The following is a 72,089-nucleotide window of genomic DNA, read 5'->3' as shown; positions in this document are numbered from 1 at the left end:
TCGGAGCTTGGAAATGCTAAAGGTGCTAGAATTGTTTCCACATGCAATAAATAGGAGACAATCGGGTTGTTTCATGGCATGCCATAGCCAGCTTCTAAAAGACTTTGAACCAGGTAATGGACAGTGTGGGTGGACAGCATATGTAATTGGTCATGAACCCCCAGGCTCAGTGCGACCAAGACAACATTTTATGCCATAGTGGTTTTTAGGGGCGAGCGCAAAGTGCTCCGTCCCTTGTAGTAATCTCTCTTTGGGCTTCCAAACACGCCCATGTCACGTCACTCACTTTCATTGGTTCGTGGACTTGGCTTTTAAAATCCGCTTGCTTTCATTTGTGAAAGGCATGAATATGTCATGTCTTTTCCGGTGTTTAGCCCACCTACACAGCACTAGTAAACTACTAAAAACATACAAGGCTCGATGTTTTCAGCATGGTTTCTGGACTACTTTATCTGTTTATTTTCCACGCAGCGCAATCGCGCTGCATTTTACATAGTGCAATCGGGCTGTGTTTTTTTTTCTTTTAATTTGTGTGGCAAGAAAAGTCCGGTTAGGAGTTTACAACGCTAATAGCTCTAACTCGAGCAAATGCGAGACCTGTTGCATTGAAAATGCTTGTTCCTATTGTCTTGAGGGCCATAGGCTTCAGACATGTAGACCTAGGGGGTCATTCCAACATTGGCGGTAAAAGCTGCTTACCGCCGTTCAGAATACCGCCAACACACCTCCGCGGCCGTGGAATTCCGCCACAGCCATTAAGACCCACAGCTTGGAATCCGACAAAATCTAGACACCCACACAAGTCCGCCACACCAAAGGTCAGTGATAAACTGGCGATAACAAAACCTCCACAGTCACGCCAACAGGAATACGCCCACACTATCACGACCCACGAATCCACGCGGCGGTCTTTCAACCACGGTATTCCATTGGCGGTACACAGCACCGCACTCAAAATACACACACATTTACAAAACACTACCACATTGGACAATTCAACATACACACACCTGATACACATACACACACCACTCCCACACACCCAATACACTATAAAACACACACCCACATCACCCACAAACCCCTACGACAACAATTGTGACAGAAGGCCAGAGAGAGACACCACCAGAAAGAACAATAGCATCCACAGGCACTCAACACCATCACTCACACAACATCCACGTACCTCACACAACACACCTCTAAATATCACCCCACACATCACAACACACACCACCCCACACATCACCCCCACCACCCCATGGCACCGCAAAGACACCCCAGGTTTTCTGAAGCGGAGCTCAGGGTCATGGTGGAGGAAATCATCCAGGTAGAGCCACAGCTATTCGGATCACAGGTGCAGCACACCACCATAGCTAGGAAGATGGTGCTATGGCGCAGAATCGTGGACAGGGTCAACACAGTGGGACAGCACCCAAGAACACGGGATGACATCAGGAAGAGGTGGAACGACTTATGGGGGAAGGTGCGTTCCGTGGTCTCAGGACACCAGATTGCGGTTCAGAGGACTGGCGGCGGACCCCCACTTCCTCCCCCAGAACTCACAACATGGGAGGAGCAGGTCTTGGCTATACTGCATCCTGAGAGCCTCGCAGGAGTAGCTCTGGTAAGTCAAACCTTTAACTACTTCATCTCCCACCCACCTGCATGCTATCACATACCCCCACCCTTGCCCTCACCCCCATCACTCCAAATCCTCACACATGTCCCACTATAACACACCACACATCCCAAACCCAGGCCCTGATTGTAACACCAAAGCATGGACACCCATCACCAAAGCATGTCCACTACACATACCCATACACCCCCCTAAACCATTATCACAGAAGGTCCCACACAAGAATGGAAGCACTGGGGTACAGGGTGACCCACCCATTGCACACCATGGCACACACAGATGCAATAATCATGCCTTTACACCCCTGCAGGACTCCTACCCAACGTCACCGGACAGGAGGTTCCAGACATGTCCACTCCACCCACAGAAGAGGCCCACAGTGATGACAGCAGCTCTGTCCAACTGAATCTAGATTACCAGCCCGGCCCATCTGGGACCTCGGGACAGTCGGTTCCCCTCACTCTGGCACAGGCTACTACAGAGCTTCCCCCATCTGGAAACACCAGCACAGCACCCGCCCCAGCGGGCCCATACCTCAGTTCCCAGGACACATCAAGCAACAGTGTGTCCACCACTACAGCGAACCCAGGCTAACCCACCACCCCAACAACACCAGGGACCTGGGGGCAGTGGTAGTGGGCACACGGTTCAGGGGACAGAGGCACAGGGAAACAGGGGAACTGGGAGGGCTGCTGTGCGACAGGGGGAGGACAGGCCTAGGGAACCCACTCTCCACGAGGCCCTCTCCAACATCATGGGAGCCCACCACCATTCCCAGGAGACGATGGCAACGGTACTGGCCAAGTCTCAGGAGACCCTGCGGCTGCAGGAGGAGCAGTATTTGGGGTTCATGGAGGAACTCAGATCCATCAATTCCACCCTGGGTACCATTGCAGGGGTGCTGAAGGAACTCGTGAACACCAGGAGGGACACTGTGGCACAACAAGGGGCCCCTGACACTAGCCTGGACGATGAACTGCCCACCACCTCCACCGGGGCTAGTGGACAGGAGGCACCGCCACGGGACCACGACACCAGCACCCCACCCCCTGCAGATGGAGAACCACCCGCTAGCGGTCCCTGAGATCCAGGACAAAGACAGAGAACAATGCCAAGACCCCCACCAAGAAATGAGACCACCCTGATTATCATCCTTCTGTCCCACTTTGTCACCCTGTCCATACTTAAACTGCCCTAGCTCCACTTCCTATGCCCCTTCGGACAATGCACATGTGAGACTAATGGACTGGGCTCTGCCATGGACATTCCTCCACCATCACCCCTGACCATTTTACAACCACCTCCACTATTTAGCACTTAAATAAACACCCTTAAAGCACAAAACAATCTGGAGTTAGTCTGTGCTTTCGAAAATGTGTATTAGCAATAACTGCGGCAAAATGGCATATCCAATGTAATGTAAACATACCTATGTCACACAGCTCTAGTCCATGTGGAAACAAAGCAGAGGCCACACAGTGGGACCCACATCTGTGAATTCGAAAGGGAAAGTGACAACTGAGTGTCCATTCGCTGGATGAAAATGAGAGACAGATGAGAGGTAGAAGAATTAAATCAGATGTAGCAGGCAGTGTTGTCTTCTTACCTGTGTCTCACTGGAAGTATTGCTGGATCACTGTGTTCCTGGTGTCTATGTTCTCTTCTTCTGCTTCCTCGTCTTCACTGTCCACAGGCTCCACAGCTGCCACAACACCTCCATATGGACCATCCTCCTGCAGAAAAGGCACCTTTCGTCGCAAAGCCAAGTTGTGAAGCATACAGCAGGCCACGATGATCTGGCAAACCTTCTTTGCTGAGTAGAATAGGGAACCACCTGTCATATGGAGGCACCGGAACCTGGCCTTCAGGAGGCCGAAGGTCTTCTCTATAATCCTCCTAGTCTGCCCATGGGCCTCATTGTAGCATTCCTCTGCCCTTGTCCTGGGATTCCTCACTGGGGTCAGTAGCCATGACAGGTTGGGGTAACCAGAGTCACCTGCAAATGGCGAGGGACAACTGTTAGACACACACTAACTCTTAGGGACATCCCCAGACCCAGACACCTAGTCACTCTGTATTGGGTCCATGTCCTCACCTGATAGCCACACACGGTGCCTCTGGAGTTACCCCATCACATAAGGGATGCTGGTATTCCGCAGAATGTAAGCGTTATGCACTGAGCCAGGAAATTTGCCATTTACATGGGAGATGTACTGGTCGGCCAAACACACCATCTGCACATTCATAGAATGGTAACTCTTCCGGTTTCTGTACACCTGTTCACTCCTGCGTGGGGGGACCAAGGCCACATGTGTCCCATCAATGGCACCTATGATGTTGGGGATATGTCCCAGGGCATAGAAGTCACCTTTCACTGTAGGCAAATCCTCCACCTGAGGGAAAATGAAGTAGCTGCGCATGTGTTTCGGCAGGGCAGACAACACTCTGGACAACACGTTGGAGAACATAGGCTGGGACATCCCTGATGCTATGGCCACTGTTGTTTGAAAAGACCCACTTGCTAGGAAATGGAGTACTGACAGCACCAGCACTAGAGGGGATTCCTGTGGGATGGCGGATAGCTGACATCAGGTCTGGCTCCAACTGGGCACACAGTTCAAGGATTGTGGTACGATCAAGTCTGTAGGTGATAATTACATGTCGCTCCTCCATTGTCGACAGGTCCGCCAGTGGTGTGTACACCGGAGGATGCCACCATCTCCTCACCTGCCCCAGCGGACGTGCTCTATGGAGGAGAACAGCGAGCAGAAAGTCTACCAAAACTGAGGTAGGTAAACACAACTTTATCGAAAATGTTTGAAAATCGACATATGGCTGTATTAGTGTTTAAGCAAGGCCTAGATATGTGTGATGCAGTCAAAGTTAATGCCATGTGGCCCCCTGAAATGGCGGCTGCCTGACCTGTAATGTGGGACATGGGGATATGAGGTAACTGCGCTGGCGCTGTACACCGCTGCGGTAGGCGGTCGAAGACCCCGGCGCAATCCTGCATTGGTTAACATTGGATCCTCTGGGTCCCAGGAGCTAAATGACGATATACGCCGGCGGTGACGGTCCGCACCGCCGCGGACGTCACCGCCATTTTCTCTCTGTTCAATCACTTGATACCGGATCTTCGACAGGAGTGGACTTACACTGCAAGTGCTGCTGTGACCTCAGTCTGGAAGAGACAATGGCTTGTGTGTCTGGGGAAAGGGCCCCTGCCTTCAGCACAGAGGAGTTGGAGAAACTAGTGGATGGGGTCCTCCCACAGTACACGCTACTCTTCGGTCCTCCAGACAAACAGGTGAGTACACTGTGAGCATGCTGTATGGGCAATGCCTGTTTGGAGTGGTGTTGATGAAAGATAGGGGGGGGAGCGGGAATGAGGCCTGCATGATACGACGGTGAGTGCATGTGCATCATGGCAAGGGTAGGGATGCGGGCCAATGACTTTTTCCCTGTACTATTCCTGTAGGTCAGCACCCACCAGAAGAAGGATATTTGGCGTGTCATCGCCAAGTAAGTCCGGACCCTGAGGGTCCACCACAGACGGAGCACCCACTGCCGTAAAAGATGGGAGGACATTCGCCGCTGGAGCAAGAAGATGGCGGAGGCCCAGCTGGGGATGGCCTCCCAACGTAAGAAGGGTGCCCTTCGCACCATGACCCCCCTGATGTTCCGGATCCTGGCGGTGGTGTATCCGGAGTTGGATGGGCGCTTGAGGGCATTACAGCAGCCACAAGGGGTGAGTACACTCTCATTCTGCTGATTCAGCACGCATTGTAGGAGTCTGGGTGGGGGAGGTGGGCTGTGGGTTCCCCTAGGCCAGGGCGAGTTTAGTAGGCTAGGTCCCTTCTTAAGGCAGGCCCTGTGGCACCCCGCCCCACCTATGTTCAGAACCAACTACACCTAGTCAGGCTCCTGTGACTTCCATGTGTGCAGCAATTGGGCATAGGCCTTGTAACCCATGTCCCTGTGATTAATTAGGGAACTTTAAGTGCATGGCGTAGTGCAGGGGGCTTTTGTGTCTGTAGTGTCCGCCAACGGTAGCGGTATTGGATGCACTCAACATGTCTTTTTTCTGTCTTTCCCCCCCTTTTTGTGGTCTCCATGTTCTTGTGTGCATTAGCATCATCAGGCGGAGGAGCAGTGCCACCGGAGCAGGAGGGAGCTGCATCCCACATGGCCCGGGAGGGCGACACAACGGAGTCAGAGGGCGAGGGGAGCTCCACGGCAGGGACAGGAGCTGAGACCAGCGACATCGACTCCTCCTCTGATGGGAGCTCCCTTGCGGTGGCCGGCCCCTCTGTGCCCCCTGCATCTACAGGTACAGCCGCCACCCCCCCACCAGCACCGCTCTCCCAGAAGCCCCTCAGCGTGTGCCCCGTGGCCGCTCACCCAGGAGGGCGGGCATCTCCTTTGCCACAGGCACCTCAGCCCCTGCCCCAGTCAGCCCTGCTGCCTTCAGTGAGGCCATTGACCTCCTCAGGTCCCTCACTGTTGGGCAGTCTACCATTTTGAATGCCATCCAGGGTGTAGAGAGGCAGTTGCAACAGACCAATGCATACCTGGAGGGCATTCATTCTTGTCAAGCAGCCCAACAGCGAGCTTTTCATACTTTGGCCTCAGCACTGATGGCAGCCATTGTCCCTGTCTCTAGCCTCCCCCCTCCAACTTCCTCCACCCAGACCCAAACCCCTCTACCTCAGGGAAGCTCAGGCAAACATAAGCACCACACATCCCACAGGCACTCACGCAAGCATCACACACATGCAGACACACCAGCAGCCACTGCTTCCACTGTGTCCCCCTCCTCCTCGTCTCCCTCCTCCCTCCCAGTCTCGTCTCCATTCACAACTGCATACACTACATCGTCAGCCACTACCTCCATCACCAGCACACCCACCACCACACCCCGCTCACATGCACTTACCACCCCCACTACCATTCACACATCCCCTGTGTCCTCTCCCAGTGTGTCTGTGAGCCGCCCCCCCGAAAACCAAGAATGCCAAGGCCGGTTTATAAACTTTAAACGAATGTTATTAGAAACATTACATATTGCCGAGGCCTGTGTAATCCGGTCCTTTCAACTTCGGATTTTCTGACACAAATGCAGCCACACACCCACCAAACAGCCATCCACCTCACGACAGCCTCCAGCCCATGCACCTTCACCCAAATTCACCAAACGTACACCTCCGACAACCACTACCTCTTCCTCCACTCCCAAACCCCCTCCATCTACCCGTCCAAGTGTGTCCAAAAAACCTTTCCTGTCCAACCTTGACCTCTTCCCCCCACCTCCCCCACCCCTTCAGTCTCCTAGGGCCTGCCTTTGCAGGTCCTGACCCAGCGCCTCAGCCACAACATCTGCGGGAACAGTGGTGCCAGTAGTAACCGGCTTCTGGAGTGCGCCAGGCAGCAGGGCAGCCAGTTTGCCAGGGAGCCAGACCACGGACAGTCCCCCACCTCAAAAGCATAAAAAGTTGGCCAGTGCCCGGCGGGAGAGAGGCAAAACATCTTCCACCAAAGCCTCTCCCAGGGATACAGTTGGGAGTGTGAAGACAGCTGCGCCACCATCCAAGGTGGGGAAGGGGCACAGTAAAACAGGCAAGTCTGCGAAAACCTGTACGGCGGACAAGACCGCCACCAGCACCACTGAACAGGACACCGCCGTCACCAGCACCGCTGAACAGGACACCGCCGCAACAAGCACCGCTGCCAAGGACCACCACCACCAGCACCGCTGAACAGGACACCGCCGCAACAAGCACTGCTGCCAAGGACACCGCCGCCACCAGCACCAATGAACAGGACACCGCCGCCACCAGCACCGCTGAACAGGACACCGCCGCAACAAGCACTGCAGGCCAGTGAGCGCCAAAGCTTCCGACGCTACTGAGAGCGCCACGAGCAGGATGAAGCACTCTGGGCACAAAGCCCCCTCTAGAACCAGTGGAGATTTACATCCACTACCTCTGCCCTTGGCAGGATGAAGTGCTCTGGGCACAAAACCCCCTCCGGAACCAGTGGAGATTTACATCCACTACCTCTGTCCTTGGCAGGATGAAGTGCTCTGGGCACAAAGCCCCCTCCAGAATCAGTGGAGAATCACATCCACTACCTCTGTCCTTGGCAGGATGAAGCGCTCTGGGCACAAAGCCCCCTCCAGAACCAGTGGAGATTTACATCCACTACCTCTGTCCTTGGCAGGATGAAGCGCTCTGGGCACAAAGCCCCCTCCAGAACCAGTGGAGTATCACATCCACTACCTCTGTCCTTGGCAGGATGAAGCGCTCTGGGCACAAAGCCCCCTCCAGAACCAGTGGAGATTTACATCCACTACCTCTGTCCTTGGCAGGATGAAGCACTCTGGGCACAAAGCCCCCTCCAGAACCAGTGGAGTATCACATCCACTGCCTCTGTCCTTGGCAGGATGAAGCGCTCTTGGCACAAAGCCCCATCCAGAACCAGTAGAGTATCACATCCACTACCTCTCTCCTTGGCAGGATGAAGCACTCTGGGCACAAAGCCCCCTCCAGAACCAGTGGAGTATCACGTCTACTACCTCTGTCCTTGGCAGGATGAAGCACTCTGGGCACAAAGCCCCCTCCAGAACCAGTGGAGATTTACATCCACTACCTCTGTCCTTGGCAGGATGAAGCACTCTGGGTACAAGGCCCCCTCCAGGACAAGTGGAGATTGACATCCACTTCAGAGACTATGGCTTTGCACTCCCCAGGATAAAGCAGTGGGCAAACCACCCACTGGAGAGACTTGAGTGACTGTGGCTTTGCACTCCCCAGCATAAAACAGTGGGCAAACCACCCACTGGGGAGACTTGAGAGACTGTGGCTTTGCACTCCCCAGGATAAAGCAGTGGGCAAACTGTGGTAGGTTAAGCAGTGAGGATAGAGCTGGGGAAGGAATTCTAAGTAGTAGCTCTGATATCATCTATGATGTCAGGTTGGAATGTGAAGCAGTGAGGATTCTGTTGGAGGAGAGCTGTTGATGAGAAGCTACTTTGCTGTGTTGTGGATAAGGTACTTCAAATAAAGAACCATCAATCTAATCTTTGGACTACATCTTGTATCTGCAGCAGCAGTATTTCAACGTATCATGCACAAATTGTTCGGATCTGAGCCAGGAGTTAAGTTCTTTCAGGATGACATTCTGATACATGGTCAATCAGAAGAAGAACATGAAATGAGAGTCTGGAGAGTTCTAACCATATTGAGAGAACATGGTCTAACTTTAAAACTTAACAAATGCTCTTTTGGCAGAACTGAGATTGACTATTTGGGCCACAATATTTCTTTGCATGGTGTATATCCTAAGAAAGATCCTGTGGAGAACGTTCTTAAACTGAGAGATCCGCAAAAGAAAGAACTTCTGTCCTTTCTTGGGATGTTTGAATTTCATGCAAAATTTCTTCCAAATTTAGCATCCAAAACTGTGCACATGCGTAACCTGCTTAAGAAGGGGTGTGACTATGTGTGGAGTGATGCTTGTAAAGCAGAATTTGAAAATATCAAGAGAGAGTTATCTAATGCAGAGGGTTTGAAATCTTTTGATCCTAGTAAAGATAGTGTGGTAATGACTGATGCCAGCATGAAAGGTCTTGGGGCGGTCTTGTTACAGGAAACTAAAGCGGGTGTACATGAGCCCATTGTTTATTGTTCCAGAACTTTAAGAGGTGCAGAGATCAACTATTCTACTATAGAGAAGGAAGCTTGGTGTATTTATTGGGCGATCAACAAACGTAACAATTTTCTATGGGGGAGGTCATTTCGGATTTTCACTGATCAAAAACCCCTCGCAGAAGTGTTTTCGAAAAAGGGTCTTGATACCATTTCCAGCAGAATTAGTAGGTGGGTAGTTGGTTTGCAGGAATTTGCTTTTGAAGTGCATTATGTTCCGCGTTCAACTAACAGGATAGCGGATTGTTTGTCAAGACTCAGTACAGAAACAGAAGGTTGTGAGGGTAAGATAAGGGATGATGTAGTAAGTGTTTGTAGTGTGACTGAAGGTACAATTGGACGTGATGAATGGATTAAGGCGGTAGGAGAAGATCCTACTCTGCAGAATGTGTGTGATTGTCTCAGTGAGGGTTGGAACAAAAATACTAAAAGTGAAAAAAAATTGGAAAGTTTTTGGAAAATAAAAGAGGAACTCTCTATGGAAGATAACGTTCTTTTGCGTGGGTCACGACTAGTGGTTCCTTAAAGTTTGAGGGAAAAAATTATGGAGTTGGGACATGAGGGGCATCGGGGAATGAGTAAAACAAAAGCGAGAATTCGTCTCAATTATTGGTGGCCAGGCATGGACATAATGATTGAGAGGAAAATCAGAGAGTGTATTGATTGTTGCAACAGTGATAAGTTATATAAAGTCAGAGTACCACCTATGGAAATTCGAGAAACTTCGCAGAGACCTTGGGATGTTATTGCAGTTGATATTGTTGGACCCATACATATGAAAGGTGGATGTAATTATATTCTAGTTGTGTTAGATCAATTCTCCAGGTGGGCTGAATTGTGTATCAGTAGTAGTTTAGAGACTCAGAGAATATTGGATTTTTTGAGTGAGATCTTTAGTCGTGAAGGATTTCCTAATGCTTTGGTGACGGATAATGGTCCCCAATTTGTGTCATGTGAGATGGAAAAGTATTTTAAAGAGAGGGGTATAAAACACAAGAGATGTTCCCTATATCATCCTCAAGGGAATGGAACAGTTGAAAGGTTTAACAAAAGTGTGAAAGAGTGTATACAGTTAGAGATAGCAGCGAATAGAAATTGGAAGGATGGTCTGAAAAGTTTTCTGCAAGCATACAGGGTTACCCCTCATACCACTACAGGTAAAGTTCCTTTCGAATTGTTTAGAGGAAGGAAAGCTAATACTTTATTAGCACCAGGATGGGTGTTTTGGGGTAAGAATGATGGAGTATCGTGGTATGACGAGAAGGAGAAAGAAGAACATGAAAGGAAGTGTGTTCAGAAAAGGAAAGAATATTTTGACGACAGAAAGAACACATGTGTGATTGATGTGAAAGTTGGTGATGAAATTTTAGTAAAACAACCCCTACTGCGTAAAAATGCAAGCAAATTCTTTGGGCCATTTAAAGTAAGAAAGCTTTTTAGGAATGCTGTTAAGGTCGATGATGGGAGAGTATGGAATCTTAATCGTATTGTTATTTCTAAGAAAAAGTGATGTTGTAATTTTCATTCTAGTATTTTCTCTTAGTTCTTTTGTTTATTTCTTTCGTTATTTTATTTTTATTTTCTTTGTTTTGTTGTGTTGATTGTTTTAATTGTTGAGAGGGAAGATGTGTGGTAGGTTAAGCAGTGAGGATAGAGCTGGGGAAGGAATTCTAAGTAGTAGCTCTGATGTCATCTATGATGTCAGGTTGGAATGTGAAGTGGTGAGGATTCTGTTGGAGGAGAGCTGTTGATGAGAAGCTACTTTGCTGTGTTGTGGATAAGGTACTTCAAATAAAGAACCATCAATCTAATCTTTGGACTACATCTTCATTACACAAACCACCTACTGGAGAGACTTGAGAAACTGTGGCTTTGCACTCCCCAGGTTAAAGCAGTGGGCAAACCACCCACTGGAGAGACTTGAGAAACTGTGGCATTGCACTCCCCACGATAAAGCAGTGGGCAACCCACCCCCTGGAGAGACTTGAGAGACTGTGGCTTTGCACTCCCCAGGATAAAGCAGTGGGCAAACCCCCCACTGGAGAGACTTGAGAAACTGTGGCTTTGCCCTCCCCAGGATAAAGCAGTGGGCAAACCACTCACTTGAGAGACTGTGGCTTTGCACTCCCCAGGATGCAGCAGTGGGCAAACCACCCACTGGAGAGACTTGAGAGACTGTGGATTTGAACTCCCCAGGATAAAGCAGTGGGCATGGAGCCCCCTCGTGGATCTGGCGTCATGCACTCATCCGGCTGAGGTGCCCCCCCTTCCCTTCCCCCTGAGGTGCCTGTTGTATTTCTATCTCATGCCCCTCTCCGTTCTCTCCGTTTTGATCGGGTATTGAGTGTGGGCCTCGCCCATGTATTTTGGGCCCAGTGGTCCACGGACTATGATGGTGGAATACCCTGGACTTGTATTATTGGTGTATATATTTGTTTATAGTGTAAATATATATATATATGTATATATTTTTGATTACTGTATTTGAATAGATTACAAACGTTCGACTCATTTCCTTTTGTCCTTGCATTCTTCAAGGGGGGGTTGAGGGTTGTTAATGTAATGTATCAACATGTACTTGTGTGTGTGTTGTTGTGGGTGAGGGTGGGGGTGGTTTGTGTTGCGTGTGTGTGTCCCTCTTTTTTCCCTCCCACCTCCCCTGTGTCGTAGGTGCAGTACTCACCATGGTCTTCGCCTCCGTCTTTGTTGTTCCTGGTAGAGAAGCAGGAAGATAAATGCTGGGAGTATCTGGAGCTCGGGTTCCATGGCGTCCTGATTCCTCGTGGGGTGTGTAGAGGTGAGCGTTTTCCCTTCCAAGTCCTGTTTCCGCCGTGTTTTTGTTCGCGGTGAATCCGCCCCGGAAAAGGTGGCGGATTGGACTGTTGTAATACAGTGGGTGGAACCTTGTCTTCCGCCAGTCTGTTGGCGGTTACCGCCACGGTGTTTGTTTGTACCACCTTGGCGGTCGGAGTGTTAAAGTGGCTGTCTATGTTGGCGGTTTCCGCCACGGTCGTGATTCCAATTTTTTTACCGCCATCCTGTTGCCGGTTTTACTGCCACTTTAACACTGACCGCCAGGGTTGTAATGACCACCTTAGTGACTATATTGATATGGAAATAAGTGTAAGGTAACGGCAAAATGCACCACATCATTAATGTTTAAACTGTTGTGTTGTACAGACTTCTGTTTCATGAACTGCTGTACCAGATATCCTGTGCCCAATCATGATGCCATGATCCTGTAAATAAGCAACACTGGACATACCATAGGCAAGCATCACCCTCAGTGAACATGGTTACTTAGTATCTGATCAAACCCTTCATTGCCTACAATGCAAGGCCTCACATGTAATAAGTAGTATTAGACACATGTTTACCCCTGTGAAAGGATACCAATGATTTCAATGTGAACATGTGTACAATAGGACTCATACTATATTGTGCAGTTTGTGATTGCCTAGCATTTCAACATTGCAATGAATGTACGTACATCAATGATAGTATGTCCTATGCATTATGTCTCGCAGAATGTTCACACTTACAAGAGTCATAACCATATGTTTGTCTCTTGTAGTAAGTCTGGAAAGCCCTAATTCTTTGGCTCATGACACCAGTACAGGAATCTGGAAATGTGCAAGAAGAAGCCTAAAACAAGCACGCAGCCAGACCATAATTACTACTGAATGTGATTTGGCCACCTAAAGGGGGGGTCATTTGTCTGAATCGCACTAGACATACTCTACTGTACGTAACTGATGAGATTTGCCACATTGTTGTGATTTGTGCCATGCTGCACAACTCAGGCGATGCATGCCTATGCCCAAGGACATTGAGGAAGGAGGAGTTAGCAAGATAAAAATGAATCTCAGTAACAGCAACTGGGATAATAGAATGGGAATGCCAATGTAATGAGAAACATTGTCATCATGCATCATGTAGGAAACTGGCTCTTTGTACAGCGGACCAAAATGAGGTACACTGTGCAAAGAATCCAAGCAATCCCCAGAGTTCCCACCAAGGCACAAGTGGCACCCCAAATGCTCTATTTTTGGGTAGTGAGGTAGTGAGGTCAAGCTGTTAGGTATATCAGAGGGTAATTCTAAGCATGTAAGGTACACACTCATACAGTAAGTGAGACACACACTCAATAAAGAAATCTGACAAAATTCATAAAAATAACACATATTTATACATAAACTTTGATACCAAGATCACCAGAATCAGGTGAGTATTTTTCAAGATATGGATTTTACAGTATTTAAAAGTTGACACAGTGTAATTTTTGGGTGCAGTAATGTTATTCTATGGGTGGAAAACATGTACTGCATTCGGACACTTCACAATGACTTACGGGACTGTTCTCCAGGACTTAAGGTGAGTATGGGGCAGGATCAAAGGCCATACCAATCCTCTGGAGGCTCTGGTGCATCAGGAGGCAGAGTTGCGTTATGGCATCAGGCGCATCATTCACTTAAGTGGGGAATGGTACGGTCACAAAAATGCTTTAGGGATGGACTGGAAGATCAGTCCAGGGGAACCCACAGGGGAGCTTGACCGCTGAGGACCTCGGGCATGTGGGGACACTGTCGGTCCACGTCTTTTTGTATTGGAAAGTGTGGATGCAGTGGTGCCTTCTAGCATCAGGTCCAAAGCTGGAGTTCCTTTTGGTTGCAGGGTGGCCTACAAAAACAGTCTGCAGGCGTGGACTAGGGGTTTAGTCCGACCAAGCCAACAAGTGGGCTCAGATCTCAAGAGGCTGGGAGATGTGGGGACACCTTTGGTTCTCTACTCCTCAGTCCGGGGCGGACGGGTGCACAGGTGTCCTGAGGCATCGTGTTTCTGACTACTGGTCATTCGCAGTTGTAGGGGGGTCTGCAGAAACAGACTTCAGGCACCGTTTCGAAGTCCACAGTGGAAGAACTCAGGGTGGTCTTCGTCTCTGGAGGCATGGGCACCAAGCTGACACTGTAGGCCCACTTCAGCTCGGGCTAGGCAGCTCGGGCAGTGGTAATGTCTAGCTTTGGGTTTTTGGCAGCCCTGGTCCTCACAGTTCTTTCTTGGGTGTCTGCAGATGCAGGGGGGTAGTTCCTCTACTCCACAGGAGTTCTTCTTGGTGATTTGAGAAGCACTAGCAGCTCTCCCAGTTTCTTGGATACTGCAGCGGCAGGACAGGTCAGTTGCTCCTCGAGAGTCAGGTGCAGCAGGCAGGCCGGCGGTTGGCGCCAAGACAGTCGTGCTCCTGAGTTTTCCTGTTCAGCAGACTTCTTCTCGACTCCTTCTTTTGTGTCCAGTGAAGAGCTGAGGATCTGGCATCTGGGGGCCGCCCAAATACTCTATTTAGGGGGCATTAAAAGGAGTGAAGGGCAATAGCCAATGGGCCACTTACCCTTGGGGCCACTACACCACCTAGACGACCAGTGGGCATGGGAGTGGGCATCACCCTGTCCAGAGTTCCTATGTTCCACCACACACAAAATGATGTAATTTCCTAAGTTGTGTTTTATTCAGGCTGGTCACCCTAGGGGTGTTTCCAGTCTGGAAATGTAACACGCCTCCTGCATAGATAATTTTCCTGCCTGTCCAGGTGCCAGATGGGCCCTGGGCAGGGGGGGTCGGCATCTCCCTGTGAGAAAGGACAGATCTGCATACCAAAGTCAGTGTGCTTCTGTGAAGCTCCCTGCCTTGGAATGCAGATTTGTCAGTTATTCGATTGGGAGGAGTGTATTAACACCCCTGCCAGTGCAGACTTTTGTTTCTGACCTACAGAGAGTGAAGGACCTCACCGTGGGGGGTCAGATTCTCATCTGTTGGTGGCAGACTAGCCAGAAGTGGTCAGTGAGCTCACCAGCAGTTGGTAGGTTTTCAGGGGCCACCTCTAAGGTGCCCTCTGGGCGCATGTATTAATAAATCTGTTGCTGGAATCAGTGAGGGTTTATTAATACAAGCAATCATGTAGATGGGGAACTCATATTGACCAGTGTCCAACACATATATTTAAAATGGCTTCCCTGCACATTTTCTATGTCTAAGAATCGACAAAGGCATAGTAGGGGGTTATTTGCTCATGCTTATATGTCCTCACTTGTAATATAATACGCCCTGCCTCAGAGCTGAAAGGCCTGCTGTAGGGGTGACTTACAAACATTACAAGCAGTGTTTTAGGGGACATCAACCACACAGTGTGTGCCATTTTGTGCTTTCCCTTTTTGGAGCACCTTGTCAGGCAGCCTGCATTGGCAGTCTGCATGAGATTGGTGAGGGGTCCCTTAGAGTGGCACAAGTTGTGCTGCTGTTCTTAGGGGCCCTCCCCAGTACTCATGCCCTAGGTTCCAGGGATACCATTTACTAGGGACCTACACAGGTACTATAGGGTCTGGCCACTTGGGGATCAAGTGATCAGGTGTCTTATTTTGGGGAAGGAACACTGGCACTAGGGAACTGGTTAGCAGGAACCCAGTGCTCTTCAGTCAAAGTCGCATCAAACTAACAATCAAAAAGGTGGGGGTATTGCAACCAGAACCCAGCTTCTTACACAACATACATAATGTATTACCTTAAATCTACTTAACACATGTTTTATATAAAGAGCACATCACACGAAAATGTTTTTGAAAATGTTTTTATTTTGAAATGAAACACCCAGCCAGAATACAATATTTTTGCAAGCGGTGAGGTCTGATTAAAACAATGCAAAATATGTATTATCTGCAATCTAGGAACTTGTCATAATAGTGGCACCAGTGGATGAGATCATAGTAGCAGAGGTAGTTGCAGATGTATCAGTGGGGATGGGTGTTGTCATACAAGATATTGTACTGCTCGGGTCTCCTGTGGTGCCTCTTGCTATTATGGTAGATGTGGAGGAGAGTTTGGCCATTGCTGGTGAAGTTGCTTTCTTGGGGGCAAATTGCTGGCCACTCTTGTCCGGTGTTGGTTGTAGAGCTTTTTTGGCTAGAATTTTGTGCCCATGCTTGGATTGTATTGTTTCTGGAGTCTATTTGTGTGGCACTGCAGGGCAATACAGGGCTAGTGCTGGTTCTGTGACCTTTTGGTGGCCATGTGTGGCAGCCTGGAGGGTTGGTTGAGAGTTGGCTGACGTGCTACTGGATTGTGGTGTCCTCTCATCTCTGTTCCTGTGACGTTCCTGTGACTTGCCGCAATGCAAAAGTGCTAGTCGTCTATGTATGCCATGCTCACTCATTCACTGTAGACAGCCTTGTGTGTTGTTCACCTCAACACATGCAAGTGGACTGATATTGCATTGTGCTGTAATTCCATGCCCTTTACATCTCATCATTGAGGGATTACAACTTCTGTGCCAAATGTGTGCCAAGCAAAATCATATTTCATTGTTGCATCCATCATATTTTGAAAGAAAGCCAATACTCACTACATTATCAACCTGTAATGCGTGGATAAAAGGGATAATCTGTAGGTTTATCATGTCAACCCATGTGCTGACAGCTGATATATTTTGGAACCTATGCGGCAGGTTAGGCAGCCAACATGGGCATGTAAAATTGCACACTCTGGTGCATTGTTTCATGGATACTGGTCACATTCAGACCCTATCGACCATGATGTGTGTTCCCTTGGTATACACTACAGGATGCCATTGTGTAGCATGACTTGGAAAGATGCTATGGCAAACATTTATCCTGTCCACAGTCATACCCATTGCATGTTGTCCACAGCAATAGAAAAGCATGTTGTGGGTGTTGGGTGTTAGATGTAACTCCATCATTTTGTGCAAATGTTGAATGTGAGAGATTTTCAGTATTCCCAATCATGCAATCGACAGGAGTTCAGCAAGTATTTTGCTACACAAGCATCACTATCATCATGTTTGTTCACAAGTTAACTCTTACCTTAGGTTCCTCCAACTATGACTCCTTCACTGATGCCCTCCACTCCCAACATGACACAGATGATAATACAACATTGATTTTAGGACATCATTACCCCACATTCAGTAACCATCATTCCCTATTCATCATTTATCATCCCTTCATTCCTCATCCATAATCCTTAAGACATAAGTGATAACGTATGATGGATGTGGGAAGATTTATGATGGATAAGGAATGATGAATGAGGAACGATGCAGTGAGGCTTATGGATGATGGATGATGGATGAGGATTGATGGTTGACGAATGAGGGATAAGGATGTCCTAAAATGGAGGTTGTAGTGAATGAGGAATGATAGATGAGTGTTGATGGTTGACGAATGAGGGATAAGAATGTACTAAAATGGAGGTTGTAGTGAATGAGGAATGATAGATGAGGGTTGATGGTTGACAAATGAAGGATGATGGGTAGGAAATGATTGAAGAGAATTAATGATAATTTATGAGGGATGATTTGTGATGGAAGAAGGATGACCAATGTGGGAGGACTAATGATGGATGAAGAATTATGGATGAGGAATGATAGAAAAAGGGATGATTAATGAGGAATGATGAATGTCATAAACTGGATGGTGTAGAGGGTATCTACACTAACTCATCCTATTGGGCACAAAGGCACTTCTCTCTAACTTATACAATTGAGCAAGGCAGTGTTTCCAGGGCAAAGCACATGAAAATATTGTGAAATGGGGTATACCATCAGAGAGAGCTTTCCACTCCTGGATGGCGCAAGTCACATTGGAATGAGGTGATGAACACTATACCTTTATCGGATCCCCACAACCCTTCTTCTCCCCTTAGTACACAAATACTATTGTCTTTAAAATGGAATTCTTTCCTTTTGATTACAGCAACAAGTTTACAGCAAGTAACAGAGAAACAACATAGAAAGCAGGCACACCAGTAAATGCAGCTATGCATTTCCATGATCAGTCGGTCAAGATGGAAGATGATGTAATTGGTGAACAGAGCTAATGGATCTCCAACTTATGTGTGTGTCCCTTCTAGTGCAAAAAACACTTCCTCATGTCAGTACAATGTGTCCTTTAATTTCAGCCAGTGGCAGCTCCTCCACTAAGGCGGAGGAGCATCACCCCACTGCTCTGAGCAGTGAAAAGCTAAAAAATAAATTAATAATAACACCATGGTGGTCATTATGATCTTGGCGATCTTTACCAAAGACTGCCATGCCTGCGGCTGCCAAAAAACCACTGCTGAGACGGTAAATTGACCGCCATATAATGAGTCACAAACACAAAACCGCCAGAAAGCAGTCACAAATCTAACACCGCCAGGTCGAACTATAGTGGGAGAGAAGCTGTCCTACCACCCTCACCACCATGCCAAGAAGAGACCCCCCTCCAAACGACAATCCACAGTTCAGCACATCAGTCATTCAACGGCGGTAAGCCATTGGTAGTGTGGACCGCCACGGTCCCAATACTGAGTTCCCAACAAAACAACCCCACATTGGCCATTTCACATACACCACACCTGATACACATACAAACACCACACACCGACAATTACAAAACACACACCCACACATCCCACAATCCTCTGCAATGGAAAACAATTGCCACACAGCTCGTGGCCACTCATGACAAGGAACTGCACATACACAACGCAGTGTGGCAGACCATGGTGGGTTTCTAACTCTCTCCTTCCCTTCCTTGAGTGTTAGACGGCTGTACTCATGGTTGATGTCTTCGTCGCTATTCCTGTACGTGGATTGCCTGGTAGAGCATTGAGAAGACTTCCAGTTCTGCTTCCATGTTGGCCATAGACTTGTTTGCATCCCTAGAGGTGAGTGTCACCTTATATACTGGACGTTTCCACCAGGCTTTGCGTGGCGGTTGGTCCGCCCCAGAAATCGTGTCGGTCTGCTGACTCGTACTATGATGGGTTGGGATATGCCTGTCTCCGGCCTGAGGATGGCAACTGTTGGCGGTGGCGATTGAACAGCACTGGAGATACTGGGGGTGTTGGGGCTATTTTTGGGTCGGTTCACTGCTGCGGTTGTAATATGTTGGTCTTCACCGCTGGCCATGACGGTAAGGTGACCGCCAATATCATAATGACCACCCATGTTATTATCATTTTACTTTTCATTGTGAGCTAGGTTAGGGTGGCTGAGGGGGGCTAGACTGGAGTGGGCTGGAGGGGGGCTAAAGGCTGGAGGAGGGCTTGAGGAGCTGTGGTATGTGCACCGTAAGTTAAGCCAAGCATGCTCTGGGTGTTTTACTTCTGAAAGTTATGGTTTGTGTTATCTCGATTATAATTTAGTATTACTACTTTTTCCTATCGTTTTATATATGATGTACACATTTGTTGCAAACCCTTAAGTCGGAGGGCACAATTTAAAATGATTGACAACTGAGTGTGAACATTGTATGCATCAATGACAGCATTGTTAGACTAATTATAAATGTAGTGTTTTATGAGAGTATATAAACAAAATCCTACATCATTATGTTTGCTTTCGAGGTAAGAAACAGATTTTGATTTTCTTGTCAGTTTATGTGTGGTCGCATGGCAATATGAAATCTTGTAACATGCATGTAGTGCAAATACGTTTTCATAATTTTCAGTGGTTTCACAGAATGTAACTTTGTAAGCAATTATAATTATAATGTATGCTTGGGCCAGTAATGGTATAACAGAAAGGTAAATATAACACGTTGCTGATTTTCTCTACCTTTTCATGCCATTCTAAATGGGCATGCTATTTTATCTGTTGCTCTATTTTATGTCAACATATCAACCTTACTATAAGAAAAGTTTAACCATAAAAAAGGAACTTTTTCACAGTTCTGGGCAGTAGTGAAGCATATTTTCAGAACGTGTGATGCCTGCCTCATGTAATAGTCACATAGTATCCCATTGTTGTATCTTTGAACTGTGAATTTTTTTTTCATAAGTGAAATATAATTGAAAAGGCCATAATATGTTGTTCCAATTCCACTGCTCGATCAAGTGGGAGTTCATATCATTTGACCTTTGATCTCTGAATAAACCTTTTGTCTAAGTATTTCAAACACTTTATTCCATTAAAGTTGGATCAAGTTTTATAAATGGGCTATCACTGGAATTGTCATGATAAGTATTTGTATTTACTTTTCCATTTCCTTTCCTTTGGCCTTTGCTTGTAACAAATCCTCACACACCATCCCCATAGGAAAACTCATTCCTCTACCAGTACCGCCAGCTCCATGGCATACTATCAGTATGGATTTTGTAACCGATTTGCCAAAGGATAAGGGGAATACATGTATAGTAGTGGTAGTAGATATATTCTCAAAAATGTCCCATTTCATTCCTCTCACTTAAATCCCAACTACTAAAGAACTAGTTGAACCTTTTATAATGCATATTGTCCAGCTTCATGGCATGCCAACTGTAATTATCTCTGATTGAGGCACACAATTTGTGTCTACATTTTGGCAGGAACTATGTTCTTTTCTTCGTATTGACTATCGGTTATCCTCTGCACATCATCCACAAACTGATGGTCAAACAGAGAGAACTAACCAAACCATGGAACAGTTCCTACGTTGTTTAATTACCACCTTAACTAGCAGTTGGTTGCAAGCACTTCCTTTAGCTGAATTTGCATATAACAACAGCATTCATTCGGCTCATAACATGTCACCATTTTATTGTTATCTAGGCTATCATCCCAGGTGCATAGCGTTCCTACCATCCCAAAAGGTACCTGCAGTACATGCACATTTATCTGAATTACAAAACATCTGGAATAAGACCCAAAAAAACACCAATTGACACCAAGAAAAAGATGAAAGAACAAGCAAACGCTGTACATCTGTACCAACATAAGCAGAAGGTGATCAAGTATAGCTAAGCACCCATTATTTATCCATACCATTGGGGCGTAAACTACAGCCTCGGTTCATAGGTCCCTTCACCATCACCAAAGTTATCAACCCTGCAGCTATGAAACTGAACCTTCCCTGTGAACATAAAATGCATTCACAAACCATTTCTACCCACCACCTTCCATACTTAGGGATAATCATGAAGAATTTAAAGTCCATGGCATTGTTGATTCTTGTACACGACAAGGACGTATCTTTTATCTAATAGACTGGAAAGGTTACCCACCCGGAGAGCAGTTGTGGGAACCAGCCGCCCATGTCCACGCCCCACAGTTGGTACGTCCCTTTCATGCACAATACCCCACCAAACTACGGCCAGTGAAAAGGCCTTTGGGGGAGGTACTGTTAGGACTCGCACTCACACATGCACGCTTCTTGCTGCACCCTAACAAAATAAATCACTATGTATGAAGAACGATGAAACGTCATGAATGTGTTTACAGCACAGCACTTCCCTGTAACTTGTGAGGAAAACTACATTGCATGTTTGTTTATATTGATAAAAGCAAGTGTTGTTCCATTTGTGAACTGTCTCGCAAGTGGTTGTTGGAGACATCGAATTCCTTCATATGAACCATCAGAAGTGTTTGATGACTTATCATCAATATGTGTCTGATGACTATCACCAGAATTCCTTCATGTGAATCATCAGAAGAGATTGATGACTCATCACCAGCATGTGTCTGATGACTCATCACCAGTCTATAAATAGAACTGCCAAGGTGTTTACTGTGCTTGGCTTCGAGTCTTCCTTCGCTTGCAGGTGTTCCCGGTTCAGATGGAGTTTCCGTGATTCTTTCTGGAGTCGTCATTTCAATGTGAGGCTTCATCGGAGCTTCCCTCTGTGGAGTGGATTACTTTTGCAGCGGCTGGAGAATTTACTAACAGTATTCCATCTCCCTCAAATAATCGAAAACATTCCAGGAGAAGTCAGTTCAAGGTAATCCCCCTCTCGTTCCCCTGTTTTCAACCTTCTTGAGGTTAGTGATCTTTTGGTGCAGTATGAAAAACATTTGTCGATGCTGAGAAACCTGTGATACAAGACTATTTTTCAAAGACAGCTTGAGAACTATTTTTAAAGGCAGCATTGAAGCTAAGTGTTGTGAACTCCTGAAAGCATTGCTCGATATTTATGCAAAATTAGATGGTTATTCTTATTATTTTTGGAGTGAGTCTATTGTATGTAAACGAATAACAAAAGACAAATTCATAAGTTTGATTTTATAATGTTTTTGTTGTGAGTAAAGCTTGTTTAATAGTTGAACATTCAAGTGCTAATAATTATTATGATTTTGCTGAAAGGCTTTGTGATTGTGCAATCAAATGATAATAATTATTGTTATTTTGCTGAAAGACTATGTGATTTTTGTAGTTCTTTTGTTTTTGAATAGTTTTTGGTCTTAGAAATTCCAGCACCAAACCCTGAGGCAACTTTCTTAGAACAACAGTGACGCTCCTTTGTGAACCAGTGTTTTTGTTTCTCTTCCCGCCCCAAATCCCTGTTCCCTATCCCTTTCTTCCAGAGACTATTCGCTCGTTCCCTGTTCAGTTCAGTTCAGATGCAAGAGAATAGTGTTTAGGGATGAGGGTTTTATTCTCTTCGCTCCTGCGGAATCTGGAATTCAGGTGAGTGGACATGGTCTTGTCTCTCAATAGCTTGCATTGCTATAATTGTCTTTGGCCAGGAAAATCGGTAGGAGAAAGTTTGCGTCCTGTCCATGCCTCCTAAGGATCGCTCCATGGCAGCCTCAGTAATATGTTTTTTAACTACTGCAATGGTGCTATTAACTCAGAGGTCAAATGTATAGAGGCAAGATGGGGTGTCTTGGTAATCCAAAATGGCCCTATCTAAGGCCCTGGACAAGTAAACAGACTTAAAATCTATTTCTAATTGTGTAGGAAATGAGCACACTCATTGTATACAGGGAAGAGAGTCACGTAATCCCTGTATTATTTCTGGTGACCTTTTAATTACATCCGACAACACACTGTAGCAATGATCTTGTGGGATCCCTGTCGCCCAAAAATAAAAACAGTCAATCTGTGATGTGCAAACACTCATTCACGGAAAATACTCCTTGGTACCAAGTTACCAACTAAATCAGGGATAACACACTGTTTCAAAAAAGTAATCCAAACACAGGATCAGGTTGGCATCAGGCCTCAAAACGAGCTTGTATACAAGGAATCTCCATTAAAAATCATAGTAAGGCCATCAAAGGTACACTCTAGGCACTGCTTGACCCTGTACTTTCTTACTTAGGGGTACAGAGTCGGTACTGAAGGAGTTATTACAACAGGGGTTGCTTTTAACCTAACGGTGACACAGGGACAAATTGCCTAGGGTCAAATGAAGGTGCTCATAGTAGAGAGAGCGCTACTAGAGTAATATGTGGACAGGAGGGAACCATGAGGGCAACAGAACCTTCTTTACCTAAACCAGTAAATAATCCAAGACACGCCTGCCAAATGCAGAATGGAGGAGCTTTGCCTCCAACCCAAGACTGAGAAACAACCCCATCCCGGAATATTAATTCTTCCCATATTGGTGAGAGGCAGAACTATAGAGTTTTGCAACTACCCCTTGAAGCTACACCCCTTATGATTGTGACTAAAATTGTCCAAGCATCACATCCAAATATATAAAAAACTAAGGGGGTCATTCTGACCTCGGCGGTAAAAGCCGCTTACCGCCGGTCAGAAGACCGCCACAATACCGCCGCGGCCAGCCGCCACGGTCATTCTGACCCACAACTGCCAAACCTCCAAAAATCCGACCTCCATTGCAGTCCGCCACATCAGCGGCCAGCGATAAACTGGAGATAGACTAAACCTCCACCGCCACGCCAACAGAAATACGCCCATGCCATTAAGATCCACAAATCCACGCGGCGGTCTTTCAAACGCGGTAGTCTATTGGCGGTACACACCGCCGCGGTCAAAACACACACACCTTTACAAAACACTACCACATTGGACAATTTGAAATACACACACCTGATACACATACAAACAACACTCCCACACATCCAATCAACTATAAAACACACACCCACATCACCCACAAACCCCTACAACCAAAAATCAGAGACGAAGGAGAGAGAGACACATCAGAGAATAGAGAGCCAGACACACAGAGGCACACTACAACATCACACACACCACATAGTAGCACAAAGCACCACACACCAACACACTCATCACCACATACACCACCCCACACCTCATCCACACCACCCCATGGCACCACAAAGACACCCACGCTTTACGGACCAAGAACTCAGGGTGATGGTGGAGGAAATCATCAGAGTGGAACCCCAGCTCTTCGGCTCACAGGTTCAGCACACCACCATAGCAAGGAAGGCGGAGCTATGGCAGCGGATCGTGGACAGGGTCAACGCGGTGGGACAGCACCCCAGAAATAGGGACGACATCCGCAAACGATGGAACGACCTACGGGGGAAGGTGCGCTCGATGGTGTCGCGACACAACATCGCGGTGCAGAAGACTGGCGGAGGACCCCCACCCACCCCACCAGAATTCACAGCATGGGAGCAAGAAGTATTAAACATCCTGCATCCTGAGGGCCTCGCTGGAGTACCCGGAGGAATGGACTCAGGTAAGTCCTATCTCATATACTTCATCCCCCCCACCCCACCAGCATGCCAACCCACACCCCCACCCTCACCCCCAACCCACCATCACACATCATCCCTGAGAATGTTTCCCTAGCACAACCCACCCAACCCCTCACCAACCCTTGCATGCCACCACAAACATTGGACACCCATTACCTAAGCATGACCACTGCACATACCCATCCCCCCCCACAAACCACCCTCACAACACCACCCACAAGGGAATGCCTGCACTGGGGGACAAGGGCACCCATAAATCGCACGCTATTTCACACACAGAAACAATAACCATACTCTCTCACCCCATGCAGGACCCGAACGCCAACACACCGGTCAGGAGGGTCCTCAAATATCCATCCCACCCCCGGAACAGGCCCCCAGTGAGGACAGCAGCTCGGTCGACCTGGAACCTGATGACCAGCCCGGACCATCTGGGATCTCTGGGCAGTGGGTTCCCCAAACACAGACACAGGCCACAGCAGATCCGAACCCCCCTGGGAACAACAGCACAGCTCCCACCCAGCGGGCCCATGCCTCTGTCTCTAGGACAGGTCAAGCAGCGGTGTGTCTGCCACTACAGGGCACCCAGGCCAACCCAACACCCCAACAACAACAGGGACCTGGGGGCAGTGGGAGTGGGCACACCGTCCAGGGACAGAGGCCCAGGCAAACAGGGCAACTCGGAGGGCTGCCGTGCGACAGGGGGGGGAGGAGAGGCCCAGGGAACCCACTCTCCAAGAGGCCCTCACTACCATCATGGGAGCATACCACCACTCCCAAGAGACGATGGCGACGGTACTGGCCAGGTTCACTGAGATACAGGCACAGCAGGAAGAACGCTACATGGGGTTCAGCAACCAACTCACCACCATCGCTACCGCCATGGGGAGCATGGTCCAAGCCCTCAACAGGATAGAAGACACGTTGCGGGACCATGTGGCACCACACAGGGCCCCTGTCACTAGCCAGGAACAGCCGCTGGAGCAAAGCCGCATTGGTTAACATTGCACCCTATGGGATTCAGGAGCCAATGACGATGTGCGCCGGTGGTCGCGGTACGCACCGCCGCGGTACGCACCGCCGTGGGCGTGACCGCCATTTTCTATCTGCTTAATCACTCGAGACCTGATCATCCACAGGAGAGGACCTATACTGCAAGTGCTGCTGTGAACTCGGTCTGGAAGTGACAATGGCTGCTGCGACTGGGGAAAGGGCCCCTGCCTTCACGTCTGAAGAGTTGGAGAAACCACCTCCGTCGGCGCTAGTGGACAGGAGGCCCACACACAATGACAGGCCACAAGAACCCCACCTCCTGCTGAAGAACAACCACCCCGCAAGAGGAGCCTAAGACCCAAAAGAAAACCAGAGTAGCATGCCAAGACCACCGCCAGCATGAGATACCCCCAGAAGTCATCCCACTGTCCCACCTTGCCACCCTGTCCAAACTCAAACAGCCCCTGCTCCATCCTTCCATAGGCATATGGACAATAGACCTGTCAGACTGAGAACTGGACTCTGCCATGGACATCACTCCACCCCCACCCATCACCGTTTTACCATAATGTACCATTATCTAAGCACACAAAATAAAACAATTATTGCACCGAAAACCGTTTTGAGTCATGCTGTATTCTCAAAAAATCGTACAACCCATAACAGTTCACAATATGTGATGTCAGTTAGTGATGACAACATACCAATGTCAATACGCTGTAGTACATGGCCAAACCAAGCAGAAGTCGGGCTATGAGTCATTAAGCACTGAGAAGGGAAGGGAAAAAGAAATGTTATTTAAAAGAGCTGGGGGGAAATACATAAAGTTGAGATGCATGAGGCTCTAAGTAAATGGGAAATGGCGTGGCTGAACCTTACCTGTGTGCTACTGAAAATACTGTTGTATGACAGCTTCCCTGTTGTCTGTTTCCTCACCGTCGTCTTCCTCCTCTTCACTCTCCACAGGCTCCACGGCTTCTACGACACCACCATCTGGACCATCCTCCTGCAGGAAAGGCACCTGGCGTCGCAAAGCCAGGTTGTGAAGCATACAGTAGGCCACGATGATGTGGCACACCTTCTTTGGTGAGTACATTAGGGATCCACCTGTCATATGCAGGCACCTAAACCTGGCCGTCAGGAGGCCGAAGGTCCTTTCTATGACCCTCCTAGTACGCCCATGGGCCTCATTGTACCGTTCCTCTGCCCTGGTCCTGGGATTCCTCACTGGGGTCAATAGCCACGGCAGGTTGGGGTAACCAGAGTCACCTATTAGCCACACACGCCGTCTCTGTAGCTGTTCCATCACATAGGGGACGCTGCTATTACGCATAACATACGCGTCATGCACTGACCCAGGGAACATGGCATTCACATGGGAGATGTACTGGTCTGCCAAACAGACAACCTGCACATTCATAGAATGGTAATTTTTCCTATTTCTGTACACCTGTTCATCGTCATTTGGGGGTACTAATGCCACATGGGTCCCATCAATGGCACCAATGATGTTGGGGATATGTCCAAGGGCATAGAAATCACCCTTCACTGTGGCCAAATCAGCCTCTTCTGGGAATATGATGTAGCTCCTCATGAGTTTCATCAGGGCAGACAACACTCTGGACAGAATCTTTGAAAACATAGGCTGAGACATTCCAGATGACATGGCCACTGTTGTCTGGAATGAGCCACTTGCAAAAAAATGGAGGACTGATAGAACCTGCACTAGAGGGGGAATTCCTGTGGGTTGGCGGATGGGTGACATCAGGTCTGGCTCCAGCTGGGCACACAGTTCATGTATAGTGGCTCGGTCAAGTCGGTATCGGAGTATTATATGGCGTTCTTCCATTGTCGACAGGTCAACCAGCGGCCGGTACACGGGAGGATTCCTCCTTCTCCTCGCAAGTCCCTGCGGACGGTGCCTAGGAAGGACAACATGGAGCACTGAGTCAATCAACTCACAGGTACGTACAACACAGCTTGCACAGTACACGAAAATGTATTGACTGCTATGTTTGTATGTGTGCAAATGCAAGGCCTAGGCCTGTGTGACGCAGTAGAATTTAAGCCATGTGGGCCCTTGAAATGGCGGCTGCCTGACCTCTAAACTGGGACAATGGGATGTGAGGTCAATGCGCTGGCGTGGCACACCGTGGCGGTAGGCGGTCGAAGACCGCGGTGCAAAGCCGCATTGGTTAACATTGCACCCTATGGGATTCAGGAGCCAATGACGATGTGCGCCGGCGGTCGCGGTACGCACCGCCGCGGTACGCACCGCCGCGGGCGTGACCGCCATTTTCTATCTGCTTAATCACTCGAGACCTGATCATCCACAGGAGAGGACCTATACTGCAAGTGCTGCTGTGAACTCGGTCTGGAAGTGACAATGGCTGCTGCGACTGGGGAAAGGGCCCCTGCCTTCACGTCTGAAGAGTTGGAGAAACTTGTGGACGGGGTCCTCCCCCAGTATGCGCTACTCTACGGTCCTCCAGACCAACAGGTGAGTACACTGAGTGCACATTGAATGGGTAATGCCTGTGTGGAGTGGGGTGGCTGTCAGTTGGAGGGTGGGGAGAAAATGAGGAATGCAACGCACGACTGATGAGAGTATGGGCCACATGGCAAGGGTGGGGAGGGGGGGCATGTACTCCAAACATGCAGAAATTTGACGTTTTCTCTTTCCCACCCTGTACATGTCAAACAGGTGAGCGCCCATCAGAAAATCGATATTTGGCGTGCCATCGCCAAGGAAGTCCGGGCCCTGGGGGTCTACACCAGACGGGGCACCCACTGTCGGAAGAGGTGGGAGGACATCCGCCGCGGAACCCGAAAGACCGCCGAGTCACTGCTGGGGATGGCCTCCCGACCTAGGAGGGGTGCCAGTCGTACCCTGACCCCCCTGATGTCCCGGATCCTGGCGGTGGCCTACCCTGATTTGGATGGGCGCTTGAGGACATCACAGCAGACACAAGGGGGTGAGTATCAGCACATTCTCCTATCTATACGCGCAGTGGAGGCGTCTGGGTGGGGTAGGAGGGCTGTGGGTGTAAGTAGGCCAGGGCGCTTTCTGTAGTGTAGTCCCCTCCCTTAGACATGGCCCTGTGCCCCCGCCCACCACCTCTGTAGGGTGCCAAGTGCAGCTATCCATGGTCCAACATCACCCATGAGCGCGTCTGTTGTCCCTAGACCTGTTGGCCTAGTCAGAAGTACAGAGTAGTGTACCCCAAGTTCGCGGCTTAGTGCATGAGGCACCTGTGTCTGTCCTCTCTGCCAAGGCTATTGACAAGGCATGCACTCAACTTTGTTTTATTTCTCCCCCCACCCTTATTCTTTGTTTCTTGTGCATTAGCATCATCAGGCGGAGGAGAATTGGCGTCGGAGCACGAGGGAGCTGCAGGTCACCAGGCCCCGGTGGGCACTGACACAGACACTGAGGGCACCAGTGATCCGGAGGGCGAGGGGAGCACCACAACAGGGGCCGGTGGAGACACCAGCGACACGGACACGTCCTCGTTTGGGAGCTCCCTAGCGGGGGCGGCAACATCTGTGCCCCCCGCAACAACAGGTACAGCCGCCACCCAGCGCACCAGCACCGCCCTCCCAGCAGCCCCTCAGTCTTCGCTCCGTGCCCGTTCGCCCAGGAAGGCGCGCGTCTCCTTCGCCCCAGGCACCTCAGCCCCTGCCTCTGTTACCCCTGCTGCCCTCAGTGCGGAGCTCATTGACCTCGTGAGGACGCTCATTGTTGGGCAGACTACCCTTTTGAATGCCATCCAGGGGGTGCAAAGGGAGGTGCAACAGAGCAATGCCTACCTGGAGGGCATTCATTCGGGTCAGGCTGCCCATCAACGAGCGTTCACTTCTCTGGCCTCAGCACTGACGGCAGCCATTGTCCCTGTCTCCAGTCTCCCTCTTCTAACTGCCTCCAGTCTTTCTCTGTCTCCTGTTCCTCAGCCTATCCCATCCACACCATCTGACCAGCCTGCACACACCTCAACACCCAAGGCCAGCTCATCCAAACATAAGCACCACAGAACACACAAGCATTCACCCAAGCAACACCCAGTTGCAGACATACCAACAGTCACTACCACCTCTGTGTCCCCCTCCTCCTCGTCTCCCTCCTCCCTCCCTGTGACGTCTACACTCACACCTGCATGCACACCAACATCAGCCAGTTCTTCCATCACCAGCACACCCTCCACTACAGTCCTCACACGTGCAGTCACCACCCCCACTGCCATGTACACGTCCCCTGTGTCCTCTCCCACTGTGTCTGTCACCCCCTCTTCCAAGACACATAAACGCAGGCAGACACCCAAACAACAGCCAACCACCTCACGACAGCCTACGTCTCAGTCACCTGCACCCAAGGACAGCACACCTGACTCTCCTACAACCACATCCTCTTCCTCCACTTCTATCTCCACTACTCCTACCCTTTACCCTGGTCCAAAGAAATATTACCTCTCAAATGTTGACCTCTTTCCCTCCCCTGACCCACCCCCTCCATCAGGGAAAAGTCCCAAAGGCACCTCAGCCACCACCAGCCCAGCTTCCAAGGTACAAGTGGTGCATGGAATATGGAGTCCACCCTTTGGCGGCAGTGACACTTCGCTGAGCAGCAAGGGGACTGGCAGCCCCCCCCCAGGCAAGAGGACCCGGAAAGTGAAGGGCCGCCGTGAGCGGACTGAGACGGATGCCCCCAAGGAGGTGACTCCGTCCACTTCACCTGCCACAACAGCTAGGGGAGGCAAGGGCCCGAGAGCCCCATCTAAGGAGCGGAAGGGCAGCAGGGCGGAGAGGGCAGCCAGCAGGAGCGCGGAGCAGGAGGGCCCCACACGCCCCATCCCGGCTGCAAGGGATGACACCAGAGGGCCCAGGACTCCGTCTCCGAAGGGGCCTGACACTGCACGTTCGGAGGGCGAGTGAGCAGGTTGTCCAGGCCAGGTCTGACTCCCTACACTGACTGGAAGAGCACCGCTGAACAGGGCCCCGCCGTGAAGACAAGCACCGCTGAAGAGGGCCCCGCCGTGAAGACAAGCACCGCTGAATGGGGCCCGCCGTGCCGAAGTGCACCGCTGAAGAGGGCCCTGCCGTGCAGAAGAGCACCGCTGAAGAGGGCCCCGCCGTGCAGAAGAGCACCGCTGAAGAGGGCCCCGCCGTGCAGAAGAGCACCGCTGAACAGGGCCCCGCCGTGAAGACAAGCACCGCTGAAGGGGGCCCGCCGTGCAGAAGTGCACCGCTGAAGAGGGCCCCGCCGTGAAGACAAGCACCGCTGAACAGGGCCCCGCCGTGAAGACAAGCACCGCTGAACAGGGCCCCGCCGTGAAGACAAGCACCGCTGAAGTGGGCCCCGCCGTGAAGACAAGCACCGCTGAAGGGGGCCCCGCCGTGCCGAAGTGCACCGCTGAAGAGGGCCCCGCCGTGCAGAAGAGCACCGCTGAAGAGGGCCCCGCCGTGCAGAAGAGCACCGCTGAAGAGGGCCCCGCCGTGCAGAAGAGCACCGCTGAACAGGGCCCCGCCGTGAAGACAAGCACCGCTGAAGGGGGCCCCGCCGTGCCGAAGTGCACCGCTGAAGAGGGCCCCGCCGTGCAGAAGAGCACCGCTGAAGAGGGCCCCGCCGTGCAGAAGAGCACCGCTGAAGAGGGCCCCGCCGTGCAGAAGAGCACCGCTGAACAGGGCCCCGCCGTGAAGACAAGCACCGCTGAAGGGGGCCCCGCCGTGCAGAAGTGCACCGCTGAAGAGGGCCCCGCCGTGAAGACAAGCACCGCTGAACAGGGCCCCGCCGTGAAGACAAGCACCGCTGAACAGGGCCCCGCCGTGAAGACAAGCACCGCTGAAGAGGGCCCCGCCGTGCAGAAGAGCACCGCTGAACAGGGTCCCGCCGTGCAGAAGAGCACCGCTGAACAGAGCCCCGCCGTGAAGACAAGCACCGCTGAAGGGGGCCCCGCCGTGCAGAAGTGCACCGCTGAACAGGGCCCCGCCGTGCAGAAGAGCACCGCTGAACAGGGCCCCGCCGTCTCAAGCACCGCTCCGCTGGGCCCCGCCGTTTTAAGCACCGCTCCGCTGGGCCCTTCCTGTCAAGCACCGCTCCGCTGGGCACCGTCTCAAGCACCTTCCTGTCAAGCACTGCTCCGCTGGGCCCTTCCTGTCAAGCACCGCTCCGCTGGGCCCCGCCGTCTCGAGCACCGCTCCGCTGGCCACCGCCGTCTCAAGCACCGCTCCGCTGGGCCCTTCCTGTCAAGCACCGCTCCGCTGGGCACCGTCTCAAGCACCTTCCTGTCAAGCACCGCTCCGCTGGGCCCTTCCTGTCAAGCACCGCTCCGCTGGGCCCCGCCGTCTCGAGCACCGCTCCGCTGGCCACCGCCGTCTCAAGCACCGCTCCGCTGGCCACCGCCGTCTCAAGCACCGCTCCGCTGGGCCCTTCCTGTCAAGCACCGCTCCGCTGGGCCCCGCCGTCTCAAGCACCGCTCCGCTGGGCCCTTCCTGTCAAGCACCGCTCCGCTGGGCCCCGCCGTCTCAAGCACCGCTCCGCTGGGCCCTTCCTGTCAAGCACCGCTCCGCTGGGCACCGTCTCAAGCACCTTCCTGTCAAGCACCGCTCCGCTGGGCCCTTCCTGTCAAGCACCGCTCCGCTGGGCCCCGCCGTCTCAAGCACCGCTCCGCTGGGCCCTTCCTGTCAAGCACCGCTCCGCTGGGCCCCGCCGTCTCAAGCACCGCTCCGCTGGGCCCTTCCTGACAAGCACCGCTCCGCTGGGCACCGTCTCAAGCACCTTCCTGTCAAGCACCGCTCCGCTGGGCCCCGCCGTCTCAAGCACCGCTCCGCTGGGCCCTTCCTGTCAAGCACCGCTCTGCTGGGCCCCGCCGTCTCAAGCACCGCTCCGCTGGGCCCTCCCTGTCAAGCACCGCTCCGCTGGGCACCGTCTCAAGCACCTTCCTGTCAAGCACCGCTCCGCTGGGCCCTTCCTGTCAAGCACCGCTCCGCTGGGCCCCGCCGTCTCGAGCACCGCTCCGCTGGGCACCGCCGTCTCAAGCACCGCTCCGCTGGGCCCTTACTGTCACGCACCGCTCCGCTGGGCACCGCCGTCTCAAGCACCGCTCCGCTGGGCCCTTCCTGTCACGCACCGCTCCGCTGGGCACCGCTGTCTCAAGCACCGCTCCGCTGGGCCCTTTCTGTCAGGCACTGTTCAGGGTTCACTGTGCCCACCATGCATCCTCCTTGTCCAGTGGGGACATTTATCCACCAGATGGACTGTGGCTTTGCACACCCCAGGATGGCACAGTGGGCAATCCACCCACTGTAGAGACTTTGCGAGACTGTGGCTTTGCACTCCCCAGGATGGCACAGTGGGCAATCCACCCACTGTAGAGACTTGAGAGACTGTGGCTTTGCACTCCCCAGGATGGCACAGTGGGCAATCCACCCACTGTAGAGACTTGTGAGACTGTGGCTTTGCACTCCCCAGGATGGCACAGTGGGCAACCCACCCACTGGAGAGACTTGAGAGACTGTGGCTTTGCACTCCCCAGGATGGCATAGTGGGCATGGTGGGCCCTTCGTGGATCTGGCGTCGTGGACTCATGTGGCTGTGGTGCCCCCCCCCTTCCCTTCCCCCTGAGGTGCCTGTGGTTTTGTCACCAGATGCCCCTGCAGTGTTCTCTCCAAAGGACTCAGGTTTCCTGTGTGGGCTTTGCCCTTGTTTCGCTACACTTTGGCCCACGGACATGATGGATTCGTAAGATGTGCAGGACTACTTGCTTCAGTTATCCACTGCTGTGTAAATAATTTGTTTATCAGAAGAAAGTTTTGATGGTTGATAAATACTTTTCTGAGACTATTTTGTTCATAAATATTTATTCTCAATTTGGTTATGTGATTGTATTTTTTATGGGTGTTTGGGTGGTGTCACTGTGACTTGTTGCTCTGCATTGGTGTGTACATCTTGGGGAGGTGGTGGGGGTCGCATATGTGTGTGCCCGTAAACTTTCCTCCTCCCCCCTCCCGTGTGTCGTAGGTGCAGTACTCACCGTTGACGTCTGCGGCGGAGTTCGTACTCGTGGTAGATGAGCAGGTAGACGAGTGCAGGTATGATGTTCAATTCGGGTTCCATGCTGTCCTCCGTCCTCGTGGAGTGCGTAGAGGTGAGCGTTTTCCCGTTCGTAGTCTGTTTCCGCCGTGTTTTTATCGGCGGTGCTCCCGCCCCGGAAAAGGTGGCGGATTGGTGAGTTGTGATAGGGTGGGCGGTACATTGTCTGCCGCCTGCCTGTTGGCGGTGACCGCCGCGCTGTTTGTTTGTCCCGCCGTGGCGGTCGGAGTGTTAAAGTGGCGGTCTCTGTTGGCGGTTCCCGCCAGGGTCAGAATTCCATTTTTCGGACCGCCAGCCTGTTGGTGGGTTGGCCGCCGCTTTATCACCGACCGCCAGGGTCAGAATCACCCCCTAAGTTACTCATTGGATGGGCCAAATGCTCAGGAACCTTAGCTGTGATGCCTCCTATAACGACACAATTGCTGTCGAAAGAACTTCTTGGGTAGCGAATAACCCCAAAAGAGAGGACAGGGATTGTGTTGTCATCAGCTTCAGGGATCTGCAGCTGGTTGTTTTCTTACTCTATAGACTGACATGCCCTGGGCTGCAAAAAGCAGTATCAACACAGTTTCTCTTGGCTATTTGTATAGGCCCAGGACCTCTGTGCTCATTAAACCTGTCACATTGCCACCACCTATGCTCAGACCATATAATAATGTGACCCATAATCTATTTATCTCATTCGAGCAAGTTGACTGACTTATGTGTAATAAGGCCCCAACTGGATCCCAAAACACTGTTGCATGTTCAGGAGCAAAGGTTAAGTAGTGTCAACCAGGGGTTCAGGGTTCACAGACTCAAAGAGTTTAAAAACGTGCTCCATAACAAAGCATAGTGTGACCACAAGAGATATTTATTATTGTTTACATGTTTTATGAGATAGTACCTACATAGAAGATCATGCTGCAAAGTTGGCCAAAAATGTAATTTCTAATGACTCAATAGATGCTGTTGAACTGCACATGTAGGTGCAGTATCAAGCCCTAAATTTGCACCTTATCACCTGTGTCGTATTTTCATTTGCTTTTTTGGAATGTGGTCATCATTGCTAGTAAACTGAATGATGTTAATTGGACTAACCTGCTTTTGGGACATCATATTGTGTGCCTTCAGGAGACATGGTGCTGTAACAGTGTATGTATTAATGTATTTTGCTTCTTTATGACATCGGCCACTTCTTCAAGATCAGGATGTCATAGTGGTGGCCTGTTAATCATAGTTTCTGACTCCCTTGCTGGCAAAATAATTAAAACTTTGCTTAACTCACCCCATTTTCTAATTATTTGGTTGTCTTTTTTTCAAATCAATTTACTGTTCTAATTATTTTTTTTTATCATAACAATTTTAACTACAATAATACTTCAATAGACGATTCATTTGACTCGGCGTTAATCATGGTAGTGGATGGTCTGAAGAGGGACTTTGTTGTAATACTGCGAGGTGACTTCAATTGCTGACTGTGCACCAGTTCAAGGAATGCAGTGTGCGCATATTGGGGTTTGATAATGTTGATCACCTGCATTTCGAACATAGTCCTTGTGGTGATGTTCTTAACAGAATTGTGCATAGACAGGACTTAGGGCCTTATTATGAGTTTGACAGACGGGATAACCTGTCTGTAAAACTCACGACAGCGTGGCTGCCGCCATAGTGGTGAACACCCTGCCGGACCTATTAGGAGTTTTCTGCTAGGGTGATGGGTGGAAACCGAGGTTTCTGCTAGTCTGCCTAGCGGGAAACAGGCAGCAGCATTGTCTCTGGCTTGAAATCGAACCGGCGGCAGTGATGTCGCCTGCAGGGTGCACCAGCACTCTTGCAATGTTCACTGTCTGCACAGTGCATGGGCAGTGCAGGGTCCCCCTGTGAAACCATCATGAAAAGGCTGCCCTGGCAGATTGCAACCTTCACCGGCCGTCAGCCTGTTGGGATCACGAAATCCGGCGGAGACAGCGGAACCCTGGCGGTCTGACCACCAGGGTCTTAATGTGGCAGTCGGACCCCCAAAGCAGCGTCGGTCCTGACCTCGTAATGAGGCCCTTAGTCCTGACATTGGATTTGGTTCAGGCTGCAGCTCTGAATCATGTTAACTTTACTGGGAAGGGCACTGGTAGCTTGATTGATTTCATTGCCATTTCAAATCAGTGGTGTAAGAAAGTCTCTAACTTTACAATACTTCAATGTTGTCTTAGAGATCATAATCCTTTGCTGAACTTGTTTATTGGCCTTCCCCAACCACAGTAGAGATCACCATGAATAGAGGTATTCAGCGCAAATGGTCCGGTATCGATCCTGGACGGGAAACAGCCTAAACAGCAACTGCTGAACAATGAGGTGTGTTGTCCACGAATGCAGAACAACGCTTTCATGAACAATAACTCTGTTTTTCTCTGTTTTAACCACGCATGTCCTGAACAATGAACATGTGTGGTTAAGGCAGAGGAAAACAGACTCAGGATCTGGAGAAGACGCGGTCAGGTAAGTGGGGCTGGGCTAGGGCTAGGGAGTAGTTTTAGGGGCAGGGTTGGGGGTAGTTTTAGTTTTTATGGGCGGGGGCTGGGGGTCGGGGTAGTTTAGGTTTTTTAGGGATGGAGGGTCGGGGTCATTTCTGTTTTTAGGGGGGGGGCGTCGCGGTACTTTAAGTTTTATGAGATGGGTGGGGTCATTTCCGCAGTAGTTTTAGGGAAGGGGGTGGGAGGTCGCGGTAATTTCAGTTTTTAGGTGTGGGGTGAGGGTGTCATGGTAGTTTACGTTTTAGGGTCGGTGGTGGCAGTTTTAGTGTTGGGGTGGTAGGTTGCTGTAGTTTTTGGGGTGGGGGTCAAGGTAGTTTTCATTTTTAGGGGCGGGTGGGAGGTTGCAGTAGTTTTATGGGAGGGTTTGTGGTAGTTTTGTTTTTTGGGGGTAAGGGTTGGGGGTCGAGAAGTTTAAGTTTTAGGGGCCGGGTGGGTGATCACTGTAGTTTTAGGGGCGGGGAGAGGGTCCGGTAGTTTAAGTTTTAGGGGCGGAGTGGGGGGTTGGGGTAGTTTAAAGTTTTAGGGGTGGGTTGGGGTAGTTTTAGGGGTGAGGGTCGGGTAGTTTAAGTTTTAGGGGCGGGGTTGGGGGGGTTGTGGTAGTTTTAGGGGCGGGTGGGGGTTGGGATAGTTTTAGGAGTGGGGATAAGGGTAGTTTTAGTTTTTAGGGGCGGCGGTCGGGGTAGTTTTAGTTTTAGGGGCAGGGTGGGGGTAGGATGGTTTTAGGGGCAGGGGTGGGAGTTTAGGGGCATTGCATGCTGGAACCACGCATGCTGTTCCACACATGCCTTTACCAGGCATGCCTTTACAACAAAAAATCGTTGTTAAGGCATGCGTGGTAAAGGCATTCGTGGTAACAACGCAGTCTTTGTTCCAACCACGTTGTTCAGGCATGCGTGATTCCAGCATGCGTTGTTCCGTCGTATATTCATTCTGGACCTTTACCGTCAGAGCTGGTAGTTAGAAACTGGGGACATCTAATAGTTTGTCTGTTGAAAACCCACTAAACTTAAGTAGGACTTATAATGAGATTTGTAAGCCTGTAGCAGCACTCTTAGCTCCATCATGACCCTGCAGGGATTCCAAGAAAACAAAATGGTTTAATAGGACCAGGCCATAGTTGTCTAATAGGGCTTTAGAGAAGTCACCAAGGGAGGTGGAGGAAGTAAGGCTATGCAGATTGCGCTAGAAGAAAGTGATTAAAGAGAGAAAGGAACCTATATGGAAGGAAGCTGGGGAGCATCTACATGTGGCAAGAACAAACAATGTTTCTGTTTTTGGAAAATTGTAAAATCTCCTTTTTTTTAGAACACCTATAATACAAGTCTTGATGCAACTATCTCACCCCATCTCTGGGTGGCACATTTCACCAAGGTTTATGCAACCACTGCATTGGCAGATACATTAGACAATACAGTGACGAGTACCTCAAGAGCAGGAAATTGAGGTATCCCATTAATTACTTTAAATGTGGTAATATCAGCAGTAGAATAGAGAACGAGCAAGAAGGAACTGGGCCCAGATGGGATCATGTTTGACCCTTTTAAAAATAATTTAGATTTCTGGGCCCCATCATTAGTGAATGTGTTGTGGAGCTCAATTCATGTTGATCCACCAAAACCTTGGTCCAACTAATTTATTGTTACGATCTTTGAGGAGAGGGATAACCCGACCAATGCTGTTATTGTCTGATCTCCCTTATTGACTCCACAGCAAGAGTGTTGGGTAGAATTCTGCTATGCTGGTTAGCGACCTGGGCTGATGAGAAAGGCATTCTTTCAGATGTGCAGTATGGATTCAGACAGGGCCCAGGAACCGTAGACCAGTGCCCGAACCTTCATCTTTTGATTATAAAATATACCAAGGTTAAGGCAGGCTGCTTACATCTAGCCTTTTGGATTGTAATTCTGCTTTCGACTGTGTTGATAGAGAGAAGTTATGGGAGAGGATTCTGGAATTGGAAGTGGATCCCAAGATTGTGCATATACTGATCTAACTTTACAAGGCTGTAATTGGGTGTATTAGGTATGGTCCCAATGATGAGTGCCCATCCCTAATTAAGATCAGGCAGGGAGTTAGACAAGGATGCATATTTGGTGCCCTTTCTTTTATGCCTCTACATCAATGATCTTGAACCATTTAGGTTGAGTACAGAGATAGATGTACCAAAGGTGGGAATTAAGCGATTACCAGTACTTATACACACAGATGATTGTGTCCTATTATCTAGAACTAGGGTAGGAATGCAAAAATTGTTGGATAGCTTTGCCCTGTTCATGGATCAACTGGTAATGTCTATTAATAAATATAAACCTTATACAATGGTCTGTGGTCTGCCACTTAGCAAACTGAGGACATACCATGTTAACAAAACCAGATTGCTATGCGTACCAACCTTTACGTATTTGGAGATCTCTTTTGATAACAAAAGTAACTGGAGGCACCTGGTAAAAGCAAGGAGGACTCAATTTGAACAGTCAACAGCTGCAATTTTTAAGTTCGCTGCCAAACTGGGCTCCTCACCCTTGGATGTGATGATTAAAATAAACAAGGCAAGATGCATCTCAGTGGCTACATATGGTTCAGGCAGTGGTGGCTCCTCCATTATGGCGGTGGAGTGTTGCCCTCTGCCAGCCGCAGCAGCTGCAACACTTTGAAAATAAAACAATGATAAAAATGTTTATTATTGTTTTATTTTTATTGGGGCGGTGCCATGGGGAATGACAGGCAGGGAGGGGGAGTGGTGTGCACTCCCCTCAGTGCACATGTGTGTTTGGCCAGCCATCTCAGGACAGCCAAACATGCATGCGCACTAAGCTGTCTCCAACCTGAGCTGTGTTGCCAGGTTGGAGACAGAAGGCACAGGCTCCCTGTTAGACTTGGCATCTTTGGCGTGGTCCTCCCTAACTTTTTGCCTCTGTTTCCCAGGTTGTTGATGTGTGCTGGACTCCGTTTTTGCTGTTTTTGTTACTCTATGCTCCTATGTAAAATGTATGTGTAATTGGATTTCCGTGATTGGCATATATGATTTACTGGTACGTCCCTAGTACAGTGCACTAGAGGTGCCCAGGGCCTGTAAATCAAATGCTACTAGTGGGCCTGCAGCACTGGTTTTACCACCCACATTAGTAGCCCTGTAAACATGGCTCAGACCTACCATTGCAGTGTCTGTGTGTGCAGTTTTAGACTGCCAATTTGACTTGGCAAGTGTACACACTTGCCAGGCCGAAACCTTCCCTTTTCTTACATGTACGATACCCCTAAGGTAGGCCCTAGGTAGCCCCATGGGCAGGGTGCAGTGTATGTTTAAGGTAGGACATATACTATTGTGTTTTATATGCCCTGACAGTGAAATACTGCCAAATTCATTTTTCTGTTACAAGGCCAATCTTTCTCATAGGTTAACATGGGGGCTACCTTTAAATATGACTAAAGTGTATATTCCCTTTGGGAGCAGATGGACATATGGAGTTTGGGGTCTCTGAACTCACAATTTAAAAATACATCTTTTAGTAAAGTTGGTTTTGAGATTGTGTGTTTGAAAAGACTGGACTTTGTTGTACATTCCTGCTTGTGAAGAAATCTCCAAGGACTTGTCCTGAGCTTTCCTCCTGTTGTTGAAGTCTCAGGGCCATCAATGACTTCCCCTGCCAGTACCTGGACTCTCTGCTGAGACTCCTGCCCTGCCAAATGGTGCCCTTTCCAGATCCTGGGGCCTTGAAAGGTGAAGCTGGCAGACCAAGACTGAAAATCCACTCACAGACCGCCGTGATGAGAGAATTTTGATGCACCTTCCGAGACTCTGCTGAGAAACGACATGCTGCCAGCTTTGTGGCTGAAATCTACACTCCCCCTGATTCGCAACTGGAAGATCGATGCACACGGCTGGAGAAACGACATGCGACACCGCTGATTAAGGCTGATAACTTCGCAACCCACATAGCATGTTTTTTCTGATACCGTGCGGCAGGATTTTCAATGCAAACCTCACTAGGTACGGAAAAACAACGCAAAGCATGCCCGGACCTGAGGTGCCTGTCCGGATCGACGCATCGCTCTCCTGCAGAGAGGAAAAACGACGCACGCCGACCCGACCAGAGGAGGAACGACGCACTGTCTCGCATGCAAGTGAGAAATTGACGCACCGCTGGCCTTTTCCGACGCACACTCGCCCCTGCAGTGTTATTTTGACGCAACCCAGGTACTTTTTCATACTAACAGTGTTAGCACTGTTTTCTAAAGATGTAAGACTCCTTTTGCTTTTTAATTCATAACTTGACTTGTGTATGGTGGATTTTTGTTGTTTTGGTCTTGTTTTGTTTAGATAAATATTACCTATTTTTCTAAACCTGTGTCATTTTGTAGTGTTTTCACTTAGTTACTGTGTGTGTTGGTACAAATACTTTACACCTAGACTCTGAAGTTAAGCCTGCCTGCATGTGCCATGCTACCAAGGGGTTGAGGCGGGGTTAACTGAGGGTGATTCTCCTTTACCCTGACTAGAGTGAGGGTCCCTGCGTGGACAGGGGGCAACCTGACTGCCAACCAAAGACCCCATTTCTAACACTCCCAGTCTGCCTGGAGTGCACAGCCAGTACGCTCAGGCCAATCCTGGTGCTGCATTCATGCTGCCAGCAACATGGGAGCAGGGTTAGGATTGGAGCAGAGCAGGCTGGGAGCCAGTGCCTGCCTGCAGTAGAGACCTGAAAAGCAGTGGTGCGCCCGCCCCACCACTTTGCCCCGTCGCCAGTCCCAACTGGGTCAGGCATCTGGGGACCCTGAGATACTGCACAAATACAGATCAGTGAAAACATTTTTCTGCAAAGGTTGCTATCTGTCCCCACAAGTGCACCCACTTTTGTATGCCATGAGGAATTGGGTTTATTGTATGTAGAAATATTTATAAAAGCTGGTTCTTTAAAGTTGTGGCTGTCAATGTTGCGGCTGTCAATCTGAGACCAGAAGCTTTACTCTATCAAGCTGTGATTACTGATTGTAGGAAGCATGACAAAGCCTTTAAAATTCAATGGCTGACTTATGTGAAAGGCCAACTATGTTCCATAGGATGCCTGGAATCTTTGATAATCCACAGAGTATCAGTCCCTCAGTCAAAGCCAGTGTGAAAACTAAATCTCTGGCCCTGATGATGAGGAGAAGAGAAGCCCTAGAGTGTCGCACGAGAAGGTTGGTAGCTTATTATTCACTAATCAGCACTAACTAGATAGAGCCTTATTTATACTCTGTACCACATCAACATAGGTATAATTTGGTTAGGTTTCATCTTAATAGTGCCCACTTATTGGTTTCTTTTCCAAGAGACTTGTTTTGTGAAACGGACCTTGTGACATGTCCCTCTGACTCAGAATCCTCAAAATCCATGTTACATTTTCTCTTCTTTTGCAAATTGTATATGGAACCAAGAAAACTTTGTATAAATCCTTAATTTGGATCACTTATTACTAGAAGAGCTCGACAAGCCCTATTCTATTTGCAATTACTGCGGTTTGCCTTATGGTATATGGCAGTATGATTGTGCAATATGGTGGGCAAATAATCCGGTACTGATATAATATGTCTTTAAACCTATTCCCAAACGGAAGATTGTTGGACATGTTATGCTTAAATCTTTGTATAATCTGACCGTGGGTCCTGTAAAACTGTTACTATTCGCAACACATGCATAGCTGCATACAGATTACTGGAATTACTTTATACATACACTTGTGTAAATAGGACAATTGATTTATAAGTTATGCACAAATCACTCTATGGTGTCTTTGGTCACATAAAATTGCCATTCTTTGCTGTGTCATACCTAGCTGCACGCAGATTGCTGGAAGGACTTTAATCTGCAAATAAAGTTGTGATTTGGGCTTTATATTTTATGTGATTGTTATTTATTGTAGTACTATGTTTTAATGATTTTGTATTCTTTTATGTCTTTTAACCAAATAATGATTTACTAACTGACTGAAAAGGATCATTCTCCTCTTTTTAGCATGGAGTATATGGGTATCAAGATGGGTTTTGGTGTTGGCTGAGAGTAGGTGTCTATGTGTGGTTGTTTCAGAATGAATGTCGCTATATGAGTGCATTGGTTCGAGAATCATAGCAGTCCTTCTTGATGGGGAACATTGGTGTCTGGATCCTGAATACTGAACATCGAATATCACAGTAAACTATTCTTATGTGTCCAACAAAAAGAACAAGCTTGCTACCATGCTATTCAACTGTCACTCATGTAAATTACCTACCATCTCAGGACATCGATCTGGAGTTGCTTTCCTTCAAATTATTTCATCAAAGCTAACCTTTTTGCAGTGTACCTTAGTGACGTCTTTGCTATCTTATTTCTAAAATAGAAGGTGTTGTATTTAACCCAGAGAATGAGATTTTGATTACAACGGACTTGGAAGCATTCTATACAAATATTCCACAACAACAAGCCCTTGAGTGTGTGAGTCAAATTTTGATGGATTCTGATTTCATCCCCGTTAATGAATTCATCACTAACTGTTTGAAGACAGTCCTATATAACAACTAATTTGAATTTAATGGGACTATTTTTCAACAGATTAAAGGAGTCAGCATGGGAGCGGCTTGCGCTCCGAGTGTAGCCAACCTTTATGTTGGAGCTTTCAAAAAAAAGTTTATCTATGATGAGATTGCTCCTTTCTTTGAGAATATCGCCTGTTGGTCTAGATACATAGACAATATCTTTTTCATATGGAAAGGAGAAAAATAACTGTTGGAAGAATTATTTGCGTGGCTGAATTTATGTGATAAGAACCTTAGGTTGACTATGAACAGTGACCGAAACCAAGTTGAGTTTTTAGATGTTTGCATCAAGCATAAGAACAAAAGCCTTGCAGTATCGCCTTATGTTAAACCAACAGCTAGGAATACTCTTTTACATTTTGACAGCTTCCATCCTAGATGTCAAAGGCAAGGTATCCCCTTTAGCCAGTTTTTGCGGATTAGAAGAAACTGTACAGACATGAAGGACTTTTTGGAGCACTCTAAACTATTAGCAGAGAAATTCTTACAAAGAGGGTATCCACCAAAACTGATTAAGGATTCACTGAAAAGAGCAAAATATTACAATTGTTAATTAATGTTTAAAAAAAAATTGAAAAAGATGAATGATAGGCTGGTATGCGCTATTCGCCATTCAAACCTCAATGACAAAATCAGACAAATCATAAACTCCCGATGGCATATCCTGAACGTTAGATCAGACTTGGAACCATTGAGCAAACCTTTGTTTGCCTTTAAGAACAGCAATCTAAGAAACATTCTAGTCAAGTCAGCAGTGAATATCTGCAAAGTACCAGTACAAATGTCTATCACAGATAGATAATAACAGATCCATAGAATTGACAGCTATGTCAAACTGTTGATCAAAGAATGTTATTTATCTGATCCTGTGTCCATGCAATTTGGGATATGTTGGCGAAACATCTAGGGAGTTCAGAACAAGATATTATGAGCATAGATCATCAGTGAAAACCCAGAAACAAAATGCCCCATTAGTTAAGCATTGCTCCGAACATGAACACAAAGGAGAGGAAATTAGATGGATGATTTTGGAGAAGATCGTTCCTAAAAATGGGTATGATTCAGACAAGATTAGAAAAAAACACGTAGTCTTTTGGATCTTTTTTCTAGATACACACGATAAGGGATTGAACGAGGAAATGCCCTGGCATAATACACTATGGGTGCTCCTCAAGCGGTATTTTAGGCTGTGAGAAGTATGTTAAGTTACTCAAACCTATAGAATGAGTATCTGGTCAACTGTTTATTGTTACTAGACTGCTTTTTTGTCTTTTTCCCATCAATGAGTCTCCCCAAAAATATTTTTTTTTTAAAAGGACTTTGTGTTCTAGAAAGTTACATTTCGGAAAGGTTTGTATTATTTTTTGCCTTTCCAAGATGGCCGCCATATTTGAAAGCTTTTTTGTGAAGATTCTTACTATGAGTAGTCCGTTTTTTATGCTTAACTTGAAGCCACTGTTGAGTAGAAATAGGATTGCCGCCATGGCTGTGGACGTCTAGCATTTTTCAAACAAACTGAGTATGAAGATGCACAACCTTTGGTTGTAAACTAAGTGTGGACTCAGAGACCAGACGCAATTAATATCCCTTTGTTGTAGTAAGGAAATAGTTCGGTCAGTCAGTGTTTGTCATACTTACATACGCGTCAAGCAAAAAGGCACAAATTGCATGTAATACTTCTATGCGCTTGTACAGGGTGCCAGTAGTAAACCACTTGCATTATATGATAGTTTTTTAAGGCGCATTTTCACTCGAAGTCATGTTCTTGACATTGTATCCGCTTCAGCGCAGACATAGAACATGAGGCAGATATCTTCTAAGAATTACCTAAAAATAACACACATATTGTGAGCATAAAGTGAAGGCTTTTGCATACACTCTTTTTATATGTGTCATTCTATACTTGTTTGAGTCTCAACGAGTTTTAATTTGTTTTGCTGTAGGGTTTCTTGTAAGAAGATGTCTTTAATTAACCGGATGAGGAAGCCTTGTTAGGTATGAAACCATTTTGTGGATATTTTTGATTCCTTCTGGATAACGACGACTTCACTTTTTGGTGTATCTTTGGGGTGTATGTTTAACACGTTTTGGTGTTGCTATTAAATCTTTTCTTTAACTGAGGTTGTGCGCATGGTAAAGGGTTGAGAGCCGTTTTCTCTTTATTTTCTACATACTTTGGGTTCTTTTAGCCACTGGTGCTGCTAATATTCACATCCACCTCTAGGGGACATTGCCAACCGTTCGGACTGGGATTAAGGGAGTTAGTGTAATGTTCAACATAGAGACCTATTGAATTAAATAATATATTTTTTACATTTTTGACCTAGATGTATATTGTATTGCTTTGGTGCTCTAAACGCACTTGCCCTGAGGAAGGTGGTTTGAGAGATTGTATGTCAATTAAAAGACTGGATCCACCGAAACGCGCGTCGGCGATGGAGTATTGGCGATGGAGTACTAAATGTTGATTTTCTTATAAGAAGATAAATAAAAAGAAATATATGTAAATTCTGACACATATCCTGGATACTCATAAAATAGTGGCAGAATACAGAGGACCATAGGTGGACATTATATGTTAAACTGCCATTACTGTGAAAGGGAATGTACCTTCCCCTGTGAAATTAAAGGACAAAAATATGTGATAACTTGGACACATACCTCACAGATATATAAAAAATGGCATAATATAAATACATAGGCCCATATTTATACTTTTTTAGCGCCGCATTTGCGCCGCTTTTTGACACAAAAACAGTGCAAACTTACAAAATACAATTGTATTTTGTAAGTTTGTGCCGTTTCTGCGTCAAAAAATTACGCAAATGCGGTGCTAAAAAAGTCTAAATATGGGTCATAGTACTTTAGGTGAACAATAAGGGCCATATGTACGAACACTTTTTCCCATAGACACAGAATGGGTAAAAACCTTTGCTACATCTGGCCCTAAGTGCTATACTGCCATAAGATTTATCTTTCTTTGAGGACTACATCAAAGTTCTGGCTGTTTATTTGTCACTCTACTAGTGAAAGAGTTTTTGTTGAAATTGATGTTTTATAAAAAAATTATTTAGATACATATGTGATTAATTGATTTTGTGGTGGGTGGGTGTTTGTCTTTACATGGTTGTCTTATTTTTTTTGTTGATTGTGTTTTGTTGGGTCTATGTTGCTCGTTGTCCGAAGGTATTTTGGATTGATGTATGTTTTTTATTGTTTAGTATTAGGTTTAATAATAATTTTTTTCATTGTTTGAAATAAAAAGATTTTTCTTATGCTTCAAATATGTATTAGAATGTTTGATATTTTTGTTTGTTTATAAGAGAGGAGAGTCGTATTTTCTGTAGTGTCTTTGCTAAGAGTGCCAAGTTTTAAAAGATTTCACACCCACCTCATGCAGAGGTCGAACTCAGAACCCTCACAACGTCTGTCTTTCGTGCCTTAGACTCAAGCACAAATCTGGTGCCTCTGATAAGGGCATCCTCATGCACTCCAAGGCCATCAAGGAGTGGGAAATGACCAAGTTAATGTTGCTGGGTAGCAGACATTATTAATATCGTTGATCCAGAGCTCCTTCCAAAGGCCGTTATACAAAGCGAGGCACCTCAAAGTAGCGGTTCTAATACAAGAAAGACAAGAAATGCCACAAAGAAAATTCTTCTTGCACTCAATGATAGATTCAGAAGTTTTTGCTAATTTTCATTGTCCAGTCTCTGCAAGAACGTAACGGGGATCTAAGTACTTTGACCTATCCCTACAAATCGAAGATGCCAATGATATCAACCTGGTTACGCTTGGTGCCATCTCAGCACAAAGAAAGAGAAACTCCAATCTCTACCTTGAAAATCAGTGCCTGGGCCAACTCACCAACTCAAACTGTCATTCTCACCCACGAGGAGTCTCTGGCGGTATTGTGGACTTCAGATGGTTTCAATTTGTTTCTCTATGGGAACCTTTTTACCATGATGTTCATTAGGCTGTCTTTAACATTTTTGGGAAAACCCGGATGTTAATTAACAGGTTACTAAGGAAACAAATAGGAGACTATACATATAAAAGGCACCAGAGAATTGTTGGAACCAATAAACTGATTCACCAGAAAGTATGGTTTCTTTTTCAGGATTGGCTGGTACAAGAAATTCTAAGCAGTTGTATATGCCAGTGCCTGAGCAAAGACTGTGTTGCTGAACCTCTTCAGATGTTCCAGCGTCCTAACCATATTTGAAAATATATGACTGTCGATTTCTTTGACTCCTTCCCCATTGTCTTAAGTTACTTATGGCCTTGGCCGAATACTCCGGAATACCAGAGGCTGTCCTGACATAAAGATCTGCTGTTGAAGTTGTCTTCCCTTTTACGTTTTTGATACATGGCCTTTTAGTACTAGTAACATCCGACAACTTTCCTCATTCAACAGGACACACATTTCTGTGTTTGCTGAGTACATTGGCTTCCAACACCCCTTACAAGGGGACGCGTATAGGTCGATGGATCTTTTGTATCACATAGGGTATCCTAGTCAAGTATAGCGAGTAAAGACATTTCAACAATTCAATCCGATCAATTTAAAACGCCATGAACTAAATTAATCAGAAACCACCATCACTCATACAGAAGTTAGTTAATTTTATTCCCTATTAGTTACAACTCTAATCATAAACCTTTATTCATCAACTTTCATAACTTCCAGTGTTTACTAGCAACATAAGCAATGAATTCTCAGTACTTTATTAATATGCAACCATCGTTAAACAAAGCATAGCAATTCATGAGCAATCAGATAATTTAGCAATATATGTCAGTCAGTCTAAGTCACCCTAAGTCACCTTTGTCAGCCTGCCTATCCTCAAATTAGCATCCGCATGTGGGGCTTCATACGAAAACAATTTTATCAAAATCATTAATATGGAAAAATCTGTCTAAAAGAGAAAACATTCTAAAAACAGCACAGTTGGTACCTACAAAGAAAAGACATTCATTAGTCTGTCTGGTTATAGCTACCTATCCAAGATAGATCAGCAACGAGTCAGTCTTCGTCTCCAGGTCATCAGTCATCAGCAAGGCTCAGGCTCACAGAAAGCAAGCCCAGGTTTCAGCACTTTGGACATCGTCTCCTGACGTCATCAGCTTTTGCCTCTCTGTTCTGATTTCTCCCCTCATGTCATGACTTTTTATTAGGGTCTCTCAGTCCGTTCCACAATTTGCTTATTGGTCAACCTTATCAGAGGTTATGACTCTAACCTATAATTTTTGTTTACCACTTGTCTACGTTATTTTGAGTGCCAAGTTCCATTACCATGATTGGTCCTCTTGTCGATTAGCACATCATCCGGTTCTTCAGATAACAAAATTGTTTCTCCCAACTCTTAGTCTGTAGCTCTATTGTTCAAGTCCTGGGAAAGTACATTTAGCCTACTCTACACATAATTGTATCAATTTATTCTGATTGTCTCCTGTCCGCTGGTGAATTTGCAGTTTTCTCTAGAAGTGTTCATCGTTGAACTCTGTACAGTTCAAGGTCCTTTTCTCCAGTTCCAGTCTGCGGCAGCTCATCGCGTCTCCACGTTTAAGCAAGCAAGGCCCAATGCCGACTAGGCCTCTGGCTAAGCTAAGAGTGTATGGCATTACAAAACATAGATTATATAGTTAATTATGAGATATTAATACAAAACTTTTAAAATTTCACATTATTTAGTACTGTTAACACAGATGGTGACCACTCCTCGTGGGCACATTTTGCACATTACACGTTATTTTCAATTACTGTTAATCAAATGTCAAAATGTTCTCATTAGTTATTATGCGCAACTCATTAGCATATTCTTATACTAGCATATCTGCTGCAACAGTCCCTCCTCTGATGACTAAATATGTCATCACACCATTCCTTATCAAGCATTACAAATTACTTTCAGTTACATTCTGATTTCTTCCGTTTCCATTTTCCTTATAGATTCTTTTTCTAGGTGGTTCTTCCCTCCTCTGATTGTTCTTAGCTCTTTTTAATTGAATTTTGTGCCATAATTTGCATGCCCCCATAATCCTAATATAATAAAGATCACAATTAACATTCCTTGAACGTTTTTCCACAATATTTCACCCCAAATTTGACTAAACCAATTTCCTAGCATCGCAAATCCCTTTCCCACTTTTTCCCAAACTCCCGGTTCTTTCAACTCCTTTAAATCCTTACTTGCAATAGTTAAATTAGTAAGCAATTCTTTTACTTCTTTCTCATTTGCAGGGATATAAGAACAGCAGTGCTTTTCGTTAATCATTTTGCAGACTCCTCCGTCTTTTGCTAAAATGATGTCTAAAGCAAGCCTGTTTTGAAGCGTCATAGCTCTATCCGCAGCTAACTCAGTGTTTAGTAATAATATAGCTCCTGTAAAATTAGTTAACATATTATCTACTATAGTTGACAACTTTCGTATCTTGTTTGCGTTCAATATAACTTCTACTGAAGGAATTACTGCTCCAAAAATATCCCCTACTATTGCAAAGGCTGTTTTTCTTCTTTGTCTCATTCGGCGTAACTCAGTCCTTTTCGGTATCTTTTTCAAATCCTCTATTTGATAGATTTTAGGGAATACTATTCTTAAATAACATGTCCCATACCATCCCTTAGGGAGTCTGTAATAAGCATTAAGTCCACAAATGTAATAGATCACAGGAATCACAGGGTCAGCACCATTTAGCATAAACGTCCATTTACTCTGAAACAAAAACACATGCCTACATTCACTCGTTCCCACAAATAGAGTGTCAGTTCGTAATTTTGGCCTGTATATACAAAGCTTCCCTACGTGTAATGCGTCTAAAGCTAGCTTCCCTTGTGTTTTAATAGCAGCGTAAGCATAATCATTTTTGTAAGTCCTTTTCTCTAACCCTTTTTCTAATTTTTCTATTAATGCTTTTCTCCTATCATCAGTATGCCCAATAAAGCTCTTTTCCATGGGAGTCAATAAGCAAGTCAAATTGGTACGATGCGCATAAGCCGTGCCAAATGTTAGTGTAGGCTCAAAGAATCCTCTAACTAGTACTATATCATGTTCTTTAGCTATCTTACTTAAATATCTAATTATAGGAACGAAAGAAAATACTAAATCGTAGTTGGAATAAAAGCACTGTATATACTCTTGATTATAAAAGCGTGTTAGTAACAGACTGCAAGTTATACCGTATGTTAGTGGTAGACTATGATAAGTAACCCCTTCTTCCACAGAGGAAGGTATTTGTGTACACACAAGGCAATCCTTTGCATCCATCGTTTCCACATATTCACTCAATAAACGATAAAAGACGTTAGAAGACAACTCTCCCTTTGCGTTAGCATAATCATGCAAATATTGCTCATCTAATTTAAACCTCTCTATAGCTGTTAGTGTATTAGTTTAATGCACAGATGTATCCTTCATTTCTATCATCTCACGAATTGACATTCCCACAATCATTATCACAAACAATATTCCACACACAATTGCCATTCCTACACTCAAATATCTACAATACCCAATGTGCCTCACGTTATTATCCATGATCTGTAAAGAATCAGAAAGCAGACTTTTCAACTCCTACTTAATATGCAACACAAAAAATCCAAAATAATAAAATATACTTCTTTCTTCACACTTTCAATTTCGTGCAACAACACCCCTTCTTCCTTTGCCAAAATCGGTCAGCAGCTGGTCAACTCCAGGTTTTAAGTGTCATATCAGGTTATCAATGTCCTTTCCGGTAAGTGATTTCAACTCTTTCTTTACTCAACAATCCAGTCCATCTTTTCCTTTTCTTCAGGTTGCGTCAAAATACTGATTTGGAACTTCTCTGTCAAAGCAAAAGGACATAAACTTGTTCTGCCAGTCACTTGTTGTAGCATATGCCCACTCTGGTCCTGCGTATTTTCGACTTGCCACTCTTTTATTTTCGACCTCCTTTCCCCTGTCAGTTATCCATCACTCAGTTCATCTTTCCTGGTGGTATCTTGTTCTTCCTCTATTGTTTCATTTATTACCAAGTCTTTTTTCTTGCTGATTTGGGATTCAGGCCAATTATCCCCTTTTCTTACACCTTCTGTCAGCAATCTCTTTAAGATAGGATTTTTCTCTTTGACCTTGTTTGAAGTGCCCTCTCTTGATGGGCCTGCAACGGGTTCAGGAGGAGTCAGATCATTTTTGCTTTGACCTGGCTCAACTCTTTCCCCCTCAGGCTCTGGCACTGAGTCTCCCTGTTTTTCAGTCTCTTTTGTTTGCGTCAGCACTTCTCCTGTGCATGGATCTCATAACGTCTTTTCTGCACTGTCTGCACGTTCTGCCTCTTGATTTTCCACACCCTCGTCTCTTACTGGGGTGATCGATCCTTCTTCTGACAGTTCTGGGTCCACTTCCGGCTCAACTTGCTCTGGCTCTGGTTCAGGTAGAATTATTTGCTTTGCTGCTGCTGGTGTTCTCAGCAACACTTCTTCATGATCCTGGGGGCTCACCACCTTTTTCGTATGGCTTGCATGTATCCAATTGGGCATTCCTGCACACTTTACAGCTGTGGTAGTCGTCAACACCACTTGGTATGGACCTCTCCAACACGGTTCTAGGCAGGTTTTTCGCACATGCTTTTTGATCACGACCCAGTCTCTGGCTCTCAAGTTGTGACCTGGATTATGGATAGGTGGCAGTGTAACAGCTAGTACCTGCTGAGAAAAAGATCGAACCACATCAGCTAGACCTTTGCAGTAGTCTAACACCATATCATCTGTGATATTGACAAGAGCATTGGCTGGCACTGCTGGTAGTCTCATTGCTCTCCCCATGAGAACCTTGTGTGGGGATAAACCTGTCTTCCTGTCAGGTACATTTCTCATTGACATCAACACTAGAGGCAATGCATCTGTCCATTTCAAGTTTGTGGCTGAGCCTATTTTGGCAATTCTTGATTTCAGGGCACCATTCATTTGTTCTACCAATCCTGATGCTTCTGGACAATAGCTGCAATGTAGCTTCTGTTCAATATTCAGTGCTGCACATAAGAGTTTGATCACTTTGTTATTGAAGAGGGTTCTCCTACCTGATTCTAAAGAGATCAGAAATCCGAACCTTCGTATCAACTCTCTAAGCAATAACTTTGCAACTGTGAGACTGTCATTTCTGTGTGTGGGATATGCTTCAATCCAATGACTAAACACACACACAATCACCAACACGTACTTCAGTCCACCACATGCATGCATCTCAATGAAATCCAATTGCATTCTGCTGAATGGTCCTCCTGCTCTTCCAATGTGGCTCAAATGTACCACTGTCCCTTTTCCCACATTCAACTGCAGGCAAATCACACACCTATGGCACACTGACTCAGCTGCTTGTCTAAATTTCAGATTAAACCAATCAACCTTGAACAACCTAATCATGGCATCCCTTCCAATGTGTGCCTGACCATGGTAATACAGAGCCATCTGAGACAACAGACAATTCGGTAGCACCACCTGGCCCTCCTCAGATACCCAGATTTTAACTGGTCTCTGCAAGCACTTCAACTTCACCCACAGCTTTTTCTCTTCCTTGTCCGCATTCTCTTGCAAAGTTTTCAATTCCTCTAAGGTCTCAATTACTTTTAAAGCGAAATTTGCACAACTGGTCTCTTCTTCTTGCATTAGTTCCCACTTATCCTTGTATGATATGCAGTTCAGGGCACAAAACCTTGCTGCCTGATCCGCATATCCATTTCCTAAGGAAATGTAGTCTGGTGTTTTCTGATGTGCACTCCATTTTACTACAGTAATTTCTTCAGGTAACTGTATTGCGTTCAACAACTCTTTTATTCTGTCACCATTTCGAACTGGGGTTCCACTGGAGGTCACAAACCCTCTTTGTGACCACAATTGACCAAAATCGTGAACAATTCCAAATCCGTATTGGCTATCTGTGTATATTGTCACTCTCAGCCTAGTTGAAACATAACATGCCCTAGTGAGAGCCACCAATTCTGCCACTTGTGCTGAATATATACCAGGGAGCCAAGATGCTTCTAGGGTCGCCGTAATTGTACACACAGCATATCCTGCTCTCAATGTACCTGTCTCATCTCTAAGGCATGAACCATCGACAAAAACAATTTGATCATTTTCTTCCAGTCGAGTGTCTCTAATATTAGGTCTATGCTTTGTACAGAGATCTGTAACTTTAAGACAATCATGCTCTACGTCTTCCTCTTTTTCAACTTCAACAGTATCACTTGGCAATAATGTTGCTGGATTCAACACTGTACATCTTTTCAAAGTAACATTTAGTGCTCCCAGTATACTCGTCTCATACCTTGTTAGTCGGGCCCCCGTCAAATGTTGTGTTTTTGTTCTTGTCAGCAAACTTTCAAGTGAATGTGGCACCATTACCGTCACCCGGTATCCCATGACTACCCCTTCACATTGGGAAAGACTTTGACCAACTGTGACTCCTGCTCGCAAACATCCTGGTAAAGCTGCTGCAACCGGGTCCAAGGTAGCTGAAAAATAGGCTACTGGGCAATAAGCACCTCCATGGGCCTGTGTCAAGACAGACAAAGAGCATGCATCACGTTCATGACAAAACAGTGTGAAAGGCTTTGTGTAATCAGGAATTCCCAACGCGGGAGCTCTGCATAAACCCTCTCTTAATTCAGTGAAGGCCCTCATTTGATCTTCATCGAGAGTGATTCGGTCTGTAACTCCCTTGTGTGTCAATTGTTGTAAAGGTTTAGCAACCTCAGCAAAATTCGGGATCCATTGTCTACAGTATCCTACCATTCCCGAAAACATGCGTACATCCGTCTGGGAAGTCAGCAGATTTCTAGGAAAAATCATTGTAATTCTCTCTCAAGAGATTCTTCTCAACCCTTTCTCAATCTGATGACCCAAGTATTTGACAGACTTCTGACAGTACTGCAGTTTTGCAAGTGAGACCTTGTGACCAAAGTCTCCCAAATGATTAAGTAAGACAATTGAATCATGTTTACACTCATCCCTTGTCCTGGACGCAATCAATAAGTCATCAATGTACTGTACAAGAGTTGACTGGCAAGGTAATTCCAATGACTCCAAATTCTTTTTCAAAATCTGGTTAAACAAGGACAGTGACTCCGTGTACCCTTGTGAAAGCCTACACTAGCTGTAGACTTTATCTAGGAATTTGAAACTGAAAAGAAACTGACTATGGTTGTGAAGTGATACTGAAAAGAAAGCTTGTGACAGACCGACTACTGTGAACCACTCTACCTCGTATGGAATCTGAAACAGTATCACTGCTGGATCCCCCTCTCTATCTCCCCTATCTAACCCGTTCACTATCTACCTCCCTCACTCCTCCTATCTACCTATCTCTCTATCTCTCTATCCCACTATCTAATCTCCCTCACTCTCCACCTCCTCCTATCTTCCTATCTCTCTATCTATTTCCCTATCTATCGATTTCTCTATCTATTTTCTCTATCTACTTCTCTATCTTTCCCCCCCTTCCCGCCACCCCCTCTATTACCTATCTTCCTATCCTCTCACTCTACCTCTCACCCTCACCCACCTCTACAAACCCCCCTCCCCTATCTTCACAACCCTACTCCTGTCTTTCTCCCTAATCTCCTAAACCTCCTAACACTCACCCCCCTCCACCCTTAAACCCCCTTCCCCCAGCTCTTCTCACTCTACCTGTCCCCCCCCCTCCCTCGCGCTCTCCTGCCGCGACCTCCTGCACGCCCCCGCCCCCCAGCTCCCATTCGCCCCCAGCTGACCCCTCCCCCCCCTCCTACCTCATATGGCGGCCGCTGCGCGACAGTGGTAGCGACCCTTGACCCAAGGGTAGGTCGCTCCCCCTGCCGCTGCAGCTCCTCCAGCTCCTCCAGGTTCCTGAGTTCCTGAGACCCACCTAACAGTAAGTACCCCCCACCTCCCAGCCCCTCGCTCTGCCCCGCGCTACTCACCCTCTCTCCTGCTCCTGCTTCTTTTCTTCTTCTCTGCTCTTCCTCCTCGCTCCTCGTCTGTAATCTTCTGCTGTACTCTTCTTTTCCCCGTCTTCTCTCTTCTTCTCTTCTTCCTCATCTTCTTCTGTGGTCTTCTGCCTTCTGTTCTTCGTTTTCTGTATCTTCTTCTGTGTTCTTCCGGTCTTCTGCTCCCTGTTCTTCCGGTCTTCTGTTCTTCTGTTCTTCTGCCTTCGGCTCTTCTGCCTCCTCCGTCTTCTTCTCCCCGCGCCTGCCCTCCTGCTCCTACCTCATCCCCCTCCCTCACTCGCATCCCCCTCTCTATCTCCCCTATCTAACCCGTTCACTATCTACCTCCCTCACTCCTCCTATCTACCTATCTCTCTATCTCTCTATCCCACTATCTAATCTCCCTCACTCTCCACCTCCTCCTATCTTCCTATCTCTCTATCTATTTCCCTATCTATCGATTTCTCTATCTATTTTCTCTATCTACTTCTCTATCTTCCCCCCTTCCCGCCACCCCCTCTATTACCTATCTTCCTATCCTCTCACTCTACCTCTCACCCTCACCCACCTCTACAACCCCCCCTCCCCTATCTTCACAACCCTACTCCTATCTTTCTCCCTAATCTCCTAAACCTCCTAACACTCACCCCCCTCCACCCTTAAACCCCCCTCCCCCAGCTCTTCTCACTCTACCTGTCCCCCCCTCCCTCGCGCTTTCCCGCCGCGACCTCCTGCACGCCCCGCCCCCAGCTCCCATTCGCCCCCAGCTGACCCCTCCCCCCCTACCTCATATGGCGGCCGCTGCGCCCAGCGCCATGACCCCTGGTCCCAAGCTCTCCCAAGCCCAGCTGATCCGCTACGACCCCACCACCCTCCACGACCTCAACCCAGGACGCTCCAACACCTGCTTCCAAGCTCACCCCAAACGCACCCATGGACCCTTCGCCTGCAACTCCTGCAAACAAATCTTCCACCACGCTACTACCACGACCACAAGCCCACGTGCCATCAACCACCTCAAGTGCATCCTAGTCAACGCTCGCTCCGTCCACAAACACGCCGTCGAACTCTGGGACCTCCTGGATTCCACAGCACCGGACGTAGCCTTCATCACGGAGACCTGGATGAACACCTCCTCTGCGCCAGACATCACCACCGCCATCCCCGAAGGCTACAAGATCTCCAGGAAAGACCGCACCAACCAAGCAGGAGGAGGTATCGCCATCGTCTTCAAAGACTCCATCAGAGTCACCACCTCCACCGAAGACACCCCTCTCGCCGCCGAACACCTGCATTTTCAGATTCGCACCGAGCCAAGGACCACCCTCAGAGGATCCCTCGTCTACCATCCTCCCGGACCACGCGCCCCTTTCAGCGACGCCATCGCCGACTTCATCTCCCCGCACGCCCTCGCCTCACCGGACTACATCCTCCTAGGTGACCTCAACTCCCATCTGGAACAAAACAACGACCCCAACACCACCACCCTGCTCGACAACCTCGGCCTCAAACAACTGGTGAACACCGCCACCCACATCGCCGGACACACGCTCGACCCTATCTTCTCCGCCAGCAAACACGTCTTCTTCAGCCACACCTCCACCCTACACTGGAGCGACCACAGCTGCGTCCATTTCACATTCCGACGCGAGACCCGCCACCTCCACACTCAACCCATCCTTCATCGACAGTGGAACAAGATCCCTGAAGAGCAACTCTTCTCCGCACTAGCCGCCAACCAACCCACCCTCCCCAACGACGCAGCCCTCAAACTCACAAACTGGATCTCCAACTGTGCAGACAACCTTGCTCCCCTCAAACGCACGCATCGACAGACGAACACCAAAAAACCTCTCTGGTTCTCTGACACCCTCAAAGAATCAAAGAAAACTTGTCGCGCCCTTGAGGAAGCCTGGCGCAAGGACCACACTGCTGACAACATGAACGCCCTCAAGAACGCTACCCGCGAACACCACCACCTGATCCGCGCTGCCAAAAGGAACTTCTTCACCGACAGACTGGACAAAAACAGCCACAACAGCAGAGAACTCTTCAGCATCGTCAAGGAGTTCTCCAACCCCAGCGCCAACGCCAACGCCGTCACGCCCTCACAGGATCTGTGCGAATCCCTCGCCACTTTCTTCCATCGCAAGATCAGCGACCTCCACGACAGCTTCGGACACCAGACCCAACCAAACACCACCGAACCCGCACCCCCGGCCATCACCCTCAACAACTGGACACACATCAACACGGAAGAAACCAAATCCATCATGAACTCTATCCACTCCGGCGCCCCTTCGGACCCTTGCCCGCACTTCATCTTTAACAAAGCCGACGACATCATCGCCCCGCACCTCCAGACCGTCATCAACTCTTCTTTTTCTTCTGCTACCTTCCCCGAATGCTGGAAACACGCCGAAGTCAACGCCCTACTAAAGAAACCTACGGCTGACCCGAGCGACCTGAAAAACTTCCGCCCCATCTCTCTTCTGCCTTTCCCAGCCAAAGTAATAGAGAAGACCGTCAACAAACAGCTGACCACCTTCCTGGAAGACAACAACCTGCTCGACCCCTCACAAACCGGATTCCGAACCAACCACAGCACTGAAACCGCCCTCATCTCAGTCACAGACGACATCAGAACCCTGATGGACAACGGTGAAACAGTCGCCCTCATCCTCCTCGACCTCTCGGCTGCCTTTGACACCGTCTGTCAATGCACCCTAATCACCCGCCTCCGCTCCACCGGGATCCAAGGCCAGGCCCTGGACTGGATCGCCTCCTTCCTCGCAAACCGTTCACAAAGAGTTTACCTCCCTCCGTTTCGCTCAGAACCCACCGAGATCATCTGCGGCGTACCTCAAGGCTCATCACTCAGCCCGACACTCTTCAATGTCTACATGAGCCCCCTCGCCAACATCGTACGCAAGCACGACATCATCATCACCTCCTACGCCGACGACACCCAACTTATACTCTCCCTCACCAAGGACCCCGCCAGCGCCAAGACCAACCTACAAGAGGGTATGAAGGACGTCGCAGATTGGATGAGGCTCAGCCGCCTAAAGCTGAACTCTGAAAAAACGGAAGTCCTCATCCTCGGCAACACCCCGTCCGCCTGGGACGACTCCTGGTGGCCCACGGCCCTCGGCACCGCACCGACCCCCACAGACCACGCCCGCAACCTCGGCTTCATCTTGGACCCTCTTCTCACCATGACTAAGCAAGTCAATGCCGTGTCCTCCGCCTGCTTCCTCACCCTCCGCATGCTCCGTAAGATCTTCCGCTGGATCCCCGCCGACACCAGAAAAACCGTGACCCACGCCCTCGTCACGAGCCGCCTGGACTACGGCAACACCCTCTACGCCGGGACCACAGCCAAACTCCAAAATCACCTGCAACGCATTCAAAACGCCTCGGCCCGCCTCATCCCAGATGTACCCCGCAACAGCCACATCTCCGCACACCTGAGACACCTGCATTGGCTCCCAGTTAGCAAAAGGATTACCTTCTGACTTCTCACCCACGCACACAAAGCCCTACACAACAAGGGACCGGAATACCTCAACAGACGCCTCCGCTTCTACGTCCCCACCCGCCACCTGCGCTCCTCTGGCCTCGCACTCGCTGCTGTCCCTCGCATCTGCCGCTCCACGGCGGGTGGGAGATCTTTCTCCTTCCTGGCGGCCAAGACCTGGAACTCCCTCCCCACCAGCCTCAGGACCACCCAGGACCACTCCGCTTTCCGGAGACTCCTAAAGACCTGGCTGTTCGAGCAGCGTTAACCCCCCCTTTCTTTTCCCCTAGCGCCTTGAGACCCGCACGGGTGAGTAGCGCGCTTTATAAATGTTAATGATTTGATTTGATTTGATCTGGATTGGGCACAATCAGGCAACACTTAACCACCATGTCATTCACTTTTCGCAAATCCTGCACCTTTCCCACTTTCCCACAGGGCTTCTTCAATCCCATTATTGGTGAATTACATGGACTGCTCAACACTTCCTTCAAAACACCCAGTTTCAAGAAATCCCCAATTATTTGTGGCACCTTCATCAACACATCCTGTGGCATATTGTAGTGTGGAAGTTTTGGAAACTCAACATTCGGCTTTAAAGTGATTTTAATTGGCTCCACATCTTTAATCAAGCCCACTTCTTTCACTGTCGTATCCCAAACCTTCTCCTTCACTGTTCCCTGTAAATCTGCATGCAACTCCTTCAAAGTGAATATTGGGAAAACCTCAATCAAGGGATATTCTTCAAATGCTTCATTAAGAACCATGGCTGATGCTTGCTCTTCCTCATCATCACTGATTGTCTGGACCTCTATTCCTGCATCAGTACAATTTATGGAACATTTGGTCTTGCATAGTAAGTCTCTGCCTAACAAAGATACTGGACTTGAGTCGCACACTACAAATCTATGCAGACCTGTATAGTTCCCAATTTCAATTGGTACTAGTTCTGTGATAGGATTCGTTAGTTGTCTGTTCGCCACTACCACAACCTGCACTGTTCTTCTGGAAAGGGGCAAATCTAGTACCTCGATACTCCTTACTGTGGAGCGCATGGCTCCAGTGTCGACCAAGAATGACACTTTATGTCCCATTACCTTTGCCTTCACAAAAGGCCCTCTCTGATCTACCTCTAGGGATGCAGCAAGTATACAGGCTCCTTCATCAGAACTGTCACTGATCCATTCATCGTTTATTTCATCCTCACTGTGAAATGGGAATTGGTGTACTGTATTGTTACTGTTATCTGATCTCTGACCATTGACCTGCTGAGTAAGCATAACTTGTTGCTGCTCCATCGGGGCTTGAGGTATGTGCATTTGCTGTCTGGGCACAATAGAAAACTGCTGCTGTACCGGTGCTAAAGGAGTAAATTTTGCTCGTGGCACCAGCATCTGTTAAACTGGTAAAAAGTTCTGACCTCGAGTTTGAACATTCAGGACTAGGCCCCTCACTCTGGGGACTCTCACTGTTTGTACTGTACTGACATCACCTTGCTGAATCATTCCTTCCTGCACCATCAACGGGAACTCCCGCTTCCAGTGTCCCACGTTTCCGCACAGGTCACATGGCAACATTCTTTTCATCCCCTGCATGTCATTCTGAACAACCACTGTATTCAGATCCGGACCACGCATCACATCCATACCAAGTCCTCTACCCGTCGCTTGAGGCTGAAACGCGATAGCTCTCTGTTGCGTGTGTTGCGGTGCCATCGGCGGCACTAAAGCTCCTTGCACTACTGATTGTGCTGCCTTAATCTGCATCACCAGTGCCTTTTCCTTCAACTTCTTTTGTTTTAGTTCAATCTCGTCACTACAATATTTTGCATATTGCAACACCTCATCAATCGGCTTTGCCTGCCAACAAATCAAATGATTCTTAATCATTTGCCCTATTTCAGGTATCAACCCTTCGACAAACCTAAACACGAAATGCAACATGTCCTGTGGTTCAACTGCTTCCTTTCCACTGTACTCCTTGAAAGCCTCTAACAATCTTTCATAATAAGTATGTATTGACTCTGGTTTCCTGAACCGTCCTGTCAATTCTCTGCCAATCAATGTTTTTCGGGGAAATCCTAGTTTTCAAAAACTCAATCACCTTGTAATAATTTTTCATTACATCAGGTGACGGTGCGCCTGTAAATTTGTGCCTCTCAGGTTCACTCGTTGGCCAATCTACTGCTCTTTTGCACTGAACCCATAAGTCAGCTGGCACAACTATCTCAAACAAAGTGTTCAAAGCTTCCCAGAAACATTTGGAGAGTTTCACAAACCTCTCAGTCTGTTGGTACCATTCAACTGGCTTTTCTCTCAATTTAGGATAATCATTGGTAAAAGACAGTATGTCACTTTGATGCCAAGGAACATGAACAAACTGTCCCCCTGGAATTTCCCTCATCGGTAACATCTTGACTGCTTCTCCCTTTTCTACTACCTCTGTTTCCCCTTCTGAATCTCGTTTCCGTTTATCTTTTCTTTTCACCCATCTACCTTCCCACTTCTCTAATGCTCCCCAAATCTGCGCACTCTGCAGCAAATCTCTCAAATGTGCCTTCATTCCGGCTGGTCTCATGTGTTCAAAATCCTTTGCTTCAAAATCTAATCTGTAGCTTCGTCTCAAATGTTTGGTTGACTTAAGATCAATGTCATGTTTTTCTGCTACTTCTGCTAATTTCTGGTGTATTTTTCCCACTTTCTTTGTAATCCTTGGACATAAATACCTCAGCTCTTCTTCAGTATTGGATTCTAACCTGTTCAATCCCATTGTTCCCTCAACCAATTCATTTGCCTCGATATTTAGTCCTACTCGATTCAGTTGCTCTTCCCCTTTTCAGGCACCTTGCGAAGAACTCAAACTGTGCAACCAACTGTTTAACTGCTGTGCTGTCAAACCTTGTAATGAAATGTTACTCGCACTAACCACTGGCAACTGTTGAACCCCTGTCCCCACAGCATGTGGTGTCAAAAGTCTAATACTCTGATTTACATCTGGTAATGGCACTAGAGGACTAAATCCCACAGGAGATTTAAGCTCACCCGGACTTGATGATGTTGTTCACTGTACTAAGTCTTCCGTTCCTCTTCTCACCAGACTCTGTGAGATCTCTGTCTGTCCTCCTGTTTCTATTTTCTTCTGAGCATATAAGGGTACCGCTGTACCAACAGTAATCGGTAGCGATATTGCATCTGGAGCTGTACTAGAGTCTGAACTTTGTGTAAGTGGTACTCCCATTGCCTGATTCATAACTGGTGCGAGATCCACTGATGTCCCAGTTAACTGATTAGGCCTTGGTATATTCTGTATCTGTGCTGGTGGCAGTAACATTGGTGTTGGGTCCGTCTGAGCTAGTATTGGCTGTGGATACACCTGCTCCCTCGGCACCACAATATTTGAAACAGTCTCAAGAGCTGGTACATTTGGGTAAATCACTGGTGCTGAAGGTGCAGGTACCTGTACTTGAGCTTCTGCTCTCGTTACTGCAATTGGCGTACTTTGCTCTACCCCTGGATGCTGTCCTCCTTCTGTTTGTACAGCACCCACGGCTCCCTGGGATGTCCCAGGTATAGCAGGAGGGGCTGTAGCAATATTCCCTGGACCCCCTGCATAAGGTGTCATAGGTGGAGGTCTATTCCTCAGCAACTGCGTAATGTAATCCTCTACATCAGAATCGTTATCATCTACATAAGACTTTTTCCCTTTTGTTTTCTCTTCATTCTCCCTTTCCTTGTTATCATCTCCCTTATCTGAATCATCACCTTCCGCGATTGCAGGGAACATCTTAATCTCTTTCATGGTTGCCATTCTCCATCTTTTTTGTTCCTAATCCCACCTAGCGTCACTAGTGATTTCTCTATCTTCTTTATCCTTCTATTGGTCTTTTGCTCGTGCTGCTGTCTGCCCACTAGCTCCCAAACTGCTAAAGCCTCGAACTGTGCTGGTCCCGGTAACGGTCTCATGTCATACAATGATAAACGCAACTGCTCTAGAAACCTTAGATTAAACGTTCCATGCTCTGGAAATGCTAAGGTTCCTTGATTCTTTGTCAATGCGCTCCATTGCTTTAACCAAAGACAAGAAGCCATGTCCTTTTCTGTAATTACCAGATGTGCTGGACTATCCTCCGAGGGGTTGGTTCCCCCACTGAAGCCTTAATGTAAGATTCACCCTTCGTCACACTCCTAAAAGCTTTGAAAAACTTAATTTTGCCTGTTTTATGTATTACAATTCAGTAAGTGAAATGACTTTTACTCCCAAGATTCCCTTCACCCGTTCGCTCAACCAATTGTCTCTCGCGGACGGCTGCCAATCCGGTCGCGGCTCTTCTCAATAACCGACCTATTCCACTGACGTCACACTAACACACAGCAGCTGACAAAGTCTTGCGGCTTCGCCTTCCTCAACTCAAATTCAATTGTCTAATGCAATTATATTGCAAGCGTCTTCACCAAATAACAACTAAAACAAATCCGCTGGTTTACTACAGGAAGGGACTCAATCGCTTCAGGGACCTTACAGATTTTCACTAAAATGCATACTCTGGGACCTTAGCTATTCCTCTTTCTCAGTCCCCACCTTTGCAAGTAAAATTAAACCCGCAAACTTTACTCTCAACTGATCTTTGGGTCTGTCCTGGTGCACATAGGAGTCACCAAATTTCAATCAAAGCTTCTTTTATTCAACGTACATTCATTCAGACTTGTTGACCACGCCCGATCAACCTACTAAACCAGACAGATTACAACATATACCCAAGTGTCTCCTACACTTGTCAATATACTCCGGAGTCTTAGACCACGCAGGGTCCGTACATTACCAACAACCACGTGGACAATTTTTTAGCACAAAGCGCTACACACATATGAAGTTCGACGACTTCGCTACTCGCACACCATTTAGGAGTACGCACACTCCTACTAACTCTAAACTGGAGTACGCAAACTCCCTACTTTTTACCTCACATACATCACAATTCACCTGCGGTCTGCTTAAGCTTAGGCAAGCGCAATTCTACCACTCTCATACTATCTCAAATATGCCAGGAACACACCCAACCTTACTCACGGGATCCAGGATCTGGGAAAGTAATTTCTGGGCTTAAGGGAACATCATCTTTGCTACCATTGTAATTTCAGAAAAACAAAATTTAAACATCATGAAATCCAAACAACTATATTCAAATTTATACTACCTCCATAACCTTTACTCGTTACTTAACCAGTTCCCTAAGGAAACTAACCATCAAGCTGCTACCAAAAACTGCTAGCGCGCCTTGTCCTTAGTAAGTAAACTTACAAGGGGACACGTATAGCTCGATTAAACTTTTGGATCACATAGGGTATCCTAGTCAAGTAGAGCGAGTAAAGACATTTCAACAATTCAATCCGATCAATTTTAAACACCATGAACTAAATTAATCAAAAAACACCATTACTCATATAGAAGTTAGTTTGTTTTATTCCCTATTAGTTGCAACTCTAATCATAAAACTTTATTCATCAAGTTTCATAACTTCCAATGTTTATTAGCAACCTAAGCAATGAATTCTCAGTACTTTATTAATATGCAACCATCATTAAACAAAGCATAGCAATGCATGAGCAATCGGATAATTCAGAAATATACGTTAGTCAGTCTAAACCAGTCTAAGTCACCTTTGTCAGCCTGCCTATTCTCAAATTAGCATCCACATGTGGGGCTTCATGTAAAAACACTTTTGTCAAAATCATTAATTTGGAAAAATCTGTCTGAAAGAGAAAACATTTGAAAAACAGCACAGTTGGTACCTAGAAAGAAAAGGCATTCATTAGTCTGTCAGGTTATAGCTACCTATCCAAGATAGATCAGCAACGAGTCAGTCTTCGTCTCCAGGTCATCAGTCATCACCAAGGCTCAGGCTCACAGAAAGCAAGCCCAAGTTTCAGCACTTCGGACAGCGTCTCCTGATGTCATCAACTTTCGCCTCTCCATTCTGATTTCTCCCCTCATGTCATTGCATTTTATTAGGGTCTCTCAGTCCGTCCCACAATTTGCCTATTGGTCAAGTTCCATTAACATGATTGGTCCTCTTGTCAATGAGCACATCATCCGGTTCTTCAGGTAACGAAATTGTTTCTCCCAACTCTTAATCTGTAGCTCCATTGTTCAAGTCCTGGGAAAGTACATTTAGCCTACTCTACACATAATTGTATCAATTTATTCTGATCGTCTCCTGTCCGCTGGTGAGTTTGCAGTTTTCTCTAGCAGTGTTCATCGTTGAACTCTGAACAGTTCAAAGTCCTTTTCTCCAGTTCCAGTCTACAGCGGCTCATCGCGGCTCCACGTGTAAGCAAGCAAGGCCCAGTGCCGACTTGGCCTCTGGCTAAGTTAAGAGCATATGGCATTACAAAACATAGATTATATTGTTAATTATGATATATTAATACAAAACTTTTAAACATTTCACATTATTTAGTACTGTTAACACAGATGGTGACCACTCCCCGTGGGCACATTTTGCACATTACATGTTATTTTCAATTACTGTTAATCAAATGTCAAAATTTTCTCATTAGTTATTATGCGCAGTTCATTAGCATATTCTCATATTAGCATATCTGCTGCAACACCACAAACACCTTATAGGGGCCACAGGGCAAGGCAAGTTGGAGAGCTTCATTGCAATTCTAAGGAAGGTTGCACAGATACTGAGTCTCAACAAGAAGCCCATCTCCAGTGTGCTGTGACTGTCAATGACAGACTTTTGGCTGAACCTCTCACAATGAACAATATATGGCTGATTTTCTATTCAGGAGAAAGATAAGGACATAGATTCCGCAGCACTTGTCCTCGTAACTTCAAATTACTCAGAAGTCTAGTAGAGGGACCTCAAAATGAAACACTACATGAAAGACTATATTGACAGACGGACAGCCAGGTTGTTTCACTTCTGTCAGGTTGACAAGGCTCTAGTTCACTGTAAAGGATCTCATAGGATGTTCCTTCTTTAGACCCAAATGCATGTTATATCAAAAATTTCGAGGGCTCGATCTCACCTTATGAAGTAATGGCAATACCATTGGAGTCATTTAGACCACAGTTGGTAGTATGCTGGCTAGCCAGGTAAGTGAAAACTATGGCTTCCACTCCCCCGGTGGACCATATTTGGAAGCCCCAATACCCAAGGTACCTGTGGACTTCAATGCCTTCAGTGCTTTTAGTCATTGTGGCAGATCTATTGAAGGCACTGATGCTTTAAGGAAAAGACCAATATTTTTTACCCCAGGCAGCTGAAGTTTTTTGCTCTTAGGAAGCAAACGCTCAAAGTAGAAGTTTGTTTCTTGAAAATGGCCCTGAGTACAGAGAGCTTTTTTTTTAGAACCCCTACTCCACTAGACTCTAAATGACCCCCTATGACTCAAAACTTATTATATCTATACACCTTGGATGGTGAACCTTGCAGTTTGTCACCTGATGAAAAGAGAACAGACAGTGAGACTCCACCAGCTGGGATTCAAACTTTGGAAGACTTGTCCCAAAACTCCCCACTTCATGATGAGGTGGTCTCCCCAACTGACTCTCCAGGCAGGCTGTCTGACCTGAATAACTACTTGTTTCCATTCCTCTTTAGCGTTCTTGTCTAGAGGCCTCCAAAAAATCATTCAGCAAATACTGGACTGAAAAGTGCCAGCTGCTATTTAAGTGGGAGGAGATATAGGGTGTTCACTGTGATGTGTCACTGACCAATGAAGAGTGACAGCACTTACCATGCAATGCTCAGCCAAGTGCAGAGCAGAATCAAGGGGACACAGCTTTCTGAGTCCTGGACAAAGGTGGGTTGCCAGTCTGATAGTACATCATAAGACCTGCTCTTGTCATGCTAAAGAAGCATCACCTAAGTCACCAGGATGTAGGTCATTATAAATAAAATACCTTCCTGTTCACTATGCCATAGCGTCTTAGACAGTACAACCACATCCCCAAGCATCATAAAAACAAATTCAGACACCCTCCCAACACTTGGTGCACTCACACTGAAACACTGACACGGGCAGTCCCTCAATGTGCTATTGCTCCCTCAAAAAGATTCCGAACACTCTTAGGGCTCTCCATTGATGACCCCACAACACACTCTCACAGCTCTATCAGGTATGAGTACCCTGCTGCTGGTTTGAGACCAATTTTCCGATGGTTTTAGACAATCTTGCACTATGCATTTTTACTTCTCTCATTGGCATGACAGGTGTCAGTGAAAACCTGTTCTAAAAATGCAAAATGGAGGATACATTCTGTGCTGCAGCCCCTTATTCCCAGGCACTTTGAAAACAAATGCAGGGCCGTGCTTTGCCCTCACGGGCATAGTTATTACAGGATCCTGTTATGGGCTCACTCAAGGCTTTGCAGTCTGCCCCTGTCAGTCATGAAGGGTGAGTTCATCACAAAGAATACAAAAGCAAAACCTAACAGCACCTCTAGAACATTTGTAAACATTCTGTAAATGTGAAGGAATTCGAAATTTAAGGTTAAAATGAAACTAATGTCCTCAGATTGTTTCATGGGAGCAGTGCAAGTCCATCAAACAGAACGTAGTATGTATGATTTGACACTCAACTGTCAGTCAATTGCACATTGAAAGGCCCCAACCTGCCCCTTAAAATTAAAAGTTTGATTTGTTTTATATTTTAGATTTGCTTGTGAAAGAAATGAAATATTTCATCATTTTTGTATTTCTTTGATGAATGTTTGTTTCTGTATTTTTGTGTATTGCTTTTTACTTCAAATCATCTAAAATGATTCGGTCAGAGTCACCTGCTTCCAATAATGCCTTGGTGGGGGTTCCTGATTCCACTAATGATTCAGTGCAGATCCCCAGGTTCCAATAATGATTAAGTGGGGGCCACAGAAGTCAAAAGGTTAAGAACTACTACTTCTCCACTTATGCAAAGCCTCAGACCAGAGAGCACCAACACTCTGTGAACCTTGACTTCCCTTCCCTGTTATTCACTAAAAGCAAGTAGGTTTAGAGTATTACACTACCCTCAAATGTCCCAGCCTGGCATGCCTCCTGATGCATTGTAAAAATGTTATAGTGCATTGTTAAGGTGTCTTAAAATGATATGAGGCTATCATGCTACAAGGTTGCTGCACCAAGGACCTTGCTACTTAGGTTCAGGATTTCAAAGATAATTTGCTTACTTGAGAACACAGAGCTTATGCTCAGAACACAGAGAAGTATTCTGTCAAGTCATGCTGAGAAACTAACTTTGAACTATTGGAATAATTGACTTGGATCATTGCTAAAATATGGAAATGGGAAGAATTCTCATGTCAACATAATTTTACACTTGATGAGTGTTAGAAATGCGGTCGCTAATTGGCAGTAGTTTACACTTTGTCCAAGTAGGGACTCTCACTCTTGTCAGGGTAAGGGAGTCACACAGCTAAGATAACCCTGCTTTCTCCCTTGGTAGCTTGGCTCAAGCGGTTAGGCTTCTCTCAGAGGCATTGTGTAAAGTATTTGTACACACATACTAACACAGTGAAAACATGCCAAAAGGACTCCACGTCAATTTAGAAAAATAGCCAATATTTAATATTTAATACAAGAGCAATATGACAAACATCCAACATACACAAGTCAAAATATCTCTTAAAAGTTTAATTAAGTCTTTATCCACATGAATCAATGCATGCATCTCTTTAGCACAAAGTACCTGAGATGCATCAAAAAACAAAGACGATTCAGGCCACAGTGGAGGTGAGGTACCGGAAAAGCAAATTAGTGCATTGGTTCCTTACTGCGCAGGAGATGTTATGCGTCAATTCTTTCCTGACAGGTAAGATGATGCATTGGTTCTTTACTGACAAAGGAGGTGATGTGTTGATTCTTTCCTCGCAGGAAAGGTGATGCGTTGATTTCCGGACACGCAGCCTCGATTCAATACTGCGGTGCATGGTTGATGAAAAATTGGCACCCAGAGATGATCCGTGGAAAATCCAGACACACTGTGTTGATGGGACTGCAGTGTAACAGGCGCTGGTTGATTCGGCAGCTGCAAGACAGGCGCTGTGTCAATTCTCCAGCCACGGGGCAGGTGCTGCATCAACTCTTCAGCTGCAATACAGGTGCTGCGTTGATTCTTCCAGCACAGCGCATTGATGCATGGATTTTCTCCTTCAGATCAGCAGGTTGCACTTCCAAGAACCTAGGGACTGGAGTAGGCAGCGGCATGGGGTCAGAGAGCAACGCTGGTACCGAAGTCGTTCAGGAAGTCGATGCACTAGTTTCTTCCTTGTTGCACCAGAAATCACTCCCAAGAGCTTGGAACTGGATTTGTCACCACAAGTCAGGACTTTCAGCAATAGAGCCCAGGTGCTGACAGGTAAAGTCTTTGATGTCCGTGAGACTTCTTAGCAGGAGGCAAGCTCAGTCCAAGCCCTTGGAGAACCTTTGGAAGAAAGCCAAGTCCGCTCCTTTCACTCTCAGGACAAAAGCAGCAGGCCAGCACAACAAAGCAACAGGCAGAGTGGCAGTCCCTCCTACAGCATCCAGCTATTTTTCCTGGCAGAATTTCCTCAGTTCAGAAGGATTCTAACTATGTGGTATCAGAGGTCCAGTACTTATAGCCATTTCTGTCTTTGAAGTAGGCAAACTTCAAAGAGCAGCCTTTGTAGTGACCAAGACCCTGCCTTTTCCTGCTCCGGCCCCAGACACTCTCCGGGAGGCTGGGGACTGCTTGTGTGAGGACAGACACAGCCCCATTCAGATGCGAGTGTCAGCTTCTCCCACCACTCTAGCTCAGGAAGACCCATCAGCCTGGAGATGGGCCATCAGGATATGCATGGCAGACCTCAGATCCCTTTGTGTGGCTGTCTAGAGTGAATGCACAAACAGCCCACCTGTCATCCTGACACAGACGTGAATTTAGCAGACAGACAGAGGCACATGATGATTAAGCAAGAAAATGCCCACTTTCTAAAAGTGGCATTTTCAAACATACAATTAAAAAAACAACTTCACCAAAAGATGTATTCTTAAATTGTGAGTTCATGAGTTCAAAGACCCCAAACTCCACATCTCTATCTACTCTCAGTGGGAAATTACACTTAAAAGGTATTTTAAAGCAATCCCCCTGTTACTCTATGAGAGAGACAGGTCTTGAAATAGTGAAAACCAAATTTAGCAGTATTTCACTATCACAACACGTTAAAAACACCAGTATAAGTCCTATCTTTTAAAGACACTGCACCCTGCCTATAGGGCCGCCTTGGGCCTACTTTAGGGGTGACTTGCATGTAGTAAAAGGGAAGGTTTGGGGCTGGCAAGTGGGTGCACTTGCTAGGTCGAAATGGCTGTTTAGAACTGCCCACACAGATACTATGGTGGTAGGTCTGAGACATGTTTACAGGGCTACTCGTGAGGGTGACACAGTCAGTGCTGCAGGCCCACTAGTAGCATTTGATTCACAGGCCCTGGGCACACATGTTGCAGTATACTAGGGACTAACTAGAAAATCAAATCAGACAATTATGGATAAACCTATCACCATTTCAATGTAGACAGGTGGGCACTTGTACTTTATCACTAGTCAGCAGTGGTAAAAGTGCCCAGAGTCCTAAAAAACAGCAAAAACTAAATGCAGCACAGAGTCAAAAACAGGAAGGCAGAGGCAAAAAGTTTGGTCATATGAGTATGATGATGATGAGTAAGGTACTAAGAGTTCTTAGCATGTAACGTATATACGTCTAATAATAAGAACCACAGAATATTAATGCCTTTTAATTAATTTTCCAGTGGCACAAGAGTCAACTAGAAACCAAGTTTGCTGTCATCAGATTGAGCAGTTACAAAGTTCGAGGTAGTTAGGTTACCAATGGGGAGAAGTGTTGAGCAATATACATAAAGGTACTCATCTCTTGCTTTTTTTTAAACCTATTTTTTATTGTATATCAACAACAACAATGGAGACATTATGAAGGCATACATTGTATAATCAAAAGTTCATTATGCACACACATGTTACATCATGTCATTATATCATGAGCAGCAACATCCAATCAGGAAAAGAAGAAAGACCATAAAGTACCAATAATGGAGCAGTGAGGGTAGTGAGAACAGCACAAAAAGCAGTTTGTGGAGTCCACGATGCGCAATAGAGGAGTGATGAATAGTCAGTGATTCAGACATTAGTACATGCGATCACTTCGACCCAAGCATTGTGTCTATCAGTAGTTAGCACTTATGTCAACTCTAAGCAGACACTTTCCATCCCATGAGTACTACCATGCAGTAAAGAAATGCAATATGTGATAAGCGTGTATTTATAGTACCAACACATGGTTAGACCCATGGTGACTCTGTGGCGTTCCCCTCATGGTGGGTGGGTGTCACTCTTTGCCTCAATATTTACAATGTAAGTTTCCTAGTTCCCCATCCCGACCCTGCCCACTCCTTAGCACGCAGCGAGTGTAGTGCACTAGCCTCTGGGCATGCTCACTGCAGCAGCATGAGAAGGCACCTCCTTGTGGCCGGCAACTGAGGACGCCTTCCACATCATTGCAATTTGTCATTTGAAGAGTACAAACACAAGGTCTATGAACCTTTGTAAGTGTTTGTCCACCTTAGATTTGAAGCGAAGGCTCAAAAGGCAGGACTCCGGAGTGGGCACCAGGTGTGCCCCACCAGTTCCACCATGGTAGCCGTTACCCCCACCCAGGTCAATTGTAGCGGCGAATACTCCTATACCATGTGACAAAAAACAGCTTCCACCATCTTGCACCCCGGACACTCAGGTGTGGACATAGTGAACGTGCACTTAATGCACTGGCTGAGAGATATGTGTGGTGTGTTTAGTTAAATTGTAGAAAGCCGAGTCTGAGATTCCTTTACACCTTCTTCACATGCTGAAGTGCTCGTGCCTAAGCCTTTTCCATCAATGGTTGCGGGAGGGCACTGTTTCACATAGACAGTGCCCTCCTCGTGTCCTTTACTGCACCAGACGTCAGTGATAAATGTAATGTGGGATTAGCTTGTCGCATGCCACCATGCGTTAGGAGGGCATGTCGTTTGGGAAACAGGGACGGTTCGGCCTCCCAAGTAGCCCGCACTATTTTCTGAATGGTGTGATATGCCAGAGAGTGGCCTGCAGCCACGTCACATGTGTCTATTATGTCCTGGAAGGTCATAAGGACTCCCTCATGGGAGAGATCTTGTAATTGGTCAATGACTGCCACCCCCCTCAGTGTCAAGTCATGTTTCCCAGCCAGTTCCCGAATACCCAGCAACTACCCCATTACTATTGATGGTGAGTAAGGAAAGTGGGGGTTCTTACTCTGCACAAACCTTCGCCAGCACACCCATACCATCGCCATCTGGCTCGATCCCTGTTGCGGCTGACAATCTCGATCCATCAACCAGACATAAACACTTGTCCAATCCAGTGTCTTTTGGACAACTGCTAATTCAGGACAAGGAGTCACATCTAGCCAGTGCAGAGGCCTTTGTAGCTGTGTTTGGCACATCTAGCCCTCCCTCAAGCAGGGGTCTTTGTGTGATAGGGAGAGCCAACTGACAGCATCCCAACCCCCCATATAAGTTACAGTAGGAGACCGTTCAGCTCCCAAAAAAACACATAGGAGGCACGAGCTGAAGTGCTGTAAAAAAAATACAGTATTATTCTGGGCAGCACAAGCATCTTAGCAGTCACT

This window comes from Pleurodeles waltl, chromosome 2_1 (genome assembly GCF_031143425.1).
Source record: "Pleurodeles waltl isolate 20211129_DDA chromosome 2_1, aPleWal1.hap1.20221129, whole genome shotgun sequence".
NCBI lineage: Eukaryota > Metazoa > Chordata > Amphibia > Caudata > Salamandridae > Pleurodeles > Pleurodeles waltl.
The sequence above is the reverse complement of the archived record's forward strand: the minus strand, read 5'-3'. Positions refer to the sequence as shown.